Source organism: Hordeum vulgare, chromosome 7H (genome assembly GCF_904849725.1).
Source record: "Hordeum vulgare subsp. vulgare chromosome 7H, MorexV3_pseudomolecules_assembly, whole genome shotgun sequence".
NCBI lineage: Eukaryota > Viridiplantae > Streptophyta > Magnoliopsida > Poales > Poaceae > Hordeum > Hordeum vulgare.
In genome coordinates this window covers 416,571,434-416,643,522 of record NC_058524.1, presented here as the reverse complement: position 1 = coordinate 416,643,522, position 72,089 = coordinate 416,571,434, and the positions used below count along the sequence as shown (strand labels likewise).

General features: G+C 43.4%; 1 protein-coding gene across 1 annotated transcript; it reads right to left on the bottom strand.

Moving 5' to 3' along the window:
* Positions 1-29,150: 29,150 nt before the first annotated feature.
* On the bottom strand, positions 29,151-34,795 carry LOC123411468 (MA3 DOMAIN-CONTAINING TRANSLATION REGULATORY FACTOR 1-like). Its single transcript, XM_045104415.1, has 4 exons — positions 34,623-34,795; positions 34,164-34,455; positions 31,490-31,584; positions 29,151-31,255 (listed from the first exon to the last, which is right to left on the bottom strand). The coding sequence occupies exons 2-4, from the start codon at positions 34,438-34,440 to the stop codon at positions 29,465-29,467; spliced, it is 2,163 nt and encodes a 720-aa protein (XP_044960350.1). The 5' UTR covers positions 34,441-34,455; positions 34,623-34,795; the 3' UTR covers positions 29,151-29,464.
* Between the last annotated feature and the right edge of the window lie 37,294 nt (positions 34,796-72,089).

Sequence of the window (72,089 nt, the reverse complement as noted above, 5' to 3'; positions counted from 1 at the left end):
CTTGTGACCACCGTTGCAAGAATTGTTTACCTTACATAAAGTTCGTTAATGTGGTTGTCCATTGCCTTGAGTTTACACTTTGGGTGGGGCTCGCAACTTAATACCAGCGAGATGTTCTGGATAGATATCTCAAGGTGGATGATTAGAGAGTAGATGCTGATGGATAAACGGTCTACTTGTCTTGGCCTACTGCCCATTACTTTTGAGCCTCTAACTTTCTTGTAGCATGATTAGCATTGCGGTGCGTTTATGATTATGTTAATTGCCCAGTTGTAATTTGTTTACCCAGCATAGTTGTTTATCGTCTTTTGGGAGAGAGACCTCACTAGTGAACATCATGTGACGGTGGTCTATATTTCCACCATTGTTTACACATCCACCATTTACTACTTCTATTAACTTTTCCTTTGCAATCACTATCGCTATTCCCGCTTGTGTTTTGATCCTTTGCAAACTACAAGGTCGGAGAGATTGACAACCTCTCTGAACTCGTTGCGAGCAAAGTTATTTGTTGTGTGTGTAGGTCCTCGTCTTCTGCTAACGCCAGAGCAGGGGACACCTACTTGTTGATCCTCGGAGTCCTCCTGGTTCGATAAACCTTACAGTCCTCGTGTAAGGGGAATCTGTTGCTCACTACATCTCCACCTTCCACTTGGGGTAACCAACGAGGGGCCAGAAGTATATCCATCAACTCGTCATCACCCTCTCTCCTGGTGGTGCGAGAGTTCCACTTGGGAACCATCGCCGCAGTGATCGTCTTCATCAACATCACCTTCTGCATCACCATCCTCATCTTCTTTTAACGGTCCACTCTCCCGCACCCAGCTGTAATTCCCTACTTGAACATGGTGCTTTATGCCACATATTATGGTCCAATGATGTGTTGCCATCCTATGATGTTTGAGTAGATTCCCTTTGTCTTATGGGTTGATTGATGATCTAGATTGGTTTGAGTTGCATGCTTTATTACTGGTGTTGTCCTATGGTGCTCTTCGTGTTGCACAAGCGTGAGGGATTTCCGTTGTAGGGTTTTGCAATACGTTCATGATTCGCTTATAGTGGGTTGCTTGAGTGACAGAAGCATAAACCCGAGTAGGTGGGTTGTTGCGTATGGGATAAAGGGGACTTGATGCTTAAATGCTATGATTGGGTTTTACCTTAATGATCTTTAGTAGTTGTGAATGCTTGCTAGAGTTCCAATCATAAGTGCATATGATCCAAGTAGAAAAATTATGTTAGCTTATGCCTCTCCCTCATATAAAATTGCAATAATGATTACCGATATTGTTAACAATTTCCTAGGACAATTCTACGCACCAATCCATCATTATTCCACACTCGATATTTGTAATATATTCTAACTTTATGATAAAAACACCTATTTTTATATTTTAGTTCTTCGATGTCATGCAAAGCTATTCTCTTCATACCCACAACGTAAATTTATTTCTCGTTCCTAGTTGGAAGCAAACGTTTGGCGTACGTAGAGTTGTCTGAGTGGCACATAGAACTTGAGAGAATATTACTCTTACGTTTATCTCCTTGTGGGTTCGACACTCCATACTTACCATTTCCACCTTTGGAAATTGCTACGATGATTCCTTGCACTTGGGGATTATAAATGCTCGTATAAAAAGTAGTAATTGAGGCATGAAAGAGAGCATCATGAATCACATGGCAAACACATTTAAGTCTAACCCACTTCCTATGCATAGGGACTTTGCAATAAAATAATTTATTGTAGCACTAATCAACTTGCATAGGAAGGCAAAACAAGCATGACTTCAAAACTTTGAACGCATAGGGAGGAAACTTGATATTATTGCAATTCCTACAAGCATATGTTTGTTCCTCATAATAATTTTCAGTAGCATCATGAAGGAAATCAACAATATAACAATCACATAAACCATTGTTTTAATGATGCGCATACATAGAATTTTTATTACTACCCACACAAGAAAAATTCTTATCATTCATAGTAGTGGGGGCAAACTCAACAAAATAACTATCATGAGATACTTGATTGATATAATCCATGTGAAAAATATAATCACGATGAAACGTTTCACGGTTATCCTTATTATTTATATCATAAATGTCAACAATAATCATCATAGATAGGAGGCATGATTTCATCATAATAAATTTGCTCATCAAAACTTCGGGGACTAATAATAGCATCTTCATCAAACATAACATCCCCAAGCTTGTGGATTTGCATATCATTAGCACCATGGATATTCTAAGAATTCATACCAACAATATCGCTATCATGCTCACCATTCAAGGATTTCACATTAAGCATTTTCATAAATTCTTCCTCTAGCAATTGAGCACAATTTTCCGAACCATCATTTTCATGAAAGACATTATAAAGAAGAAGAAAATGAGGCAACCTAAATTCCATTTTTTGTAGTTTTATTTTATAAAACCAAACTAGTGAAAAACAAGAAACTTAAAGGGTTAATTGCAAGATCTAAAGATATGCCTTCAAGCACTCACCTCCCCGGCAATGGCGCCAGAAATGAGCTTGATGTCTACTACACAACTTTATTCTTGTAGACTATGTAGGGACTCCAAGCACTGAGTTTTGTAGGACAATAGCAATTTTCCCTCAAGTGAATGACCTAAGGTTTATCAATCCGTGGGAGGTGTAGGATGAAGATGGTCTCTATCAAACAACCCTCCAATCAAATACAAAGTCGTGACATACAACAATAGCAAGGGAAAAACACCATATGATCCAACTTTATTAACAAAGTCGGCGATACATCAAGATCGTGACATCTCAAGAACACGAGAGAGAGATTGAACACGTAGCTGCTGGTACAAAACCTCAGCCCTAAGGGTGAACTACTCCCTCCTTGTCATGGCCTCCGACGGGATGATGAAGATGGCCACCGGAGATGATTCCCATAACATCTCCAGATTGGTTTTTCATTGATACAGAGAGTTGCGATGGTGGAGAGGAAGTTCTCTCTTTATTTCTAGAGTTTCTAGTATATATAGGATTTTTTAGCGCTGGAATCACGCTAAACGGAGCCACGTGGGCCCCACAAGCCATCAGGCCGCGGGCTAGGGGGCATGCCCTATTGGCTTGTGGCCCACTAGTGGCTCCCCTCTCGTGTTTCTTCGCTCCAATATTGCTTCGACTCCAGATAAAAATTATAAAAAAGTTTTGGGCGATTCCAAGAATTTTCATTTTTTGCACAAAAACGACACCACGGTAATTATGCTGAAAACAGCGTCAGTCCGAGTTAGTTCTAAATAAATCATATAAAGTGCATCATAACCATATAAAAGTATTACAAACAAAGTCAAGCATGGCATGAATACTTCATAAATTATCGATACGTTGGAGACGTATTAGCATCCCCAAGCTTCCTACTCGTCCTCGAGTAGGTGAATTATAAAAGAAATAAATTTTGAAGTTTGAATGCTAGCATAGTATATAAGTTTGATCAATGATAATTCCAATCACTTTTTATAGAATCATAACCAGCAACTTTTTTATAAAAGTCATCATGGTTGAGTAGCAATCAATTCACATGTCATGGTTCAAACAATGCATTCTCTTGAAACTCAACATCATATGTTCTTAGTCATGAAACAATTTCAATTCATCATGAAGTCTAAGTAAGATCTCCACATAGTCAATTATCATATAGTCTTCTATGATTGCTAATACTCGAGGCATATTTTTAGAACAAACAACTTCCATTGAACACAGAGAAAGGTAGGGCCTTAATGTTTTGCCTCCCAACATACTTATCATAAAGATAATTGTCAACAATAATGAATCATGATCAAATATATTTTAATAGATGTATATGTTTGGATATTTCCCCACCACATGGTGCTTGCCAACTAATAGATTGAGGTCAGAATAGGAAGTTGACTCAACATGAAAACTAAATAACATGAAATTAAATAGATTGTCCCTTCGCAGAGGGAAGTAGGGATTTGCATAGGTGCCAGAGCTCATTGTTTAAAATAGAGATGAATATATTTTTGAGTGGTGTGCCTCTCCTGTCATCGTCACAATAGATTTTTCAACATCTTCCATGCTAATCACATTATTGGCGGTTCCCAAACAGAATTGAAATTTTTCCTCCCCCTCAACCATTCAATCACATTCCATGGCTAACCGTATCCACGGGTGCCCTCCGAAAAATCAACTTTCTATGGGGAGTTCTTGTTTATTTATTTATTTTATTATGCAGGACTGGGCATCCTTTTTACCAGTCTCTCTTGTGCAATGAAAAGTGAATAAAAACTCATCTTGAGAATAGCTCGCTTAGCATGGAACATAAAGATCGCCCCGTCGCTCCATGAGCGGTACGAGCACACAAAATGGGTGTTTATTTGAATGTTTAGAGGTGGCACATGCAAATTTACTTGGAATGGCAGTGAAATGTCATATTTAGGTAGGTATGGTGTACTCTCACGGAAGAGAGTTGGTTCAAGGATTTGGATGCACAAATAGTATCTCTACTTAGTACGAAGTTTTGCCTAGCAAAAGGTTCTAAACAAGCACCACACGTTGGAGGGTCCATAATGTTAGAGCACATTTCTCCATATGTGGTTTTGGTAATTGATGACAACCCCCATGGACTAATGGTTGCCTTAAGTTATATTTTTAGGATTTATCCATAGGCACTTCTTGAAGTCCATGTGTTGGCTTCAAGGAGTTTATATGATGACCAAGGTGGCATTCGAGGTTTTATCCAAAGATTGGTCATAAAGACACAAGGTTGATCAAGACTAAGTCAAATAGTGAATCAAGTTGGTCAACACACAAAGCGTACAAGATGTACTCACAGGGGTCAACTAATCCCATGGTATGGTAAGCATTGTCCATTACACTTTGTGTACTAACCCATGGTCTTCGTGAGAGTTCTGTGTGGGGTTAGGTGTGTTTCCATGGACTTGCATCAAGAGGAAGATCTCATACAACCCATGAAGGATTACATCAAGTGGTGATTGTCATCAATATTTGCGGTGTGCAAGTTCAAGTGGAGCATCACGAAGATATCATGCTTGAAGCTTGCCTTAATTGTGGTGGCAATGGACTTGTGAAGATGTGCTAAAGAGTGGCTCACCCATAGTGGATTATGGGGGAGCAATCATCTAGTCTTGATCAAGCCAACCCAATCCAGAAAGGTGGTCCATCTTCAGGAAGTCAAGATCATCATCATCTAACTCAATTGGACTATGTGCAAGGTATATGTTTGCCCTTGATAGGTTTTTCTATTTTAGGATAGATTGTCGTACTGTCAAGGGGGGCTCTGAAGTGAGAAGTTTGATCGTGTCGTTCATTGAGATCTCAAACCAGTTGCATCCTTGCATCATACTTCTTGGTTTTTGTTTGGTGGTTCTCTTTGTGAGTTGTAGAGCTTATGGTAATCTTCATGACAAGCTTGATTTCGTCAAAAAGAAAGCCCTATGCATCTTCTATGATGTTTTCGATGTTGGAGTTTTTGTCGGTTCTTCATTCATAGAGGTTTCACGTCTCTATATCATTGTCATTTTCATAACTGCCTCTTCTTAGCGGTAGTACCGCTCGCGTCTCTTATTTTTGGGTTCTGGAGTCTTACGGCTTCTGAGAAGAAGTACCGTTGGGCAGGGCGGTAGTACCGCATCGGGGGCACTACTGCCTTGAGGTTTCTCCCGTTTTGCTCGTTTTCCCTGCAACTATCACTCCAGCGGTAGTACCGCTCAGCCCAGTGGTACTACTGCTTGTGCACAGGTTGGGTGCATAAAGGTTGGATTTCGAGGGGCCTATTTAAGGGGATCTTCTTCCCCAATGGACCCTAACTCTTGAGCTTGTATTTGCCCCCCATTGTTGACCTTCTTTGAGCTTGCTAACTCTCAATCCCTCCAATGATTCTTGCTAGTTCTTGAGGGAAAAGAGAGAGAAGATCTAGATCCACATTTCCGCCAATCATTTTCTCCTCTTTGTGAGGGGAACCCCTTGGATCTAGATCGTGGAGTTCTTCATGTTCTTCTTTCTTCTTCCTCTCACTTTCTTCCATGGCATTCATTGTTGCGGAGGCATTTGGGAGAGAATTACTTGGGCACTCCGTGTGCCCTTGCCATTACATTTGGTGCATAGGTTTGAGTTCTCCGCGGTGATACGTGGGAGTGAAGTTTGAGAAACTTATTACTCTTGGGTGCTTGGTACCATAATACTTGTTATTCTTGGGTGCTTTGGCATCCTAGAAGCTTGGGGGTGCCCTAAAGGGAATCACGGCATCGTGCATAGTGCGAGGGCATGAGGGGATTACGGTGGCCTTAGTGGCTTCTTGGGGAGCATTGTGCCTCCACACCGCTCCAAACGGAGATTAGCATCCGCAAGGGTGTGAACTTTGGGATACATCATCATCTCCGCGTGCCTCGGTTATCTCTTACCCGAGCCCTTTACTTATGCACTTTACTTTGTGCTAGCCATATTGTTTCTTGTTATATATCTTGCTATCACTTAGTTGTTTATCTTGCTTACCATAATTTGTTGGTGCACATAGGTGAGCCTAGTTGTCTTAGGTTTTGTGCCTGATTAATTAAACGTAAGTTTTATTCCACATTTGTTCAAGCGTAAACCGTAATTATTTTAAAGTGCCTATTCACCACCCCCCCCTATTGGGAACATGCACGTCCTTTCACATAACAATATAACTTCTATGCAAATATACCCAAACATAACCATTACATTGTCTTACTTTTCCAACTTCAACTATTTGATCAAGTTTGAAAATAATTAATGGGTATTCACAATCATAACAGAAGTCCAAGATGATATATTTGCATATGAAAGTTCTCTTTCTTACACTAGTCATTCATGAATTGCTTGTATGACCAATACTATAATTGTCAAACTTCAATAGATTTTGTTTCTAGACCAAATTGAAACTACTACTAAGCATAAAGCACATGCATAATTTAAGATTTATGATATTTCATTCATTCATAATTTACTCTTAGGATATAAGGGAAGCACAAGAGTAAACATCAAACTACTCTCAAAATATATATGTGAAGATCAATGAATAGTCAAACAATTAAGTAACTATGTGAGGACTCTCTCTTAATAAAGATTTTAAGTTCTGATATTTTATTTCAAATAGCGAGCTTAAATCAAAGTGCACTCCAAGAATAGCACATATCATGTGGATAAATAAAACGTAGCCTCAACATAGGCTCACAGATATTTGCTTACGAAGAGAGGTGGGATGCATAACATCCCCAAGCTTAGATACTTGAGACTTCTTGAAATATTTACTTGGGGTGCCTTGGGAATCCCCAAGATTGAGCTTTTGTATCTCGTTCAATCGTCTCATATCTCGGTTACACCTAAGTCTCAAAAACTTCATCCACACATGTGACATCCCCAGATTATGCTACAGTGATCATTGTAATTAAGCTACAATGATGACCATGATCAATGACTAATCATTTTGCTAAACAGTGGTTGATCATCTAAAACTTTGTATCTCATTTCAATTTCCTGTTGGAATTCAAAATTCAGTTAATGGGTGGTATAAATAATTTTGTCAAACATGGAAACAAAAATCATGCTTAGGTTACAAATCATTCCTATGTAATTATAAAGTGGCACCCAACATTTTTAAAATAACTTTGGTGCCTCAAAAAAAATATATCATGGGCAACACATTAATTAAAAGGCATTTTCTAAATTATGAAATACATAATGTTTTAAATAAATCCCAAAACTTTTGAGGTAGTGCCAAATTGTGCTAAGTAATTATTTGGCTGAATCTAATAATTTACAAAAGTCATATGTTAGCTAAATAAAATATAAAACTAATAGAAATTTAAAATAAATAAAAGAAAAGGGGGACCCCCCCCTTTGGGTCGGCCCCGGCCAACCCAACTCAGCTACCTAAACCAAACTGGCCTACCGGCCCACCCCCACCCGGGGGGTATATAACCCCCTCTTCTAACCCTAAAACCCAGCCCCACACATCACTTCTCCCTCTCCCTCCCGTCTCACTCCCTCCCCTAGCGGCTCCTTCCGCGCCGGCCAGCATCCGCACCACGCCGACCTCCCCGCCTCTCCCTCGACCGGCTTCCATGAGCCTCGCCGCCCCCCCCCCCTTGCCCTTCAAAGTCGGTGAGCCCCGGGGGCTTCACCCTCCTCACTGCCCCACTCCCCCTCCGGCGAGCTCTCTCACTCCGGCTGCCACGCGACCCCCTCACCACCTCGCGGTCGTAGCCTCGCCTTGCGCCTTCCCCCACGCGCACCCGCATCGCCCCGTGTGCGCCTCGCCCTCCCCGCTGCTGCTCTGGCCCCCCCCCCCCACCGTCCCCCCCTGCCAGCGGCCTCCAGCGCATCCTAGGCGTCCGGCATGTCCCTGTGGCCACGACCCCACCACGCCGCACGTCCTGGATGCGCGCGTCGCATGCCGGCCTCGCCCCGCCTCCTCGCTTGTCGCGTGCTCCGCGTCGCGCTGCACCACCCCTTGGCCTTGAGCTGCCGCACGTGCTCACCACCCGAGCCACGCCACCGCGTCGGCCGCCCTGCCACCAATGGTTGTGGCTGCCACTAGCCTTGGTCCCGGTCGCCCCACCTTCGTGTGTTTTGGTTAGAAGGGGCTAACACCCCCCCCCCACACACACACACACTAACCGCACCACACTATGACACACGGGCCAAGGAACCCCCCTCTAAAAAGATAAAAATAATAGTAATAGATAAAATAAGTTAAAATAAAAATATATATAATTATTTAAAATAATTAATTAAGTATTTAGTTAATTAATTTAATTTGGTTAGTTAGATTAATTAATTTAATTAGATTAGTTAACCGTGTGTTAATTTTAACATGTGTATGACATGTGGGCGAGCCGTGTGAGGTGGCTAATTCAGTAATTAGATTAAGTAAAATGTTTAAATTAAAACTAATAAGTCACTAACTGTTGGACCCCCACTTGCTAATTTAATCAGTATTTAGAATTAATAAAACCTGTTTAACCATGTGTCTATGACGTATGGGACCCACTCATCAGAGTTAACTAGTCAACTGAGCTATTGAAAGTTGATGTCATAAATAATGAATAAATTTAATTAAATCTGTTTAATCCCTAAATAATTAGTAAACCTTTAAAAAATAATATAAAATAATTTGTAATCCATATGAAAATAATTTGTACATGAAAGTTGATCAAAAAAATGAGACGAGCCCGGATATGCTATCTGATCGTCTCTCACGCGTCTCTATCATAGCGAACGTGGAACTATTTCATTTGTTTCGTCTCTCTGGTAGTAGCTAGAGACCCGGAAAAAAACGTTAAATATTTTCACAATCCGTCTATAATGTTTAATGCCACATTAGTGCATGCCTAGCCCTACATATTGCCATGTCATGCTTAGTGTTGCATCTATGTTTATATTTATTATTTCTACCCCCCCCCTCTTCTTACCGGTAGACCACGAGACTGACGCAACTGCCGGGTACGACTACCCACGTGACAACCAGCCCTTTGCCGCTCAGCAACAAGGCAAGAAAAACCCCCTTGATCATTCCTATATTGCCTATTCTTTCTCCCTCATGCTTGCATTAGAATTTTGCTACTGTTGTAGTTAGCTCCTATATCTGATGCATAGCCTGTTTTTGATAAACTGCTACATTATTCTACTTCACCTTAAAACTTCTTAGTATAGGTGGAGCAGTCATACCCATTTGCCCCCTTAATCGAGTTGCCCCTGCTTCATCACCATGTCTCGATCATCTGATCGACGAGCCATGACCCGTCACAGCACTCACACCCACCTTAGTTGTATGATGTTGCAGAGCTATAATTGAGTACCGAGGGTGAAACCTCATTACGTACTCCGATGTTAGCCTTATAGTGTAGTTGACCGACGAGGTTTCTTGGAGGGTGATTCCTCCTTCACCACCTCTGATAATGACTCTGTCGTACAACCCATCAAGCGTGGTCCACCGAGGGTGATTCCTCCCTAACCACCTTGACGTTTACATCGTTCGGAATCCATCGAGGGTGATACCTCAGATCCCTATGATGTTACAACCACACAGTTACTTGACTGTGCTACTAGGAATACGACTGGTGTGTTGCAGGTGGATTCCTACGTGGATGATATGATGAGTTAATTAAAATGCTAAAGATTTAGGTATTTGATTTGGGTTGGTCGGAGACCTTTTCGCACTAACCGTCTACGTGGGAGAAGTTATGGGTACTCGACGTCGTGATATTAGTCGAAGCTCTTCAGACGTCAGCAATGGAGCGGTGCGCGCCCGAGTGGCCCGGATAAGCATCATTCTTGTATAAGAGGTACCAGGACTGATATCGGCCGCTCTCGCATCGTGCAGGAGCGCAAAGGGTGATGGGCCCATGACCCCTGGGCGCTTAGGATTTAGACCGGCGGGCTGGCCTCTCTGTTGAGCATAGGTAGGGTTGCGACGCGTTGATGTTCCGAGGCCGAGCATGACCCAGGAAAGTGTGTCCGGCCAGAGTTTATCAAGCGTGACTAGAAACTTGGTGCACCCGTGCAAGGATGAAATTAACTAATCAAATAATCGTGTCCATGGTTACAGGACGATTTGGAGTTGTGCCCTGATCTTATACAACTTGAACAGTTACTTAACTGGAATGTTTGCTCCGGGATTGATTCCTCGCACGGAGTCGAGGAAGAATCTCCTGGTGTGGCCTTAATTTAATATTGTTGCAACAATATGACGATTTAATTGTGTTACTTGCGCTACTCTCGTCTATTTCTGCAAGACCCCTAAAGATGCTAGTGTTCGATAGGACTAGTCCCCTCTCTCTATTCTCGCATTGTTGTAGTCAGTCCACATATAACCCCTTCCTTTGATACTGATGTATAACTTAGCATAGTTCTGATGTCAGTCTTGTGAGTACTTTGGATGAGTACTCGTCGTTGCTTTGCTCCCCCTTTTCCCCTTGATTCATTGCTGCGGCGAGATGATGGAGCCGAGGAGATTTCGTATCTCACCGTCGACGACTGCTACCCCGACGGTCCCTACTACTACATGGAAGCCGCTGAAGAGTAGGAGTAGTTTAGGAGGTTCCCAGGCAGGAGGCCTCGCCTCATTCGATCGTTGTATCTTTTGTGCTAGCCTTCTCTAAGACATTATCATGTTTCATGTCTGTACTCCGATATTTGTTGCTTCCGCTGACTCGTGCGTTTATCGAGCTTCTATATTCTAGCCCTCGCGAACCCTGGCTTGTAATATGAAGTTTGTATGTTTTATTTGTGTCTAGAGTTGTGTTGTGATGTCTTCATTTGAGTCCTTGAGCTTGGTCGTACGCATTTGCATGTAAGATTAGTGTACGATCAAATGGACGACGTCACAAGTTGGTATCAGAGCCGACTACCTATAGGCAGCCCCCTACCAACTCATTGGCCAAAGTTGAGTCTAGTACTTGAAAAACTTACTAATATTGTTGTGTGGCTTACGGGCCCACATCTCAATTGGGTGGTATTAGTATATTTTACTCCTCTTCTATATTGTCAGTTCTGACCTCTCTTCTCTTTCGGGTTAAAAGATTTTGCTAACTCTAACATTAGATTCTTGTAATCACATTGACCCGGAGAGATGGATTATCTATTGTTGTTCTTCTCATAATATGTTACATACACTGTCATTTGACATCCTTGAATCTTCCTTTTCATATGTGTCCCGCAAGACAGGTCATACGCCTGACTATGGCTATCGATGCGACTGGGTTCCCGCCCATTCTGGTCGACCTCTTGACCAGGCTGGGATATCGCTCGTATTCCGAGTACACGGTATACGAGGACTTCCGCGAGTTTAACCAGTACCGGTACCAAGCGGAGGTTCGCATCTTCGATCGGACGGACACCTCCACCAAGGAGCTCCACACCTTTAGTGATGTTGGGTTGTCGATTGATAAATCCGTCCATGATGCGACCTTTATTGCCATCACCCGCCTTAGTGGAGCGTACCCTTGCCTGGAGGAGACTGCTTTCATATACATCCTGTATACTCCTGCTGGGGATGAGACTGGATATGATCTCACTGCCTACACTGCTCGCGTTCGCGAGCGCAACGACCAGACCTACATCGTTGTTTGTACCCCCTACGTGAGAGGTCACTACGACCCCCAAGTTTTGGTGCAATACATGGAGACGCTCGATTGTGCCTTCCGAGCTCAGACTGTGGAGATGTACGCCACGCGTACCCGTCTTTACGACGCGTTGACACAACTGCAGCTAGCAGTCAACATGAGGATCCACCCTTCGTTCATCCTTCACCCGTGCAGGACAAAACTACCACGAGGCCTTGAGTGGCCTGTGGTTGGAGGTCGTACCCCTACACTTGGACCTGTGCTCCCTGATTCGATGTGGTACGAGCACATAAGTCTCCACGGGATGCAGAATCCCAGCCCTAGGTTCTCCTATCAGGGTCACTGTAAGCTACCTAGATTTAGTCGTTTTCTCCGATGTTGATGTAGCATTATCGCTATGTCTCGTTGTTGTATCCCTCCACCGCGTGCCTGTGTGCCGCCTAGTGAGTCCAGGTTATCGCCTAGTGCATCCAGGTTATCGTCAAATTTCGAATTTGTAATCGATGGTGTGTAATCAAACTTATGTATGGGTCTGTATGTCGAAATTGACTACTATGAAGTATTTATCGCATTTCCTTTCGTCATGCTTGATTGCTTCATGAATGGCTACTACGCTTTTGCAATTACTTTATGCTAAACTACCCCTGTTAAATATTTAGCAAGGTGGTTAGACCAGTTGCCCGCCCGTGTGGCCCCGCCAACGATGCACCACCCCCGCCTCCTGAATATATGACGGGGATGATCCAAAAGTTTGAACTGAACCGCCAGTTTATGCAAGGGCTCATGGACTAGTTCCAAAGGCCAAACATGAATCAACAATAAGGCGTGACCCTGCAAGACTTCTGGCACCTCAACCGTGCGATCTACCGCAGCTCAATTCAGCCTCTTGATGCTGATGACTCGCTCTGTGGCATTGCTTATGAGTTGGAGTCGACCAATGTGCCCCTCGCAAGCTATGTCAACTTTGCAGCTTACTTTCTGAAGGGTCCCGCTGCTCAATGGTGGGACAGTCATAGGCACTCTCAGCCTGTTGGACCTGTCCTCACTTGGACGGAGTTCAAGGTTGTATATTCCTCTGTGAATCATGGACCAGAAGAAGCGTGAGTTCCGCAACCTTGTCCGGGGCAACAAAACTGTGGATGCTTATCAGCGGGAATTTCTGGACTTATCCCACTATGCTGAAGAACACATTGCAACTGATACACACAGACAGGAGATGTTCCATGATGGCCTCCACCCAGACATCAAGCTGGCGCTCCTTGTTCAGGACTATGCTGATTTCGCCACCTTGGTGAACAAGGTCATTCAGGTTGAGACTGGTCTGCAGGAATACAAGGATAGCAGCAAGCGCAACGGTGACATGGGTTCATCTTCGGGGTCATCTGCACAGAAGCGGAAGATCTGGATTCCCCACAACATGTACCATGCACCTACTCCTGCTCCTAGGTCGTCCTATGCTGCACCTCGTTTGCCTTCTCCACCACCTAGGCAGCCGAGGTTTCCAGCTCCACCGCCTTGAGTTCCTCCTTCCCGTCCTGAGGACGGGCTATGCTTCAAGTATGGTCGTCCAAGTCACCGTGCTAGAGACTGTAGGCAGAATCCCAACCAGTTGGTGCTTCCCTCAACTAGCAGTGGCAACAACCAGAATCGCAACAATAATGTGAAGCCTGCTTATCTTTGTGGTCAGGCCAACAACATTGATACGGGCCAAGCTGAGGAACAGACTGCTACCGTGATAGGTACACTTCTCGTTAACTCAGTACCTGCTTTTGTATTGTTGATATAGGAGTATCGCATTCCTTCATGTCGGAAAATTTTGCATTCATGCATGGCATTAAGTACGAAGAGATGAACATACCGATAGTGGTAAACACCCCCACGGGCCAATGTTGGCCCTCCATGGTCTGCCCCAATGTCCCCGTGGAAATTGAAGGATTGGAATTCCTTGCCCCTCCCATGTTGTTGAATTCTTCCAACATTGACCTCATACTGGGAATGGACTAGTTGAAAGCTCATACAGCTTCAATCGTTTGTGCCACCAAGACCGTCCACCTCTTACACCCTTCAAATGAATTAATAAGCTATCATGCTCACCTCGTTAGAGATGCTGAGGCACGGTTATATGCCTTGAATGCATTAAATGTGTCGCCTCTTGAAGGGATCTAAACATTCCAATTGTCTAGGAATTCCAAGATGTCTTTGCAGAAGAACTTCCGGGGATTCCCCCTGCTCGAGTTGTGAAGTTTGTCATCGACTTGGTACCCGGTACTACTCTTATCGCCAAGCATTCTTATAAAATGCCACCACATTAACTTCTTGAACTTAAGCAAGAAATTGACAATTCGCTTCGCCTGGGTTTCATTCGTCCTAGCTCCTCTGCTTGGGGAGCACCTTCTCTCTTTGTTAAGAAGAAGGATGGAAGAAATTGTTAGGTTCAAGACTACCGTCCTATCAATCAGGCCACTATTCAAAATAAATATCCTCTTCCTCGGATAAATGATTTGTATGATCAACTTGTTAGTTCCTCAGTCTTCTCTAAGCTCGACCTGAGGTTGGGATACCACCAGATCCGTGTTCACAAAGAGGATATCTCAAAGACCGCCTTTGTTAGTCGCTATGGATCATACGAGTACACCGTCATGTCCTTCGTCTTAACCAATGCACCGGCAACCTTCTCTCGATTGATGAATTATATATTCATGGACTACCTCGATAAGTTCGTCGTGGTATATCTGGATGATGTTCTGGTATATTCGAAGAATAAAGAAGAACATGTTGAACATCTTTGTCTTGTAGTGGATAAGCTTCGGGAGCATAAACTCTACGTGAAGTATTCCAAATGTGAATTCTGGCTAGACGAAGTGACGTACCTTGGCCATGTGATCTCTAAGGATGGTTTTGTGGTCAACCCCGAACGAGTTCAAGCTATTCTTGATTGGACTCCTCTGAAGAATGTCAAGCAAGTCAGAAGTTTTCTCGGACTCGCCAGCTATTGTCGTCGATTCATCGAGAACTTCTCCAAGATTGCAAAGCCCTTAACCAATCTGCTTCACAAAGACGTTAAGTATGAGTGGACTGATAAATGTCAGGAAAGTTTCCTGGCACTCAAGGACAAACTAACATCCGCTCTGGTACTTGCTCCTCCGGATACAAAAAGGGATTTCATCATATATTGTGATGCTTCTCGTCAAGGAATAGGTTGTATCCTTTTGAAAGATCGCAAAGTGATTGCTTATACATCACATCAGCTGCGTGCTCATGAAGAGAACTATCTAGTTCACGATCTCGAACTTGCTGCTATTATACATTCACTAAAAGAGTGGCGACAATACCTTATCGGTAATCGATGTGAGATCTACACCGATCATCAAAGTATGAAGTGTATGTTCACTCAGTCGGATCTGAATCTACGTCAACAGAGATGGATGGAGCGTATAGCAGATTTTGACGGTGGTATATCGTATACCCCCAGCAAGGCTAACGTAATGGCTGATGCCTTGAGTCACAAGTCATACTACAACCATGTGACAGCCCGATGCCGACGTTCCCGAAGATTCCCCTCTCTTTCCGTTTTTGTCGTGTGTCTATTTTTTATTTGTCGCATCATCATCGCATCATGCGCATCATCTGCATTGCATCGGCGTCTCCGTTGCCGCCAGTTTTCAAAACTTGCATCCGTTAGTAGTTGCCGGTTCTCGACGTTGTCCGTTCTGAGCCCGACCGCACACACCCGCGGCTTCGTTCGAACCCTGTTTTAAAAGTGTGCGTAAAACTTTCTCTGATCGTATTGAGATTTGACGTGCGGTCCTATTTTAATATAGCCAGGCCGCCTGTCGAATTTCGTCGCGATCGGAGTCTGTCTGGTACCCGAACGGTCGACCGTAGCGGCACCGTATTCGGTCTACCGTCGGACGTTTGTCGGTGTTTCAAAAATTCATGTCGCGCCGCCCGTTCTCCCTCTCGTCTCCGGTTATCCCCTCTACACGGTCGCGTACCCATACCCGCGTTCGGAATCGTCCGAATCCGACCGCACGGTTGGATCCGGAGCGCGATTCCGGTTAACCGAGCCCCTCTTTTCTCTATAAATATCCTCCCGGTGCATTTTAGACAGCCCCCTCACCCCGTGTGCCTCGAAATCCGCACCAAACCCTAATTCCTCCCCCCCCCACTCTCTCTCCTCTCTCTCCTTCCCCGCCGCCAGGCCTGCCTCCTCCTCAAATCCAGCCGAGCCCGCGAAGGTGAGGTCCTCCCCCCCCCCCCCGCCTGAGCAACTTTTTAACTAACTTGCGCCCCTGTCGGCCCATGTAGTCTTTTAGGGTTTTTTTTAATTTCGTTTTAGATAATTCCAGTAAATAACGTATATTCCAATGCCCGTGGAATATTATCCGTAAGTCGGATCGCGAAGATTTAGATATGTATCTCGGGTAGAATTTCGCGTAGATTACGAATTTACAACTTGCATTTTTGTTTGCTGTAGTTTAGCGTGCCGAATGCCTAGTTTAGCGTGCTGTCCTAATGTGTTTTGCCCGTAATTTATTTTTCGCGTGTGTCCGGTTTGTACGAATACCGTAGATTAAATGTCCATGTTTTAGGAATCATTTTTTGCATGTATTTTAGAGCGGTCAATTGTATTTTTACGTGTAGGGATTTGCCGGTAATTTATTTTCCCGCGTATAGGTTATCTTTCCCGCATTTTCGTGTGGCATTATATTGCAATTAGTTTTAGCATTAGAGCAAGTCAGTTCGCGAGTTATTTTGCTAAGTTGCCCTTTTGTTTAATTCGTAGGATTTATTCCGTGCCTCGTTTGAATTAGTTGTCAACTAGGGAGTTCTTCTTAGATGTTTTGTTTAGCCCCTGGTATTTTTGGTTGCAATAGAAATGCATGTTTAGGTGTGGTTTGCTTGCTCTCAAGTTGCTAGAAACAGTGTTGTTTTAGAGTAGCTAAAATATTTCTAAGTCTGGAATCTGTTATATTTTGTTGTTGTCTTGTCTTGCTTGTGTATTTTGATCTGTAGCTCTTTTGAGGTTGGTCCAATGGAGTTAGTTGTACCCCTTGTGTTTCTCTAGCATGATCTAAATTTTCATGCCATTTGGAGTCCTGTAGCTATAGGTTTTGCTGCTGTCAATATAGCTTCAGATCGAAAACTGCACTTTGAGGAGGTGTAATTTTCACTAAGTCTGAAATAGTGAGTGAGATGCCTTTTTGTGACTTCTTTCCCTAGTGATCCATGATGCCATGCTAGTTGTTGTTAGTTGTTTGAAGTAGTGCGTATTGCCCTATTTCATGTCATGCCTTGCTTGAGTTTATCAGAGTTGTGTAGCTCGTAGTTGTGGGGTGTAGAAAATGCTATGTGGCTGATTTTGGCAGATTGTAGTCATTTCTTGTTTTGCTCGTAATTGTTGAACCGTAGCTCCGCTTTGATCGTGTCCTACATGAAACTTGCTTAGAATCTCGTGTAGTTTCATTTTCTCTTATTGTTTGAATGTTTTGAAGTGCTCCTGACCGTCGTTGCACACATATTGCATTCATGCCATCATATCTTGCGGTGCTTGTATCTTTTGAACCGTAGCTCCGTTGGAGATGTTCTTTATGTGTAGATCGCTTGAAATGACGCGTAGAATCACGTGAACCTATTTGTTTTCCTGTTTAACAACTAATTAAATATGTTAGTTCAGATCTGGACAGAATTGTAAATTAACATGTGAGGTCGTTTCTGAGATGCTATATGTCATTTCCGACCTCATTTAAAATGCCTAGATAGGTAGTTTAATTACGATTCACCTCTTGCCATGTTTAACCACATTTAATATTGCCGTGTAAATAATCGAGAGTGAATTCAATAATTAATCGTGGAGTTTCGTTGATTTGCAACCCGTTGCATATCGAGCTTCACTTAATGTGTAGAGTTTGCTTGAGGTGAATTGTCATGCCGTGTCTTGCATGTTTTCAGCTGCTCATGCATCATATGTGTTGTGCATCATGTGGTGAGTATCGTGTGTTGATTCTTTTCCGGTTTGCTCCGTCTCGGTAGAGTTCCGCAAGCGTGTCGGAAAGTGAGGACTCGTTCGACTACATCGGTTCGTCTGCTTCACGGAGTCATTCTTCTTCCAAGCGGGATCTCAGGCAAGATGATTTCCTCAGATACCATTACTATCATTGCCATGCTAGTTTTACCGCTTCTATCGATTATGTCTCGTTGCCTACCACCTGTTAAATATCAGCCTCTCAACAATGTCATGTTAACCTTCAACCTGTTCGACCTAGCAAACCACTGATTGGCTATGTTACCGCTTGCTTAACCATGTCTTAGCGTTGCTAGTTGCAGGTGCAGTTGCTTCCATGTGAAAACATGGGTTCCTTGTTATATCACCATATTTAAATGCTATTTAATTTAATGCACCTATATACTTGGTAAAAGGTGGAAGGCTCGGCCCTTTTCTAGCCTGGTGTTTTGTTCCACCTTTGCCCCTTAGTTTCCGGCTACCGGTGTTATGTTCCATAAATGAGCGCTCCTAACACGATCGGGGTTGTTATGGGGACCCCCTTGATAATTCGTTTTAGATTAAGATTGGTCTGGCAAGGCCCAACTTTGGTACTACATTTGCCTAAACACCTAATAAAATTGCATAGGGACTTTCCGGACCCCGAGGATAATTTAATCAACCCCCGGGCCAGTGCTCCTCATGAGTGTTGGTCCAAATCGGCAGACTACGGGGCCACCGCGGGGCAACCCGAGGTTTGGTTCTCCTAGTGTGACCCCTTCGTCGTGTCCTGAGAACGAGGTACGCGACTCCTATCGGGATCGTCGACACGTCGGGCGGCCTTGCTGGGTTAGTTTTACCTTTGACGAAATATCTTGTGCATCGGGATTCCGGTGATGCTTTGGGTAATCTCAGAGTTGAGGTTTTCCACTAGGGAATCCGACGAGATCGCGAGCTTCGTGATTGAGGATTTCTATGCGGCTTGTGGCAATTTGTGATGGACTAGTTGGAGCACCCCTGCAGGGTTAAATCTTTTCGGAAAGCCGTGCCCACGGTTATGTGGCAACGTGGAAGCTTTGTTTAACACTGGTTCTAGATAATTTGAAGTTATCTTAATTAAAATATGCCAACTGTGTGCGTAACCGTGACTGTCTCTTTCGTGAGTTCCTTCTCTGATTGAGGACACGGTGGGGTTATGTCTGACGTAGGTAGGTGTTCTGGATCATTCATTTGATCATCCATAGTTCCCGTCCGCTATGCGTAGATCTTCCCCCTCTTATTTCTTGTACTCGTAAGTTTAGCCACCAAGTAAATGCTTAGCCGCTGCTGCAACCTCACCACTCAACCATACCTTACCCATTAAGCTTTGCTAGTCTTGATACCTTTGGAAATGAGATTGCTGAGTCCCCTGTGGCTCACAGATTACTACAACACCAGTTGCAGGTACAGGTAAAGGTTACTCGACGCGAGCACGTTGATTGTTCATTTGGAGTTGCTTCTTCTTCTTCTTCTTCTTCATCGATCTAGCATGGGTTCCAGGCCGGCAGCCTGGGATAGCAAGGATGGACGTCGTTCTTATTTTTTCTCGTTTGTTTTCGTCCGTAGTCGGACCCTGCTCTTACTCTTGATGTTTATGTAATGTACTGATGTGACTCTGATGTAGCTTGTGGCGAGTGTAAGCCATTCTGTATATATATCTCTTCTTTTCAGTACATGTACTTGTAACGATATCCATTCTTGCGACACGACGAGATGCGCTTCTATCCCTGACGAGGCCTTCGTGCCAAATTGAGGATAGGGTCGCATCTTGGGCGTGACAAACCACCTCCAGGTTCATCAGGTTCATGACCGTCTCCAAGAATAATTTCGTAAGCTGAACCTCCATATTGCTCCTCAAGGTTGAAGAATTTCAAAAGATGAACCTCCGTGTTGTTAATCAGGGTTCCCTCAGTAACCTGGTTGTTGAACCAGATCTCATGAGCACCATCAAAGCTATTCAACTATTTGACCCTTAAGTCGGTAAAATTAAGATCTACCTTGCAGAAGGTAAACCCTCTTGTTTCACTCTTGCTGATGATAGCGCCTTGTACTTCAAGGGTCGTCTTTACGTATCGCATAAGCGAGAAAACCTAAGGATGACTGGAAAGGTGATGAAAGAAGCTCATGATACCTCGTTGTCTATCCATCCAGGTAGTACCAAGACATCCGTCAAGGATTCTGGTGGCCAAATATGAAACAAGACATTGCATGATATGTTGCAAAATGTGACATTTGCCGGCGAATCAAAGAAATAATTACTCCTAGTCAGCTGGCGGATCTTTATATGTCCAGAGTTGTTTCACTTCACGGTATTCCGTTGATAATCAGCTCGGACCGTGGCAGCTTGTTCACTTCAAAATTCTAGGAAAGTTTTCAGAAGGCTATGGGGACTCATCTGTCCTTCAGCACCGCATTTCACCCTCAATCCCAGGGACAAGTTGAACAAGTCAACCAAATTCTCGAAGACATGCTTCGAGCTTGTGCCACTTCTTTCAGTAAGAAATGGGAGGAATCTCTCCCGTATGTCGAGTTGTCCTACAACAATAGCTATCAAGCTAGTCTCAAGATGGCCCCTTTCGAAGTATTGTATGGACGAAGGTATCGAACTCCTGTGAATTGGTCAGAAACTTGGGAACGGTCACTCTTCGGTCCGGATATTATCCAACATGTTGAGGATCAAGTCCGCATTATTCATGAGAATATGAAGGCTGCTCAGTCTCGTCAGAAGAGTCAGTATGACCATCACCATCAAGATATGGTCTATCAAAATGGCTAAAAGGCTTATCTTCGTGTCACATCAATGAGAGGTGCACACCATTTTGGGATCAAGGGCAAGCTAGCTCCTCGCTATATTGGTCCTTTCACTGTTCTCGAAAGGCGTGGAAAAGTAGCTTATCAATTGGAACTTCTGGCGAACCTCTCTCAGGTTCATGATGTCTTCCATGTCTCTCAGCTCCGCCACTGCTTCAAAGATCATATTCGAGCAGTGGATCATGATATGCTTGAGCTGCAACAAGACCTCTCTTATAAAGAGCATCCAGTCTGCATCCTCGATCATGTTGAACGTCAGAATCGTCGCAAGGTCACCAAGTTCCTTAAAGTGTAGTGGTCAAATCATTCCAAAGATGAAGCAGCTTGGGAACGCGAGGATCATCTTCGTGATGAATACCCCAAGCTCTTTCCTTCTACCTCTTAATTCTCGGGACGAGAATTATTGTTAGTAGGGGAGAGTTGTGACATCCCCGGATTATGCTACACTGATCATTGTAATTAAGATATAGTGATGACCTTGATCAATGCCTAATCATTTTGCTAAACAATGCTTGATCATCTTAAACTTCGTATCTCATTTCAATTTCCTATTGAAATTCAAAATTAACTTAATGGGTGGTATAAATAGTTTTGTCAAACATGGAAACAAAAATCATGCTTAGGTTACAAATAATTCCTAGGTAATTATAAAGTTGCAACCAACATTTTTGAAATAACTTTGGTGCCTCAAAATAACTATATCATGGGCAACACATTAATTTAAAGGCCCTTTCTAAATTATGAAATACATAATGTTTTAAATAAATCCCCAAAACTTTTGAGGTAGTGCCAAATTGTGCTAAGTAATTATTGGGCTGAATTTAATAATTTACAAAAGTCATTTGTTAGCCAAATAGAATATACAACTAAAAGAAATTTAAAATAAAAAAAGAAAAGGGGGAAAAACCACCCACCCACCCCCATTTGGGCCGTCCCCACCAGCCCAATTCAGCCACCTAAACCGAACCGGCCCACCCCCACACGGGGGGTATATAACCCCCTCTTCTAACCCTAAAACCCAGCCCCACACCTCACTTCTCCCTCTCCCTCCCGGTTCACTCCCTCCCTTGGCGGCTCCTCTCGCGCCGGCCAGATCCAGCGCCTCGTCGACCGTCGCCGGCCATCGGACCACCGCCGACCAGCATCCACACCGCGCCGACCTCCCGGCCTCTCCCTCGACCAGCTTCCACGAGCCTCGCCACCCCCCTGCCCTTCAACCGGGGGCTCCACCCTCCTCACTGTCCCACTCCCCCTCCGGCGAGCTCCAGCTGCCACGCCCCCCACCCTGCGGTCGCAGCCTGTCCTTGTGCCCTCCCTCACGCGCACCCGCATCGCCCCCTTGTGCGCCTCGCCCTCCTCGTTGCTGCTCCGGACGCCCTGCGCCGTGGCCAAGCCGCCAACGGCCTCCACCGCACCCTGGCCATCCGGCCCGTCCCTGTGGACACGGCCTCGCCCCGTCGCGCGTCCTGGTCGAGCACATCGCATGCCGTCCTCGCCCGCCTCCTCGCTTATCGCGTGCTCCGCGCCGTGCTGCACCACCCCCTGGCCTTCGGCGGCCGCACATACTCACCACCCGAGCCACGCCATCGCGTCGGTTGCCCTACCACGAGTGGTTGTGGTTGTCACTGGCCTCGGTCCCGGCCGCCCCACCTCCGTGCGTTTTGGTTAGTGGGGGCTAACCCCACCACACTATGAGAGAGGGGCCTCGGAACCTCCCTCTAAAAACGATAAAAAATAGATAAAAACTAAAATGTAAAATATATATAATTAGTTGAATTAATTAATTAAGTGTTTAGTTAATTAATTTAATTTGGGTTAGTTAGATTAAGTATTTTAATTAGATTAATTAACCGTATGTTAATTTTAACATGCGTATGACATGTGGGCCACCCGTGTGAGCTCGTTAATTCAGTAATTAGATTAAGTAAAATGTTTAAATTAAAACTAATAAGTCAGTGACTGTTGGACCCCACTTGCTAATTAAATCAGTATTTTGAATTAATAAAACATGTTTAACTATGTGTCTATGACGTATGGGACACACTAGTCAGAGTTGACTAGTCAGTTGAGGTGTTGGTTGTTGATGTCAGCATGACATCATGCTGATGTCATAAATAATTAATGAATTTTACTAAATCTGTTTAATTCCTAAATAATTAATAAAACTTTTAAAATTAATACAAAATAATCTGTAATTCGGATGAAAATAATTTGTACATGAAAGTTGATCAGAAAAACGAGGCGAACCCGCATACGCTATCCGTTCGTCTGTCATGCGTCTCTATCATAGCGAACGTGTAACTTTTCCTTTTGTTTCGCTTCTCCGGTGGTAGCCAAAGACCCGGGAAATATCATCACATATTTTCCAGATCCGTCTATAACATTTAATGCCGCGTTAGTGCATGCCTAGCCGTGCATATTGCCATGTCATGCTTAGTGTTGCATCTGTGTTTATATTTATTGTTTCTTCCCCCCTCTTCTTACCGGTAGACCCCAAGACTGATGTTGTTGCTGGGTACGACTACCCACCTGACGACCAGCCCTTTGCCGCAGAGCAACAAGGCAAGCAAAACCCCTTGATTATTCCTATATCGTCTATTCTTTCTCCCTCATGCTTGCATTTGAATTTTGCTACTATTGTAGTTAGCTCCTATCTGATGCATAGCTTGTTTTTGATAAACTACTACTTTATTCTATTGCACCTTAAAACTGTTTAGTATAGGTGGAGTAGTCATCCCCTTTCCCCCTTGGTCCAGTTGCCCCCGCTTTATCGCCAAGTCTCAATCATCTGATCGACGAGCCATGACCCGGCATAGCACTCACACCCCCTTAGTTGTACGACGCTGCAGAGCTACTATCGAGTACCGAGGATGACACCTCGTTACATACTCCGATGTTAGTGTTGTAGTGTAGTTGACCAGCGATGGTTCTCGGAGTGTGATTTATCCTTCACCACCTCCGATAACAACTCTGTCGTACAACTCATCAAGCGGGGTCCACCGAGGGTGATTTCTCCCTGACCACCTTGATGGTTACATCGTTCGAAATCCATCGAGGGTGATACATCGGATCCCTCTGATGTTACAACCACACAGTTACTTGATCGTGCTACTAGGAACATGACTGGTGTGTTGCGGGTGGATTCTCGCGTGTATGAGATGATGAGTTAATTAAAATACTAAGGATTTGGGTATTTGATTTGGGTTGGTCGGAGACCTTTTCGCACTAACCGTCTACGTGGGAGAAGTTATGGGTACTCGACGTTGTGTTATCAGCCGAAGCTCTTCAAACGTCACCAAGGGAGCGGCGCGTGCTCCAGTGGCCCGGAGAAGCATCGTTCTTGTATAAGAGGTGCCAGGACTGACATCGATCGCCCTCGCATCATGCAGGAGCGGAAAGGGTGATGGGCCCATGACCCCTGCGCGCTTAGGATTTAGACCGATGTGCTGGCCTCTCTCTTGAGCATAGGTAGGGTTGTGACGTGTTGGTGTTCCGATGCCGGACATGACCCAGGAAAGTGTGTCCGGGCAGAGTTTATCAAGCGTGACGGGAAACTTGGTGCACCCCTACAGGGATGAAATTAACTATTCGAATAGTCGTGTCGACGGTTACACAACAATTTGCAGTTGTGCCCTGATCTTATACAACTTGAACGGTTACTTAACTAGAATGTTTGCCCCGGGATTGCTTCCTCACACGGAGTCGAGGAAGAATCTCTCGGTGTGACATTAATTTAATATTGTTGCAACAATATGACCATTTAATTGTGTTACTTGCTCTACTCTCGTCTATTGCTGCAAGACCCCTAAAGATGCTAGTCTTTAATAGGATTAGTCCCCTCTCTCTATTCTCGCATTGCTGCAGTCAGTCCACATATAACCCCTTCCTTTGATACTGATGCATAACTTAGCATAGTTCTGATGTCAGTCTTGCGAGTACTTTGGATGAGTACTCACCATTGCTTTGCTCCCCCTTTTCCCCTTGATTCATTGTTGCGACCAGATGATGGAGCCCAGGAGATACGGTATCCCGCCGTCGACGACTGCTGCCCCGACGGTGCCTACTACTACGTGGAGGTCGCTGAAGAGCAAGAGTAGTTTAGAAGGTTCCCGGGCAGGAGGCCTCGCCTCATTCGATCGTTGTAACTTTTGTGCTAGCCTTCTCTAAGGCATTATCATGTTTCATGTATCGACTCAGATACTTGTTGCTTCCGCTGACTCGTGTGTTTATCGAGCTTTTGTATTCTAGCCCTCGAGGCCCTTGACTTGTAATATGAAGCTTGTATGTTTTATTTGTGTATAGAGTTGTGTTGTCATTTCTTCCCATGAGTCCTTGAGCTTGGTCGTACGCATTTGTGTGTATGATTAGCGTACGATCAAATCGAGGACGTCACAACACAAAACTTGAAAACGGTGTGAAGACGCAGACATGCCATGCTAATATGATAAAATGAATGGGGGTAAATATTCTTTAAGGATCGTATGTTTTGAAAGTTGATGATTATGTTACTTATGTTTATGGATATTACTACGTTAATTTTTATTGATTCATCATTTCTCAGTGATCATACCTGAAAGAGATTACATGTTGGGTAGCATGTCACATCGAAAATTCTGTTTTTATCATTTACCTATTCGAGGACGAGCAGGAATTAAGCTTGGGGATGTTGATACGTCTCCAACGTATCTATAAGTTTTGATTGTTCCATGCTATTGCATTATCATTCTAGTATACATTTTAATCATTTACTAGATATTTTATATTATTTTTAGCACTAACCTATTAACAGAGTGCTAAGTGCCACTTTTTGTTTCCTGCATGTTTTTGGCCATGGATGAAGAGTATGGTGCACTCTTGAATAATAAAACCTAGCATCTAGTACCTAATCAGAGAGGTAAAAATGATATTGATTGCAAATGGGTATATAGGATAAGAAAGAAGGAAGATTTCTCCATTGATAGGTACAAGGCACGTCTAGTTGCTAAATTCTTTAAACGGTGCTATGGTATTGATTATGAGGTTACTTTTAGCCATGTTGTAAAAGCTACAACCATAAGACTTGTGCTAGCTGTTGCAGTATCGAGTGGATGGAGCGTGAGATAGCTAGATGTACAGAACACGTTTTCGCATGGTATTTTGGAAGAGGAGGTCTATATGAGACAACCACGAGGGTATGAAAATAAGAAAACACCTCATTATGTGTTCAATCTTTATAAAGCTCTTTATGGTTTGAAACAAGCACCTAGAGCATGGTACTCCAGGTTAAGTTCACAGTTGAGGTATCTTGGTTTTGTTGCATCCAAAGTTGACACGTCTCTCTTCATTTACAACAAGGCAAATACCATCATGTTTGTGCTCATATATGTTGATGACATCATAGTTGTGAGTTCTTCACATAATGCCACTAATGCTCTTTCGCATGATTTAAGTGCAGAATTAGCTTTCAAAGATCTTGGTGATTTACACTTCTTCCTTGGTATTGAAGTTAAGAAGATTCAAGATGGTATAGTATTAAAGCAGGAAAAATATGCCACGTAACTGCTAACTCACATGGGGATGAAGGACTGCAAGCCTTCACCCACACCATTATCTTCCTCACAACAACTTTCACCACATGAAGGGGAGTCACTCACAGAAGAAGAAAACACCAAGTATAGGAGTGTTAGTGAAGCTCTACGGTACTTCACTCTGACATGACCAGATATTTAATTTGTTGTTAACAAAGTATGCCAATATCTGCATGCACCTACCTTGACTCACTAGACAACTTTCAAGAGAGTTGTACGGTATATCAAGCACACTATAAGTTTGGGAATTCGGTTCAGACATTCTAATTATACACTTGTTAGTGCTTTTTCTTATGCTGATTGGGTAGGTTGCAATGATGACAGAAAGTCAACTAGAGGTTTTGCAGTTTTCTTTGGTTCTAATTGTATTTTTTGGAGTGCTAGAAAACAAGCAATTGTGTCAGGATCAAGTACTAAAGCAGAATACAAATTGTTGTCTAATGCCACTGCTGACACCATCTCATTGGAATCATTGCTTGTAGAACTAGGGATAAAGCAACAATCGTACTTCATGTCTATGGTGTGATAGGTTGGTGCAATTTATCTATCTGTCAATCCTATTTTTCATGCTAGAACCAAACACATTGAGACGGATTTTCACTTTGTTCGAGAAAGGGTTGCAGAGAAGATATTGGAGACACGATTCATTCCTTCAAAAGATCAAGTTGCACATGGTTTCACCAAAGCATCCACAAGGCATTTGACGAGTTCATGAAAAATCTTAATCTCGGATAATTGAGATTAAGGGAGGGTGTTAGAGATAGAAACTTGTATGATGTAATCTCAACTGTTTTCTCTAGCTTTCCTCTCCCATAAGGGCATCTACAACCGGACCCCTCATACCCATCTCAAACGCCCGGGTAGGCCGCTCGATCACGAAATTTTGACCCAGCCGGGCTCCTCAAATGGGCCTCAAATGCCCGGGCTAACTCGCACCCCTCATATCCAACTCAAATATGGGGTGGATATAGGGGCGCCCGGGCACGTCTGCCACGTTGGCATGGCCCGCTTTGGCGCACATCGACCCCACATACATTTGTCCCCATCCGCTCGCCTGACCAAACCCTAGCCACTTCACTCCACTCCCCTTCACTCCCATACGCCACCCAAGCTCACCTCCGGTGATCTCCGACCTTCTTCAGCATGGAGGGCAGCGGGCCTGACTCCGACCAGTCCGGATCCGCCGATTGGGTATCATCCCGTGCGGGTTGGAGGAGGCAATGGCGGTCCACATTGCACTCCGCCGCTCCCGCGAGGACAGCACCCGACCGACAACAAAATCTGTCCGACATGACTCTATAGCGTCGGCTCAACGGGCGCTCGGGTCCTCCGGGGCTGGGTCACCGTGGTCCGAGTGACCGGAAAATCTCTCCTTACCCATTACTCGTCCGACAAAGTGTGAGTCCCACCGGGGGTTGCCCGCCATGGGAAGGCGACCCGTATCGCGGAGGAGGCGACTAATGTGGTGACGCACACGGTAGCAGGGGAGGAAGTCATCCGCGACCGCAACGACAGCGATGAAACACGTGTGCCCTCTCGTGAGAGCAGAATCGGGCGGTGTGTGAAATTGTGAGACTGTCACCGAAGGTGGAGAAAGAGTGAGCGATGGCGGTGACAACTCCTGTGATGAGCAGGTCCGACTCAATTCATACTGTGTCTTTGACCGATACTTCCGCGAGAAGGACGACAAGGGCTCCGGAAAGGGGAAGGGCAGGTGTGGATGATGCCCACCATAACCAAATATACCAAATTTTGGTAGTCCCATGACATGTTAGTAGTGATGAAGTGGCTGAACGATGTGTATAATGCATCGACATAGTAGTTGCATGAGTTTGTATGGATTTAAGATATCATATTTGAGGTGTCCGGTTATGAAAAGGAAAATTTAAGACTTAACTGATCAGTGTCTGTGGACGTGCCGAGAACGCATCAGACGTGTTCACGGGCGTTTGAGAGGCCGAATTTGCATGTTTCTAGCGACTTATAAGCCTGGCAAGATGAATGTCCTGCTCTTATACTCCGGAGCTCAAATGATGTTGAACAGTAAAATAAAATAAAAATTGATGAACTTTGACAAATGTTTTACATGCATAAGCATCTACTCCCTCTGTTTCAAAATAAGTAACTCGACTTTATATTAACTTTATACTAAAATTAGTACAATGTTGTGTCGCTTATTTTAGGACAGAGAAAATATTATTTATTTATTTTTGCCACGACTTCTATAAATGTTATTTCAATCTGAAATTTTGCAAGCATACAAGAAACTTGTCAAAGTTTACAAAAAAAATCAGAATTTTTTAAATCTTTTTATTATTATTTATTTTAGGGAGGCATTTGTGTTCGGGAGCAAAAACTCAATGTCCACGGCAAGGCCTCTTCTTGCCTCGATCAATATAACTCAATGTCCACGGCAAGGCCTCTTCTTGGCTCGATCAATATAACTCAATGTCCACGGCAAGGCCTCTTCTTGGCTCGATCAATATTAACCCACACGGCTCTCCACGGAGAGTTTGACCGCTTCCACAAAACATTATAACGATGACAGCCATAAAAAAACTGTCGATTCAGATGTGACGCCAGCCGCTACTACAGTTAGTTTCAGCATGATGCTTCCCAAATCACAAGTCGTCAATGCAGGGGAAGCAGAGGCATAGTAAAAAACTTACATGAAGTTATTTTTTCTCCTCTGTCCTACTTGATGTAATAAGAAAAATGTCTATGAAGAAGTTGAAACGGAACACAGCAAAGAACAGCAAAGGGTATGTCCAGAGATGCAAAGATCTAGACATGAGCCACCACCACAAGCAAGCAAGAGGGGCTCGTTGACCTACCTACGACGCAAGTCCAGGGACGTGCATCAGAAACGCAAACGCAAATGCACACGAACTAGGTGGGCTGCACCACACTATGGCTGCTTGCGTCTTCGCGGTCCAGCTTGATGCTTCCTGTTTGCTCAGTCATCGGTTCAAGTCGAAGCAGCAACGCCGAAAGAGGGTACGAGCCATCCGTTCTTCTTCCCATTCTCCACGTAGGAGAGGAACTTGTCCCTGGCATCAGGTATGTCGAGGGCCAGATCGTCAAGCCCGTCCCTGACCCTTGAGAACCCCTTGGTCATCTGGTTGATGGTTATGATCCCTTCGCCAAAGCACTCGTGCAGCAGAGCAAGCGTGCCCTCTTTCTTCTTCTCCATTGCCATGACGAGCGCCTTCTTGACCACCTCATGGTTGAAGAAAGGCATGCCCATCTCACGGATGCACTTGCATGCTTCCCCTACATCACCTCCGCTCTCGTACTCCTCCAGGAGCTTTGTTATCTTGTCCTTGGCGTCCTCCACGGCCCATCCTGTCCCACCGCCCCAGCACCTCAGTAGCCTCTCTCCTGCATGACGGGCAGAGGCAAGGGAGCGTGCCATGTTCAATGTTTCAGCCCCACTGCAGTTTGCTGGAAGGATACTGCCAATCTCATCTAAGTTCAGAGGCGCAAGCACATCATCGATCACTGCCCTCGCTAGGAACAGTCCCAGCTCATCTGAGGCATCCAATATGTCCAGTGCAGTATCTTCTGCAGATTCGAGAAGCATTATGAATCCCTTGACAATGTCTTCACTAGAGAATAGCTCCATGCTTAATGAGGATAGGAGAACTGATGCCATCTCTTTCTCCCTGTTCTTGCGGTCCATGGCAATTGTTATCAATTTCTTGATAAAGACCGGGTTGTACTCTGGTAAACCAAGCTCTTCAAGTGTGCGAATAAGCTCTGCTATATCATCAGAAAGGAAGTACTCATGTATCATAGACACAGCCTCCCTCTTGTACTTCCTCAGCTTCTCATGGTCATCATCTTGGACATTGCCATTGGCACCTGATGGTTCATACGAAGAGTCAAGCCAACCCTCAGAAACTGCTTTCGATACCAATGTCTGGAATTGAGATTTTGCGGATGGTATATCAAGGGAGAGATCATCAAGACTCTCAACAATACGGGAGAATCCCTTCGCCATCTGACTAGAGCTTATCAAACCTTCTTCAGATGCTTCCTTCAGAAGCTTGGCAATAAGAGTTTCTGCAGCTGGACTTTCCATTCCAAGAGTGACAGCTCGTTTCACAACCTCATGGTGGAAAAATGGCACGGCCAACTCTCTTATGCACCTACACGCCTCAGCTGTATCACCATTCTTGATATATTCCTTTAGAAGATCAGTAATCCTCCTCTTTACCTCCTCCACTGTGATGTGAGTTGAACCACCCCATCGTCGCTCAAGTAACTCTGCATGGTGGGGCGCTGAAAGATAGCTCTTCGCTGCAATTTGTAGAACTTGCATTCCCTTTGAAGCCTCTGTCAAGCTTCCTTTTGCCTTGTTGAGAAAAGCAGGCGGAAGAATGTCATCTACAACTGCTCGTGCAATGAAAAGAGCAAGGACATCAACAGCATCAGGTATGTCAACGGCCAAATCATCAACAGCCTGTAGCAGCATCACAAACCCTAGTTTGATTTGAGTTGAACTGAGCCCATCACCATACAGACATGATAACAGCACTGACACCATCTCTTTCTCCTTGTCATGCCTGTCCATTGCCATCGAAACAAGCTTCTTCACAAAGTAGCGGTGGAAGTCATCATAACCCAGCTCTTTAAGATCAGAACCTGTTTGCTTAACATCACCAGTGCTGAAATATTCCTCAATGATCATGACAAGAGATTTCTTGTAGTCCTCTAGTGGGGTTGTAGCAGGGGCTTCAATTAATTCATATGGCTCCTGATTTACAAAACACAACACGATGAGTCTCCAAAGTTTTTTTTTTTTTGACCAGGAATGAGTATCCAAAGTTAGGCTGGGTACTGAGTATTAACCAAATAACAAGTTAACAACATATTTACAAAAAGCTGAATATTATATTTACCAATTTCTTGTGACTAAACAAATGTCAAACGGTTCAGCATTGCATGAAAAAAATGACTGGAGTATATAAGTCAAGACCATGAAGATTACCTCGTCACTATCATAGTTTGGATCATTTCGGTCAAGGAATGTCGCTGTATCAGCGTCAATAAGTCTTCCCCAGGTGCCTTTGCCACCAGCACCATCTGTAGTACAGAAGATCCAACAAATCAGACATTTTAACAATTTTCTATATTACAAAAGTAGAAACGAGAACTAGTAGACCATGAGACACTGGAAAACACGGCCATTTTCATACTGCAATCAATTGATAGGACCTATAGTGGTATTCAAGAATTCCCCGGAGACAAGAAGACCCCACAATATATTAGACTTGGATAGTTCAAGAAAACGCTATGCGTTACCGCCTTGCGCTTTTCTGACCAAAGCACACGCTTATGCACAATTGTGCGTAGATTAAGCGTGATTATGTGCAAGGCGTTTTGCTATCACCTGGAGCTAGGCGCACTTAAGCGCCTGCTTAGACATGCCTCTTTTAACTATGTTGGATTGCGAATGAGTAATCACTGTTTCTATCATGGAAGAATCATAAACTGAACATAAAACTATCATGTAACATAATCACATGGCACAGTTTTATTTAATAAAATAACACACTTATAGTACACATTTAAACTCGAGAAGTTGCATATTTGCATTCTATACAAGGCCACACAGTAAATAAATGGTGTAATGAATATATGGACCCATTTTAGATGTTATGCCACCATAGCAGCGACAAGAAAAGAAAGGTTCAGAAAAGTATCCCTGACAGCTGGTCTGTGGTAATAGCAACTGAAATCAATGCCTCGCCAGCTTTAATATCTAACCATATGCGTTCAGGGTGAGTCCAGGTAGTACAATATACACTTCACTGAATATCCCAAATACTCCACGCCCGATGTGTACAGGAAGTAAATGGAAGCTAAACAAGCAAGAAAGAAAGGACTAGTAACTCTAAGCCCAGAATGATAACCTCCTTTTCTAATGAAACACACAGTCAAAACTTCAAATAGGAAAAGAAACAAATGACTATGCACAGCCTGTTAACAAAACACATAATCAGTTGCTACCAGAAAGAGAGAAGCATGCATTGCAACATGCTGCAATACACTATATTCTGCACAAAATTAGGTTCCAATAACAACTACTCCCTCCGTTCCTAAATACAAGTCTTTAGAGATTCCACTACGGACTACATACGGATGTATATAGACATACTTTAGAGTGTAGACTCATTCATTTTGCTCCGTTTGTAGTCTGTAGTGAAATCTCTAAAAAGACTTATATTTAGGAACGGAGGGGGTAGAAATAATTAAAATAAGGATACCAAATGAGTTCTCCAGTTATTACAAAAATATCGAAAAACCGTACAGACAGCTAACATAAAAAGTGGAACAACAATCAGCAGGATCTAGTATAATCATATAATGGGGGCATGGTGCAAGCAAAAGTTCCCAGTATAGGATATGCATACATATACATAGATGTAGACCAAATTTCATTGACTAGATTTGTGAGCTGAAACTATTAAAAGAATACAAACTGACCATATCCCAACAGAACAAGAGATGGCCAACTGCTCATCATAGAATATGATGATCACAAGTGGGGAACAATTCACACAACAATATAGACAGCAACCATCACAGTCAGCTCATGGTACATGTTACAAGTACAAGGAATCTGAAGTGCTCTGTCTTAGCAAATGTCCTGTAAAAGATGGTTGTCTTGCCCACACAGGAAAAGTCAGTGGTATCAACTAATTGAAAGCTTATTATCAGAACAGGTAGATAATATACTCTGGACAACTTTACAGTACTATCAGATCCTGGGATCTGAGTACACCTATGAATCGAAAAAGCAGAGAGCGACAAAAAAATCCTAACACCCCGCTTGGAATGGGTGTTTATTTATACACCCATATATAATTTACACATGTAAATTACAGGCCACACACAATTTTCATCTGGAAAAGAAAATGACGGTGGGAGGCGTGTATATTTTCCTGGGGTTTAGCGTTGAGAAACGACAATCCAATCAGCGCCTGAAGGGTAACAGATGCAACCAGAATACTGGTAACCAACTCAACCAACATAGAAGAATGCTACACAGCCAGATTGTAATTGCCATTACCCGACAAAACCAATCCCCTTTAGGCAGCTCGGGAGTCCGGAGCACAAACTAACACGCACACGGAACCACTGAACTGCTTCATGCATGCAAAGCTAACCCTCGCCACCAACAGCAGGTGTATGCCGTCAAAATGTAATGGTTATCAGCTTACCAACCTACTGCAACAAATCCAAATCGGCAAACTAGTGAACAGTCAAACAATCGATGAACTCTCAACAAAATTTTGTCAGCGCAGTATGATGTATAGGTCACAATGTGCTACCTCCTTATAACGAGAGCCCAACCTCAACGAGACGCAAAAACTAGCAGCATCAGCATACCAGAACCACAAGCATACCTTCGAAATAAACATCAACAGCAAGATAAACTCAGCTGCTAAACCTGCATTCCCAGAACCCTAAACTAGATCGACTCCACGTAAGGCATGAACAACAGGCTAAGCAGTCCACTGAAGCAGTAACAATGGCAGCACAGCAATTGGCATAACGCATCGCGTCCTAATCAAGCACGCCAAGCTCTAAAACCAGCTCCATAACAAGAGGGGAGGTATTAATTACACAGAGCACAAACAGATCGAGCGCCACCTCACCTTTCTTAAGCTTGACGGCCTTCCCGGAATGCGACCGTCGCGCGTGCCTCGCCCCACCTCCGCCTCCACCCCCGCCCCCGCCTCCCCTCGCGGCGGCGGCGGCGGCGCGCACCTGCTGCTGGTGCAGCTCGTACTGCTGCAGTAGCGCGGAGGTGGTGCTCCCCGTGGGCGAGCGCGGCGATGTGAGCGAGAGCGTCTCGGCGTTCTGCACCGCGATCCGCAGCTTCTCCCGCTGCTCCTGCGTCAGGAACCCGCCTTCGTTCCTCGGCGACGCCATCCCGAATCCACCGCCCTGCGGCGACATCACACCACCAACCAAAAACCAAACCAAATCAGCGTCGCCTCGCGCCGAAATGGGGAACGAACTGGAGCGGGGGAGACGGGGGGGCGGCCGCGCGCGGGCAGCAAGCAAAGCACGGCGGGAGCCGACACCCTATCCAGACATAGCAGAGTACATACCTAGGGTTTCCTCCGCGGATCGAGCGCCCCCCGCAAACCCGTGCGCGAGATTTGCGTGCGTGCGCCGCGGCTGCGGAGCGAGCGAGCGAGTGGTATGGTAATGACTTTTTTTTTCTCCCCTACCCTTTCGCTTTTGGTTTTCCTCCTGGAGACGAGACTGCTGCAGGCGAGGGAGAGAGGGATGGATAGCGGATTTTATACGGAAGGCGGCGTGGGTTCCGGGACACGTCGCTTGCACCAGACACGCTCTTCGACCTTGTGGGACCCACCGTGTGCCTGAGCCCGCGTGTCATTGAGACGGCCGGGGGGCCTGTTGTGTGGGCTCGCCGGTTTCGAGGCCCGCTGGTCTGGGCCGCGGATCCCTATCCCATCCCCACGTGGCGCTGCCGGGTTCGGCCGCTCGTGGTTCACTTCGCGCACACCGGTTATGAACACAGCATTTGCTGACATGTGGAGCGTTGAGTCTCCTGGGCCCAGGTGTCGGTGGGATGCTGCATATTTTAGGGGCACTAGTTGAGTGGTCGGTGGGAGTCGGATCGGGCCGTGGGAGTTAGGGTTTTGCTTTGCTGGGGAGGTGGTTTGGGATCTTCTGCGGCGGCCAAGGTGGCGTCAGTGACAAGAGGGACGTCGTGATTGGCCCCGGGCCGTGTGGATAAGGCGAGTGACGGGCCGGATGAGCATGACGCGTCGGACTAAGGTCAAGATTCAGTGTCATCTCTTCATCACATTCAAACTAATACTTCCTCCACTCTAAAATTCTTGTCTTAACTTTGTCTAGAAATGAATGTATCAATATACTAAAACATAAATCCTTGCAGACGAATTATCACTAAAAAAAATCCTTGCAGACGAATTTAATTTCTTTGATTTGTCCGATCGTTCCTCAATAAGGGAGACGCCACGTTTGTGATTGATTTTGTCGGGATTAAAGTCGGCCCATGTTTGGAGCGTAGGAATTTATTTAGCAAAAAATAAAAAATCACAGGAGTTACTCATTTTCTCGCATAAACACAAGAACCTGCACGTATTTCTTTTTTGTTCAATTACTTCAAAAAAAATTGTTCAACTAAATTTTCCTCAACTTATCCAAAACTAAAGGTCCGTGTGCTCCTGATCACTCACATTGGTACTGTGAGCTTCAACCAGAGGCGAACGGCCGATCTCAGTTGGAAAAAGGCCCTCTCTTAGTTCCACAAAAAATTAATATTATTATCATGGTTTATTTGTTACATTTGTATTTTGTGTTAAATTTTTATCATAGATCTGATCGGGCCCATATAAGAGAATAATCATTCGTTAATCTCTATGGTCCATATGGATGTACGATAAGTTATGAAAAGTTTAGCACTATACGGCTACAATAGTAATCGTGAGACTCCTTTATAAGGGCTGATCCATCACGTATCATTGGAAGCTTGGAAAAAAAAGATGTACACGTGCGTTCCTCCTCCTCCTCCGCTCGCCTCGCCATGGCGTGTGCGCCACGGGTTGTGTGAATGAGTCGAGCAAGCCTAATTATGAATTAATTAACTAGTCGCTAAATGAAAGTGCCATTGTGTGAGACATTGGACCATGGGTTGTTCACTAACTCGGTCGTGGGTCTGGCCGAGGCCAATATATTTGAGGACCTATATAAGGAGACTACGTTTGTGGAGTGTGACCTAAATCGTTCATTCTCTCCCTCTCTCCATCTTGTGGAGTGTGAAGTATACCATATTTACCATGCTTGTTGTTTATTCGTGGATTAGATCAACCGATAAAGTGCTAGTTATTTCAACAATTCAAAATTCTTATTTTAGGCACTTTCGATTCATGGCTTCTCCGCTACACTGAAATAGGAAAAATTACCGGAACGCATTTTAAGCGTTGGCACACGAGGATCACCTTGTGGCTCACAGCTATGAACATTCTCTTGGTCGATGTTGTGGATCCCGTAGGAACGTTTGCTCCTCAACAAGGGAAGGCGGTCACGGAGGTGATGACCCACAAGTATAGGGGATCAATCGTAGTCCTTTCGATAAGTAAGAGTGCCGAACCCAACGAGGAGCAGAAGGCTCTGATAAAAGGTTTTCAGCAAGATAATAAATGCAAGCACTGAAAGTAGCGGTAACAAGTGATGGTGTAGTGAGGTGAAACGTAGCAAGCGAAAAGTAACAAGTAATAAGTAGTAGCAACGGTGCAGCAAGTGGCCCAATCCCTTTTGTAGCAAGGGACAAGCCTGAACAAAGTCTTATAGGAGGAAAAACGCTCCCGAGGACACACCGGAACTTCTGTCATGCTAGTTTCATCATGTTCATATGATTCGCGTTCGTTACTTTGATAGTTTGATATGTGGGTGGACCGGCGCTTGGGTACTGCCCTTACTTGGACAAGCATCCCACTTATGATTAACCCCTCTCGCAAGCATCCGCAACTACGAAAGAAGAAATAAGACAACGTCTAACCATAGCATTAAACTAGTGGATCCAAATCAGCCCCTTACGAAGCAACGCATGGACTCGGGTTTAAGCTTCTGTCTCTCCAGCAACCCATCATCTACTTACTACTCCCCACTGCCTTCCTCTAGGCCCAAATATGGTGAAGTGTTATGTAGTTGACGTTCACATAACACGACTAGAGGAAAAGACAACATACAACATATCAAAATACCGAACGAATATCAAATTCACATTGACTATTATCAGCATGACTTATCCCATGTCCTCAGGAACAAAAGTAACTACTCACAAAGCATAATCATAATCATGATCAGAGGTGTAATGAATAGCATCAAGGATCTGAACATAAACTCTTCCACCAAGTAATCCAACTAGCATCAACTACAAAGAGTAATCAACACTACTAGCAACCTTACAAGTACCAATCGGAGTCGCGAGACGGAGATTGGTTACAAGATATGAACTAGGGATTGGAGAGGAGATGGTGTTGATGAAGATGTTGATGAAGATGACTCCCCTCCGACGAGAGGAGTGCTGGTGATGACGATGGCGATGATTTCCCCCTCCGGGAGGGAAGTTTCCCCGGCAGGATCGTCCTGCCGGAGCTCTAGATTGGATCTGCTCAAGTTCCGCCTCGTGGCGGCGGTGAAACCACGAAAAAGCTCCCGATTGATTTTTTCTAGAATGAAACCCTTCATATAGCAAAAGAGGGGGGCCAGTGGGCCGTCACGGAGCCCACAAGCTTGCTAGCCGCCACCACGGGGTGGCGGCTACCAGGCTTGTGGCGCCCTGGTAGCTCCCCTCTGGTACTTCTTTCACCCAATATTTTTTATATAATCCCAAAAAATTCCATGTAACTTTTCATGGCCTTTGGAGATGTGCAGAATAGTGGACTAAGATTTTCTCCTTTTCTAGTCCGGAATTCCAGCTGCCTGAATTCTCCCTCTTCAAATAAACCTTGCAAAATAAGAGAGAAAAGGCATAAATATGGTACCACAAAGTAATATAACAGCCCATAAAGCAATAAATATCAACATGAAAGCATGATGCAAAATGGACGTATCAACTCCCCAAAGCTTAGACCTCGCTTGTCCTCAAGCGAAAACCAAGTTCCATAGACATGTCCACATGTTTAGGGACGAAGGTGTCGATAAAACATAATACAGACATGAGGGCATCATGATCACACATAGAACAGCAATACATCATAAAGATTCTTATGGGAAAGTAATAATTCCTTCACAAAGCAAAGTATGAAGCAAAAACCTTACCGAGAAGTAACCAACAACAGTCCAAAGTCATTGAAGCAATTGCAATTTATCATAACATTAGAAAGAGTCGAATAAGAGCTTGTAAGGCAAACTCACATACTCAATCATCTCTTTTGTTTTCCACAATTGCTACAACTCACGTGGTACTCATGGTGTCAAAGTTTCAGCTGGACACAGAGGAAGATAGGGGCTTATAGTTTTGCCTCCTAACTATTTACCTCAAGGGTAAAGTCAACAATAATAAAGCATAAGTACTCAACTCCAAGTTGATATATGAATATAGATCTTTCCCAACCATGTGACGGTAGCCAAGACAAAGGCAAAAATAGGGAATTGGTGAAGATCACCATGACTCTTACAAGGGCAAAAAGTAAAGGTACAAGATAGGCCCTTCGCAGAGGGAAGCAGAGGTTGTCATGCGCTTTTGAGGTTTGAATGTGTGTCCTATTAGTGCGGAGGAACATCACTTTATATTGCCTCCTGTGATAAAGAACTTTATTATGCAGTTTGTCGCTTTTATGTCTTCCTCATCACAGGTTCATACAAAGCTTATTTTCCACACACTAATAGATCATACATTTTAGAGAGCAATTTTTATTGCTTGCACCGATGACAACTTACTTGAAGGATCTTATTCAATCCATAGGTAGGTATGGTGGACTCTCATGGCAAAACTGGGTTGAAGGTTTATGGATGCACAAGTAGTATCTCTACTTGGTGCGGGAGTTTTGGCTAATATGAGGTGGAAGCAATCGTCACATGCTAAGGGATCTCTAATCATATAACGTTATTTGAAACCAAGAAAACACAATTCATTATGTTGTCTTCCTTGTCCAACATCTACTTCTAAGCATGTAATAGTTTGGTGAGTGCTCACAATTGTAAAAAGTGTCTAAGATGATATATTTATATGTGAACCTCTCTTTCCTTATTACTTCTTATTAATTGCAACAGTGACTGGGGTCTATGTTGATTTATTCTCAACAGGTTTCAATCATCATACGTGTCATATGTGAAGTTATCACTTTCCATAAGATCGTCGCATGATCTTTCATGCTATCGTTCTTTTCATACTTTTGATCATGGCACAAAGCAAAGCCCTTGACTAAGATACTCTTTATTATATAGATTGTAAGCTCGAATACATCGGGGGAGAGACAAAAGCAAAAGACTCAAACTAAACACTAAAGACTTATTCCTCTAAGAGAAGAAATAAAAACTAAAAAGGAAAGAACTAAAACAAAGGTAAAAGCAAAAGATATAAAGGTGATACGATACCAGGGCAACTCCGCCAAGCTTGGCAGAAGCCAAGGGGATTGCCCATACCAATGCTTAGTTGTCTTCCTTCCGTGGTGATGGTGGTGGAGTTGTTGAAGCAGTCTTGAGCTTGTCTAATTTCCACTTGAGCAAAAAGTTCTGCTCCTTTAGATCGTCATTTTCCTCCTCAAGCTTCAACACTCTATGGCAAAGCTCATGCTTACTCTCCTGCAAGAAACGAGAGGGGATAAATATGGTCTTAGGCTTCTTCCTGGAGTTGGGGAGGCTTGACTTCTTGAACTCCACATGGGTGTTTGCAGGTTGAGGTAGAGGAGCCTCCTCTTCATTGGAACTCGTTTGTTCCTTTCCTTTGGGCTCATAGTCCTCTTCCTCATCAGTGGTCCAGCCATATGGTTCCAAGTCCCCACATACCTTGGGGTTAGCAAGGTAGTCAGCCACATAGCTCTCCCCCTCTGAATCTTCAGAAGACATCTTGACCTAAATCTGCGGCAGAAACAGGCTCGAAACAAAAACAGAGGAAAACTGCATGATACGGAGATCAAAACCTTCAGGCGAATATATTGATTTTTTATGGACCAGAAGGAGTGCTCCACAAGAAAACGGAGTCCGGGAGGCACACGAGGTGCCCATAAGCCCTCTAGCCGCCACCAGGGGGTAGGTGGAGGCTTCCAAGCTTGTGCCCGCCTCGTGCGCTCTTCGGACTGCTTTTTATTTTTCTAATTTTCCAAAGATTACAAAACGGAGGAAATTTCCTATTGGAAAAGCATCAGAGTCCAATTTCTTACCGAAACAGATACCTCTTCGTTTTCAGAGTCTGAAACAGGCTGATAAACATCCCTTATGTACTCCTCTGGAGTTATGACATTGATGATATTGGTCTCAACATTTATGGGAGTACCGGAGATATAATGCTTGATTCTTTGCCCATTTACCACTCTAGGAAAATTTCCTTCCGTGTTATTGATTTTGTTAGCACCGGAACGATATACTTCCTCGATAACGTAAGGACCTTCCCATTTAGAGAGAAGCTTGCCTGCGAAGAATCTCAAACGAGAATTGTATAGCAGGACATAATCACCTACATTGAACTCTCGTTTCTATATTCGTTTATCGTGCCATCTCTTAACCTTTTCCTTGAACAACTTGGCATTCTCATATGCCTCGGCCCTCCATTCATCTAACGAGCTGATATCAAACAACCGCTTCTCACCGGCAAGTTTGAAATAAAAGTTGAGCTCTTTGATTGCCCAATAAGCTTTGTGTTCCAGCTCAAGAGGTAAATGACAGGCCTTACCATAAACCATTTTATACGGCGACATGCCCATGGGATTCTTATAGGCAGTCATATAAGCCCATAGTGCATCGTCAAGTTTGCTAGACCAATTCTTTCGAGATCTATTGACGGTCTTTTGTAGGATCAATTTGATCTCCCTATTACTCAACTCCACTTGACCACTAGACTGAGGATGATAAGGAGATGCAACTCTATGGTTGACATCATACTTAGCGAGCATCTTGCAGAAAACACCATGAATGAAGTGTGAACCGCCATCAGTCATTAAATATCTAGGGACTCCAAATCTTGGGAAAATGACTTCTTTAAGCATCTTAATAGAGGTGTGGTGATCAGCATTTTTAGTGGGGATAGCTTCTACCCACTTAGTGACGTAATCCACAGCAACTAAGATGTGAGTGTACCCATTGGAACTCGAGAACGGTCCCATATAATCAAAGCCCAAGACATGAATGGTTCAATGACAAGTGAATAGTTCATAGGCATTTCCTGACGCTTACTGATGTTCCCTATTCTTTGGCATTCGTCACAGGACAAGACAAACTTACGGGCATCCTTGAAGAGAGTGGGCCAATAGAAACCTAATTGCAATACTTTATGAGCGGTTCTATCTCCATCGTGGTGTCCTCCGTAGGCTTCGGAATGACACTTTTGCAAGATATGTCCCTGTTCATGTTCAGGCACACAACGTCTAATAACACCATCTACTCCTTCCTTATAAAGGTGAGGATCATCCCAAAAGTAGTGTCTCAAATCAAAGAAGAATTTCTTCTTTTGCTGATAGGTGAAACTGGGTGGTATGTATTTGGCTACGATATAATTTGCATAATCAGCATACCACGGTGCACTATGTGAAGTGCAGATGACATTCAATTGCTCACCAGGAAAGCTGTCATCAATAGGTCGTGGGTCATCAAGGACATTCTCTAGCCTAGACAAGTTATCTCCTATAGGGTTATCAACACCCTTTCGATCAACGACGTGCAAATCAAATTCCTGTAGCAGGAGAACCCATCTGATCAGCCTAGGCTTAGCGTCCTTCTTCTCCATAAGGTACTTAATAGCAGCATGATCAGAGTGAATAGTGACTTTGGAATCAACTATATAAGATCTGAACTTTTCACATGCAAACACGACTGCTAAAAACTCCTTTTCCGTAGTGGCATAGTTTCCTTGGGCACTGTCTAGAGTTTTACTAGCGTAGTGAATAACATTCAACTTCTTGTCAACTCTTTGTCCTAGAACAACACCAACAGCATAATCACTAGCGTCGCACATGATTTCAAAGGGCAAGTTCCAGTCAGGTGGTTGAACGATAGGTGCGGTTATCAAAGCCTTCTTAAGTATTTTGAAAGCTTCCTCGCAATCCTCATCAAAAACAAAAGGAACATCCTTCTGCAAGAGGTTGGTAAGAGGCCTAGAAATCTTAGAGAAGTCTTTAATGAACCTTCTATAGAAACCAGCATGACCTAGGAAACTTCGTATACCTCTGATATCTGTGGGGCAAGGCATTTTCTCAATTGCATCAACCTTAGCCTTATCAACTTCAATGCCTCTTTCAGAAATTTTGTGTCCTAAGATGATACCTTCATTAACCATAAAGTGGCACTTCTCCCAATTCAAGACGAGGTTGGTATCTTCGCATCTCTGTAAGACTCGATCAAGGTTGTTGAGGCAATCATCAAAGGAAGACCCGTAAACGGAGAAGTCATCCATGAAAACCTCGACAATCTTTTCACAAAAGTCAGAGAATATAGCCATCGTACATCTTTGAAAGGTGGCAGGTGCATTGCATAAGACAAAAGGCATACGTCTATAAGCAAAGGTACCGAAGGGGCATGTGAAAGTGGTTTTCTCCTGATCAGATTGTGCAACAGGTATTTGTGAGAAACCTCAATAACCGTCTAGAAAGCAGAAGTGTGTGTGTTTTGATAGCCTTTCTAGCATTTGGTCGATAAACGGCAAAGGATAATGATCTTTCCTGGTTGCCTTGTTCAGTTTCCGGAAGTCTATCACCATCCTATAGCCAGTAATAATCCTTTGTGGGATTAGTTCATCCTTATCATTTGGAACGACGATGATACCTCCCTTCTTAGGTACGCAATGTACTGGACTTACCCAATCACAATGAGCAATAGGATAAATGATTCCTGCTTCCAGAAGCTTTAATATTTCTTTTCTAACGACCTCTTTCATCTTAGGATTTAATCTCCTTTGATGATCAGCAACTGGTTTAGAATCAGGATCGGTTTTAATCTTGTGCTGACATAGAGTGGGACTAATACCCTTAAGATCATCAAGAGTATATCCAATAGCAGCACGGTACTTCCTCAGAGTTCTTAGTAACTTCTTCTCTTCGTGCTCTGAGAGGAGAGCACTAATAATAACAGGATATATCTCCTTCTCATCAAGATAGGCATACTTAAGAGTATCAGGCAACTGTTTAAGCTCGAACACAGGATCACCCTTTGGTGGGGGAGGATCCCCAAGCAGTTCAATAGGCAGATTATTCTTGAGAATAGGATATTGTTCTAAGACAATTTTATCCATCTCATCTCTTTCCACCATATGCATATCGTTTTCATGCTCAAGCAGATATTGCTCTAAAGGATCCGTAGGAGGTACGGCAATATAAGCAAGAGCAATGATTTCATCCCTACCAGACGACTCTTTTTCATGAGGTTGTCTTTCAAACTTGGAGAAGTTAAATTCATGAGACACACCCTCGAAACTAACTGTGACAGTCTGCTTAATGCAATCAATGTGAGCATTGATAGTGTGGAGAAAGGGTCTACCGAATATGATGGGACAAAAGCTATCTTGTGCAGTACCAAGGACGAGGAAATCAGTAGGATACTTCATCTTACCACACAGTACTTCTACGTCTCTCACAATTCTTTGGAACGACGGTGATACCTCCCTTCTTAGGTATGCAATGTACTGGACTTACCCAATCACTATGAGCAACAGGATAAATGATTCCTGCTTCCAGAAGCTTTAATATTTCTTTTCTAACGACCTCTTTCATCTTAGGATTTAATCTTCTTTGATGATCAGCAACTTGTTTAGAATCAGGATCGGTTTAAATCTTGTGCTGACATAGAGTGGGACTAATACCCTTAAGATCATCAAGAGTATATCCAATAGCAGCACGGTGCTTCCTCAGAGTTCTTAGTAACTTCTTCTCTTCATGCTCTGAGAGGAGAGCACTAATAATAACAGGATATATCTCCTTCTCATCAAGATAGGCATACTTAAGAGTATCAGGCAACTGTTTAAGCTCAAACACAGGATCACCCTTTGGTGGGGGAGGATCCCCAAGCAGTTCAACAGGCAGATTATTCTTGAGAATAGGATATTGTTCTAAGACAATTTTATCCATCTCATCTCTTTCCACCATATGCATATCGTTTTCATGCTCAAGCAGATATTGCTCTAAAGGATCCGTAGGAGGTACGGCAATAGAAGCAAGAGCAATGATTTCATCCCTACCATATGACTCTTTTTCATGGGGTTGTCTTTCAAACTTGGAGAAGTTAAATTCATGAGACACACCCTCGAAACTAACTGTGATAGTCTGCTTAATGCAATCAATGTGAGCATTGACAGTGTTGAGAAAGGGTCTACCGAATATGATGGGACAAAAGCTATCTTGTGCAGTACCAAGGACGAGGTAATCAGTAGGATACTTCATCTTACCACACAGGACTTCTACGTCTCTCACAATTCCCAGAGGGCAGAAAGTGTCTCTATTAGCTAGCGTAATAGTGACATCAATGGGTTCTAACTCAGCAGGTGCAATCTCATCTTTGATTTCATCATATAGGGAACGGGGTATTGCACTAACACTAGCATCCATATCACATAAACCATGGTAACAGTGATCTCCTATCTTGACAGAAACAACGGGCAGGCCAACTACAGGTCCGTATTTGTCTTTCGCGTGAGGTTTAGCAATTCTAGCGGAGTCCTCACAGAATTTGATAACATGCCCGTCTACGTCTTCGGCTAAGAGATCTTTGATAATAGCAACAATAGGTTCAACTCTAATCTCCTCAGGGGGTGCAAGTGGTCTAATGTAACCCCTACGTATCACAGTTGGAGCTTTAGAATAATCCTTTATTCTAGCAGGGCATGGTGGTTTCTCGGTGTAGGCACAAGGAACAACAGGATCACTAAAAGCAATCAGTTTCTCCTAACTAGATTGGTTTTGACTATGTTGCTTTCTACAGGAGGATGATACTTAAACCACTTCTCTTTGGGAAGATCAACATGAGCAGCAAAAGATTCACATAGAGAATCCACTATCTCACACTCAAGTCCATACTTAGCGCTAAAATCTCTAAAAGTGTTTGTCTCAACAAAAGATTTAACGCAATCAAACTGGAAATTCATACATGACTCCTTACCTTCCTCCAGCTCCGAATATTCAGAGTTACATTTGATTCTTTCCAATAAATTCCACTTGTGGTCAATATCATTCTTCATAAAAGAACCGGTACAATAAGTGTCAAGCATGGTACGATCTTCATGAGAAAGCCGAGCATAAAAGTTTTGAGTGATAATTTCTCTCGAGAGCTCATGATTGGGGCATGAATATAGCATTGATTTAAGCCTCCCCCAAGCTTGAGCTATGCTTTCCCTCTCACGAGGCCAAAAGTTATAAATATAATTCCGATCACGATGTACTAAATGCATATGATAGAACTTTTGATGAAATTCCAATTTCAACCGATTGTAGTCCCATGATCCAATATCATCACATAGCCTATACCAAGTCAACACCTTATCCTTCAAAGATAAAGGAAAGACTTTCTTCTTTACCTCATCCTTGGGCAAACCTCCAAGCTTAAATAAACCACAAACTTCATCTACATAGATCAGATGCAAGTCTGGATGTGAAGATCCATCTCCTGTAAAAGGATTAGCCAGCAGTTTCTCAAGCATACCCGAAGGAATTTCATAAAAGATATTTTCAGTAGGTACCTCAGGTTGAGGAACAACTCCTCGTGCTTCCGTTCGTGGTGAAGATACCCGGAACAAACTCCTCAAAGGAACAGTTTCCATAGTGACAAGTGACAATAAATTTCAGCACAGTGTATAAATGTTTCCTTACCAATTTCCACTTACCAAAGGTGCTTCACTCCCCGGCAACGGCGCCAGAAAAGAGTCTTGATGACCCACAAGTATAGGGGATCAATCATAGTCCTTTCTATAAGTAAGAGTGTCGAACCCAACGAGGAGCAGAAGGCTCTGATAAACGGTTTTCAGCAAGGTAATAACTACAAGCACTGAAAGTAGCGGTAACAAGTGATGGTGTAGTGAGGTGAAAGGTAGCAAGCGAAAAGTAACAAGTAATAAGTAGTAGCAACGGTGCAGCAAGTGGCCCAATCCCTTTTGTAGCAAGGGACAAGCCTGAACAAAGTCTTATAGGAGGAAAAACGCTCCCGAGGACACACGGGAATTTCTGTCATGCTAGTTTCATCATGTTCATATGATCCGCGTTCGTTACTTTGATAGTTTGATATGTGGGTGGACCGGCGCTTGGGTACTGCCCTTACTTGGACAAGCATCCCACTTATGATTAACCCCTCTCGCAAGCATCCGCAACTATGAAAGAAGAATTAAGACAACGTCTAACCATAGCATTAAACTAGTGGATCCAAATCAGCCCCTTACGAAGCAACGCATAGACTCGGGTTTAAGCTTTTGTCGCTCCAGCAACCCATCATCTACTTACTACTCCCCAATGCCTTCCTCTAGGCCCAAATACGGTGAAGTGTTATGTAGTCGACGTTCACATAACACACTAGAGGAAAAGACAACATACAACATATCAAAATACCGAACGAATATCAAATTCACATGACTATTATCAGGATGACTTATCCCATGTCCTCAGGAAGAAAAGTAACTACTGACAAAGCATAACCATAATCATGATCAGAGGTGTAATGAATAGCATCAAGGATCTGAACATAAACTCTTCCACCAAGTAATCCAACTAGCATCAACTACAAAGAGTAATCAACACTACTAGCAACCTTACAAGTACCAATCGGAGTCGCGAGACGGAGATTGGTTACAAGAGATGAACTAGGGATTGGAGAGGAGATGGTGTTGATGAAGATGTTGATGAAGATGCCTCCCCTCCGACGAGAGGAGTGTTGGTGATGACGATGGCGACGATTTCCCCCTCCGGGATGGAAGTTTCCCCGACAGGATCGTCCCGTCGGAGCTCTAGATTGGATCTGCTCAAGTTTCGCTTCGTGGCGGCGGCGAAACCACGTAAAAGCTCCCGATTGATTTTTTCTGGAACAAAACCCTTCATATAGCAAAAGAGGGGGCTAGTGGGCCGTCAGGGAGCCCACAAGCTTGCTAGCCGCCACCAGGGGGGTGGCAGCTACCAGGCTTCTGGCGCCCTGGTAGGTCCCCTGTGGTACTTCTTTCGCCTAGTATTTTTTATATAATCCCAAAAATTCCACATAACTTTTCAGGGCATTTGGAGATGTGCAGAATAGTGGACTAAGATTTGCTCCTTTTCCAGTCCAGAATTCCAGTTGCCTGAATTCTCCCTCTTCAAATGAACCTTGCAAAATAAGAGAGAAAAGGCATAAATATGGTACCGCAAAGTAATATAACAGCCCATAAAGCAATAAATATCAACATGAAAGCATGATGCAAAATGGACGTATCAGGAGGCCACCACTATGTTTGTGTCAAGCGTTCTTACTGTGAACAGAGACAAATTGGTTGATGCATATCTCCATATGCGCGTTGCCAAAACATTATAGGATTCACTCGAAGCTAAGTTCGGCGCGACCGATGATGGAAGCGAACTGTATGATATGGAGCAGTTTCATGATTACAGGATGGTTGATAATTGTCCTGTTCTGGACTAGGCTCATGTGATACAGTACCTCGCTAAGGAGGTGGAGCTCGTGAAGCGTGAGTTATTGAAAAAGTTTGTCGTGGGTTGCATTATTGGGAAACTCCCTCCTGGATGGAGGAACTTTGTTACTTCTCTCAAGCACTTGAGACATGAATTCTGTGTTGAGGATGACATGGGTCATCTAAGTGTTGAGCAGAACTCCAAAGCATATGACTCACACATGAAAGTGGCACAGGGTTCTTCTAGTGCCAATATGGTGCAAAAGAATTTACACAAGTTCAAGGGAAAGAATTATGTCCAGAGGAATACTACCATCAAGAAGAAGGGTAAGAAGAAAGACAAAAAGAGAGATGGATGCTTTACTTGTGGTTCACAAACATTGCACAAACAAGGGCCCAAACAAGTACAAGAAGCCATGACAGGACCTCAAGACTTTCAATTTGATTACTGAAACTTTCGGATAGATGGAGGAAAAAGGTTTAAGCAAGAGCAAACAAGTTGAGAAAGAAGAAGGGTCGATCGAGATGACATGAAATCAACGGTTTTGTATTTGATTCTTTATATTTCTTCTCTATCCTTCTTCTCTGCCAACCCTAGCTTACCTTACCAAAGCTTCTCTGCCAACCCTAGCCTACCTTATTGAGTTCCTTGCACTTGCTTTCTAGTCTCAATCCGACGTATGACGGATAGCCCGAATTTATGCTCTCATGACATAAATCCTCCCTTCTTCCAATCTTCGTCCTTTACCTCGTTCCTTCTTTGATGACTTCCATGACTTTCCAATCTTCATTCTAGTAGGTATCTAGCTTCATAGATTATTAAGATAGTAATAGGTATGAATTATGTTCTAATCAGTTTGAATCATATTGCAAGCCATTGAAGGACAAATTTATGAGCGTAAGCTTCTTGCGGTTACTAAGCTCTTCTGGTGTTCTCCCACTGAGACCATAACCTTTGCAAATAGTCGAGTTAGATTGCCCAGCTCACCGACAGATGTTGGCAGTTCAGCATTTAAGTTGTTCTCTGATATGTGCAACAGTGATGGGGTGATGGCCCACAAGTATTGGGGATTAATCATAGTCCTTCTAATAAGTAAGATTGTCGAAGACAACGGGGAGTAGAAGGAGATGATAAGTGGTTTTCAGCAAGGTATTCTATGCAAATGCTATAAGTAATAGATAGTTTTGTAGCAAGATAATTCGTAACACGTGACAAGTAACAATAGTAGCAAGTGTGCAGCAAGATAGACCAATATTTTTGTATCAAAGGACATGCCTGAAAGTACTCTTATATGAAGCAAAGCGCTCCGAAAGGCACATGGGAATTTCCTTCTAGTCATGTTTATCATGTTGAGTTGATTCGTGTTCATTGCTTTAATATTTTGATATGTGGGTGGACAGTGCTAAGATTATGTTCTTACTTGAACAAGCAACCCACATATGATTACCCCCTCTCACAAGAATCTGTAACTATGAAAGAAGAATTAAGCTAGCTCTAACCATAGCACGAAATGTGTGAATCCAAATCAGCTCCTTATGAAACAACACACAAACTAGGGTTTAAGCTTGTCTCACTCTAGCAACCCATCATCTACTTATTACTCCACGATGCCTTCCCTTAGGCCCATAACATGGTGAAGTGTCGTGTAGTTGACGTTCACACGACACCGCTAAGAGAAGCAAAAAAAACATGCATATCATCAAAATATCGTACGAATACCAACTTCACATGATTACATATAACAAGACTTTTACCATTTCCTCGGGAATAAAAGTAACTACTCACAAATCATCACCATGCTCAAGATCAAAGGTGTAATAACTAAGAATAAGGATCTCAACATATTATCTTCCAACAAATAAACCAACTAGTATCAACTACAAGATGTAACTAACACTAATAGTAACCCACATGTACCAATCTGAGGTTTTGAGACAAAAATTAAATACAAGAGATGAACTAGGGGTTGAGATGAGATGGTGATGGTGAAGATTTTGATGAATACTGGTCCTCCCACGAAGGAGGAAGTGTTGGCGATGATGATGGCTTCGATTTCCCCTCCCGGAGGGAAGTTTCCCCTGCAGAATCACTCTACCGGAGAGCAAAAGGGTCTCTGCCCAGATTTTCGCCTCAAGACGGTGGCACTTTGTCCCTAAAGTAACTTCTTATATTTTTCTAGGTCAAAAGTCATCTTATAGCAGAAGAGGGAGGCCAGGGCACCTCGGAGGTGGTCCCAAGCCATCACGGCGCGCCCACGGGGTGGATGCATCTTGTTGGCTTGGCACTAATGCGTGGCCCCCTCTAGCATATTTTTGGTCCATATATTCCATAAAAATTCTCCGTGAACTTTCAGATCATTGGGAGTCGAGCGAATTTTTAGCCTTTTTCTTGATTTTCACGTCCAGAATTCCAGTTTTCAACATTTTCCCTCATTGTAATGTACCTTGTAAATCCATAGAGAAAAGGCATAAGAATTGTATCATAAAGTGGAATCATGACTAGTAATAACATAAATATCAATAGGAAATCATGATGCAAAATAGACGTATCACCTCCCCCAAACTTAGACCTCGCTTGTCCTCAAGAAAAAGCCAAACTCGATAATAATGATCACATAATTTTAGAGAGAGGTGTCGATACAAATAGAATACGACCACGAGAGAATCATGAATATTGACATAGCATCAAGTTTTTATCATATGACTTGTCATAAAGAATTAATAATCTATCCACAATTATTGAAGTATGAAGCATAAACTTTATTGACAATCAACAAACTATGTTCTTAAGCATTGAGACAATCACAATTCATCATATTTCACAAAAGAGTTTGAAAGGACGTGGATGTCGCCTAGAGGGGGTGAATAAGCGCTTTAAAATAATTACGGTTTAGGCTTGAAAAATGCGGAATAAAACTAACGTTTAATTTGTCAAGAAAAAACCCTAAAACAACTAGGCTCAGCTATGTGCACCAACAACTTATGCTAAGCAAGATAAACAACTAAGTGATAGCAAGATATATGACAATAAACAATATGGCTATCACAAAGTAAGGTGCATAAGTAAAGGGTTCGGGTAAGAGATAACTGAGGCACGCGGAGACGGTGATGTATCCCGAAGTTCACACCCTTGCGGATGCTAATCTCCGTTGGAGCGGTGTGGAGGCACAATGCTCCCCAAGATGCCACTAAGGCCACCGTAATCTCCTCACGCCCTCGCACAATGTAAGATGCCGTGATTCCACTAAGGGACCCTTGAGGGAGGTCACTGAACCCGTACAAACAAGGTTGGGGCAATCTCCACAACTTAATTGGAGGCTCCCAACAACACCACGAAGCTTCACCACAATGCATATCGCTTCGAGGTGACCACAAATGCTCGGGGCAATCTCCACAACTTAATTGGAGACCCCGACGCTTGCCCAGAGCTTTACACCACAATGATTGAGCTCCGAGGCACCACCAAGCTTCTAGGGGTACCAAGGACCCAAGGGTAATAAGATTCTCAAACTTCAATTCCACGTATCACCGTGGAGAACTCAAACTTATGCACCAAATGCAATGGAAAGAACACACGAAGTGGACAAGTCCCTCACACTCAAATCCCCCCACAACAACAAAAGCTATGGAGAAATATGAGAGGAAGAACAAGGAGCTCACAAAGAACTCCAAGATCAAGATCCAAGGGGTTCCCCTCACATAGAGGAGAAAGTGATTGGTGGAGATGTGGATCTAGATCTCCTCTCTCTTTTCCCTCAAGAACTAGCAAGAATCATTGAAGAGATTGAGAGTTAGAAAACTCTAAGAAGGTCAACAATGGGGGAAGAACACGAGCTCAACGGATAGATAAGTCTGAGGGGGAAGAAGACCCCCTTTATATAGTTGGGGAAGGAATCAGACCGTTACCCCCACTTACAGCCCGCGCACAGCGGTACTATCGCTAGCAAGGCGTGGTACTACCGCTGCCTCTAGCGGTACTACCGCTGGCGGGGCGCGGTTCTATCGCTGCCTCTAGCGGTACTACCGCTAGCGAGGAGCGGTACTACCACTGCCCCTAGCGGTGCTACCGCTGGCGAGGAGCGGTACTACCGCTTGGCACAAGCGGTAATACCGCTAGGCAAGGAGCGGTACTACCGCACAACCACGGTAGTAAAGATATTACCGTTGGGCCTACCACCGCTTGGAAAAGTATTCGTAAAAAGGTCCAACGAAGTACAACCGCTCAGAGAGAGATATTACCGCCCACGCGGAGCGGTACTACCACTCGCCACTGAAACAACCATAACTTTTGCATACGAGCTCCGAATCGAGCAAACCCAAGCTTGTTGGATTCAGGACGACAAGAGCTATCAAACAACAACTAGCAAAAGACAATTATATAGAGATGTGGATCACTATGAATGAATAACCGGGAAAAACTCCAACATCGAAAACATCATAGAAGATGCATATGGACTCCGTTTTCGATGAACTCGAGCTTGTCATGAAGATGACCATAAGCTCTAAAACTCAACAAGAAAAACACCAAACAAGAACCAAGAAGTATGATGCAAGGATGCAAATGGCTTGAGCTCTCAACGAACGATACGATCAAGCTACTCATTTGACAGCCCCCTTGATAGTACGACAATCTATCCTAAAACATAAAACGTATCAAGGGCAAACCTATACCTTGCACCTCGTCCTCTTGAGCCAGATGACGATGATCTTGGCTTCCTCAAGATGGACCACCTTTCTTGATTGCGTTGGCTTGATGAAGACTAGTTGATTGCTCCCCCATACACACTATGGGTGAGCCGCTCTTCAGCATATCTTCACAAGTCCATTGCCACCACAATGGACGACAAGTATCAAGCATGATATAGAGATGTCAAACCTCTATGAATGAAGAACCAAAAAAACTCCAACATCGAAAACATGAGAGAAGATGCACATGAACTCCGTTTTCGATGAACTCGAGCCTGTCTTAAAGATGACCATAAGCTCTAATACTTACAAAAAGAAACACCAAACAAGAACCAAGAAAGATGACGCAAGGATGCAAATGGTTTCAGCTCTCAATGAACGACACGATCAAGCTACTCACTTGAGAGCCCCCCTTGACAGTACGACAATCTATCCTAAAATAGAAAACCTATCAAGGACAAACCTATACCTTGCACATAGTCCACTTGATCTAGATGATGACGATCGTGACTTCCTCAAGATGGGACACCTTTCTTGATTGCGTTGGCTCGATGAAGACTTGTAAATTGCTCCCCCATACTCCACTATGGGTGAGCCAATCTTCAACACATCTTCACAATCCATTGCCACCACAATGGACGACAAGCTTCAAGCATGATATCTTTGTGCTGATCCACTTGAACTTGCACACCGCAATCTCGATGACGATCACCACTTGACGTCATCCTCCATGGGTTGTATGAGATCTTTATCTTGACGCAAGCCCATGGAAACACACCTAACCCCACATAGAACTCTCACGAAGACCATGGGTTAGTACACAAACACGTAATGGACAATGCTTACCATACCATGGGATCACTTGATCCCTCTCGATACATCTTGTACGCTTTGTGTGTTGATCATCTTGATTTACTCTTTGTCCGACGATCTTGATCAACCTTGTGACTCTATGACCATTCTTTGGATAATACCTTGAATGCCACCTTGGTCATCATATAAACTCCTTGAACCCAACCGATGGACTTTAAGAAGTGCCTATGGACAAATCCTATAAATATAACTTCAGGCAACCATTAGTCCACATGGATTGTCATCAATTACCAAAACCACATATGGAGAAATATGCTCTAACAGAGTCTATGTAAGAGTTTCCATTTTACCAAGTTCACATACTCAACTATCATTTAGTCTTCTATGATTGTTGACACTCATCGCATATTTTTTGAGCTAATGTCTCCATCGAACACATAGGAAGATAGGGGTTTATTTTTTTGCCACCCAACTTATTTACCTTAAGGATAATGTCAACAATAATGAGTCATGATCATCTACATCCAGCTGGATATATATATATATATATATATATATATATATATATATATATATATATATATATATATATATATATATATATATACAAGATAATTTAATAAGAAAACATCACACAACATTTTTAGCACGTACTTCAGCGTGTAATTTTTTTATTGAGTATAACATTAACGCATACGTATTTTTATTGTGTACAACACGAACACATAGATATTTTCATTTGATACATGTACCATTTATTAAAATGTGTCATTTATGGGTATATATTAAAATAAAATTCACATCAAGGTATTTATATTTATGTGTATATTTTTATTGGATATAACACCACCACGTGTATATTCATTTGTATATTCACATTGAGGTATGTATACTCATGTGTATATTTATGTGTTTATTCACATCAAGGTGTGCACATTTCTATGTATATTTTCATTGGGTATAACACTAAAACGTATTTATTAAAAGGTATGACACTTATGTTTATATTTTCATTGGGTATAATACTGGCACATACATATTTTCATTTGGTATAATATCCACTAACATGTATCACGGTATACGTGAAAATGTGAGATACATGTAAAAATATACATACCCATGTATGAATGTTTAGATTATTTTTGTTTTGGAAATCAATAATTGACCATTTAATATATTAGTACATGCAAACAAAACATGAAAAGATATTATTTTATCGATTGAATGTCATGCATTAATGAATATGACTTGTCGTAACTTACCTAGGTGTCCCAAACAATTTACTATATATATATATATACATATATATACATAGGTAAATTGTTTAGGGCACCTAGGTGTCTCGGCACCTTGATCAGGTCCAACCCGTTAAGCCTTCTAGTTGTAAATGACGTGCATGTCAATGATTCCTTTCCTAATTTACACGCATGCAAGATAGGATAGCTTTAACCATTTTAAACTTTTTTATTTAATATGTCTCCTTTTATTCCTGGCTCATCAGACTTTTTGATAGATATTTCTCTGCACGTACATATCTAGATGTGAAATTTATTTGTATATATCCATAAATAACGCATACCAACATATTTTTTAGGTATGTACGCATACATTTCATGTTAGTGTATGTAGTTTGTGGAGAAATACGACGAATATGCACATACATGAAAATATATTGAGTACTTTACATCTTGTATATCCATAAATATTTCGGTATGCATTTTTTGGGTATTATATCTAATGAAAATATTCATATGTTGGTGTTGTACCTTATCGAAATATACACATACTCAGCATATTATACCTAACAAAAATATACACATGCTCAAGATATCTATGTATACGTGCTAGTAATTCAGTTTCAATACACGTGCATACCCTCTTAATTAAATATGTATTTTCTCTCTTTGTAATGAGTATCATGTACCTTTCATCTATGAAATATCAAATATGGTAAGAACTAAGAGACAATTAATCACAACGCATTAATTATTATTTTTTGCTCCCCTATTATATCTTTCAATCATGGAACCCTGCCATGCATGGTGTGTCGAGCCATATTTATTACATTCAATTAGTGTTTATGTGATAATTATTGGATCAACGGTTTCTAACAAAATATTCCGTTAACAAACATACCCGTTATGACAGTGCGCACCTAAATAGAATCCACCGGTGGAGAGGCAAAGAGCTTGGGTACCTAGGTGCCCCAAACGGTTGTCCTATATACATACACACACATATAGTGCGCATCTAAATATAATCCACCGATGGAGAGGCAAGAAGCTTGGGCACCTAGGTGTCCCAAATGGTTGTCCTATACACACATATGTATGTATGTATATAGAAACTATATTCATCACCGTAAAATTTAAATATTCATCATCCGAAACTATATAGAAACTATATTCATCACCCTGGGTGTACAATAGTTTATTCTTCATCCGAAATATTCTTACGATCAATTTACAAATAAATTACATTCGAAATACAAATAGTTACACTTATATTAAATCACTACGTAAAATTTAACAAAATAAAAACAAAAATATAGGTCACAAGACAAAAAGTTGAATTTATTGTAAATTTTTGTACTATTTTTGTATGTTCGTAATTTTACATGACATAATATATTTTTATGTTCATTATATTTTTTAGTCTCTTTTTATGTGTAAGATAAGACAAAATTTATGGAACGTAAAATTACGGTGCATTGATGTTAAAATAGAGGGGGTGAAGAATAATTATTACTCACCCAAGGTGGCCAATAGCGCGATATATATATATATATTCTGATCCTAGGATGAGAATATTATTCTCATCCCACGCTGACTCATCCGAGCAGTAGTAGTTGAATTTTCCCGCGTGCTCGGTTGAACTTCTGCTAAAAGTGTTTATATGGGGCTTGCAATATATCGTTTGAAAGTTATGGACACCGTGGTAACAACATAGATTGATTTTTTATCAAAATGTTCACGATTTAAGAGCAGTTTTGAAAACCGTGTTTGTTCACATAAAAAAATATGAAGCGTATTTTCGATCCTATTTCTAAACCGTACGTCAGAATGAGGCAAATAAGATGGCGTTAAATAGCTGCTGCAAATCCCCTCATTTCGTACGTTGAAAGTTTTGTCAAATTTCCTACGATTGAAGAGAAATTTAAAAAATGATGGAATTTGTAAAATCGAACAACCGGGTTCGTGTTTCATGGTTAATTTGAAAACGGCTAGTCCGATCGACGCAAATGATATGTTGTTGGCAAGCTTATGAAAATGCGCAGTTTTTCATATAAAAAGTTTCTTCCAATTATTTACAGTTTAAAAGTAATTTAGGAAACGACATAAGCTGTCGTGAGTTCGTACTTTTGCGTTATTTTTTCAATGGTTTATCGTAAAGGAGCAAATGATACGGAGTTCGAAAGCTTGAACAAATGTTAAACTTTTATATGTACATTATTTTTTCAATTCCTTGTTGTTTGAAGTCAATTTTAAAAATGTCTAAAAACGTTTTTTAACCATAGTTTTAACAAACTTTATCGGAATGGGGCAAATATATACCGTTCAAAAGCTATGAAAAATGCGAAACTTTTTCATGTAGATGGTTTTTTGTGATTCCTAGCCGTTTTCAATCAATTTCGAAAATAGTGAGATCATGTGTTCCGCCTTTATCGCGAAACACGTCCTTCGAAAATGCACAACGTGAAGAACTTGACATTTCCACTCAGGAGTGGTAACGACCCTACGTCTCGAGCCTCAGTGACTGATGTTGGATTATAGAATATGAGATAGTACATAATGCTCAACCCTTGCTTAGGAGCCCAGGGATGGCTTATATAGAGTGTGCCACGATCGACCGTACTTCATTACAAGGATAAGTAAATGCTAATAACTACAGAAATTACTAGTAACAACAGCTCTAACTACGGCGTTACTCGTAACGTGTGTCTTCACTGCACTTCACGTAATAGTTCAAGTCTGTGACCGTTGTAGTCTCTTCCTTGCCCACGCCTTGCTGCAGACCGAGTGTTGAGGGACGTCCGACTGATATGAAATAGTCCGAGTGAAGTCATGTGAGCCGACTGAACACATACTTGTCCGAGTGATACTATGACTGCATAGGTGACTTTTGGGACGCTGACATCCATGTAGGGTTTGGGGCACGCCTAGGGATTCAGGTCCGTAGGACTACCCCTAATGTATAACCCCGTCAGTAGCCCCTGAATCAGTTGGGGTTTTACTGCCCGAGTGGAAGGCACTCGATTGTGCCTTCGGCATCTCAGGGGCATCGAGGTTGTAGAGCAGGGCTACATCACTCGGGCTCTCAGTAAACTGCTATGGATTCAAGAGTGAAAGATTCCAAGTGCGGAAGCGCGTCAATTTGCTTCCAATCAGTACTAATCAAATACCTTTTGGGAAGGTATGCTCAATGATTCGGATGATCGCGAGCTCGGGGGTTCGATCATCCAATCGGTAGAGTAGGACGGGTCCTATTTGCACCATGGCGCAGGCGATTTTGTCGCCTTCTTGTGTGGTCCAAATGTTTGCGGTCATGTGAAAGGACGAGCGGCAGAGTATTCGACTCCCCTCATTATGTGCTCCAGATAAGGAATTCATTCGGGCAATGAATGGGGAGCAAATTTTCAGCGATATTTTTTATCGATGGAGCATGCTGGGAAGCGGAATCAGTGGCGACATGAGTAGTGGAAATAGTGGAGGGGCGCCTAGGTTTCCGCGCCTAAAATGTCGATGTCGTGTTACAGGAATTCTATCACCGGGATCCTGTAGATCTTCTTCGTGCAGGCGGAATACTCGAAGGGGCATCTTCTTGTAGCATATAAATAGGCCGAGGTAGTGGAGGAAAGGAATCGTGCCACCACATCTGAGTTCCCCTTGCCTCCTTCCTTGAGCCCCGCGGTTGCCTCCTACGGAGTTCTTCCACCTCATCCGCTCCTCCGTGCAGCATGGAGAAAGGTGCGACTATGAAAGCCGAGTGGGCAATGGAAGGCTCATGCGGCTCCTCTTCGACTGCCGGGGCAGTTCCACCAGGATGGATCCAGGGCGACTGGATGTCATCTTCGGTCTCCAAGGATCGAATGCTGGACCTGGAGAGCGAGGGCTTGGTGGTTCCGGGCAGCTGGTGGCTGCCGGATGAAGGCGAGCTGGAACCTTCGCCAAGGGGCGACGAGCGGGTGCTCTTGGTCACCCACATTAAAAGAGGTTTCTCCCTGCCCCCGCATCTGTTCTTCCGAGCTTTCCTAGACTTTTTGAGCACACAACTTCACCATCTCCCCCCGATGTTGTCTCTTACGTAGCGGTCGTCGTATCTATGTGTGAGATTTTCCTCGGGTGCTATCCGCACTGGGGATTATTCAAGCATTTGTTCACGTACCGAGTGATGACAGTGAAAAAAATCCCAGTCGGGGGGAAAATTCATGTAGTGCACCTTTGCGGTGGCTTATGAATTCAACTCAGGGGTAAAAGTAGTTTTTCTCATATGTCCTTCCCCGATTCGGTGAAGGGTTGGCAAGACTCCTCGTTCTACTTCGAGGACGTCCCAATCGGTGAGGGTCAGTCGAACCTCTTTCCCTATTCACCCGAGCGAATTCGGTCAGCTCCCTCATTATCCATATCGAAGGAAGAGAGGACAGACGTAGATATCTTGGTAATAGCACTGGTTGCTTTGTTGCGGAAGAACATCAACGAATGGACCTCCTGGAAGTCTTTTTCTAGCGAAGGATCCAACCTCTACAAGCAAGGGCTCGTTCCATGTGGATCTAGAGAGGAGATCAGGGCAGAGCAGTTGGAGGAAAAGCTCAAGGCCATAACACCTTTGTGAGATAATCCGAGGGGCACTAGGTTGGTGCCACCCTTCTCAGCAGAGCTGCCTCTGAATGAGGTAAAGCTTCACGAGCTTGAACCAAATGCATTTCTTCATTGCTTGTTGTTTCCGTTTGTTTTGACTTTCTCACTCGAGAAGCTTTTACATGACTAGTCAGTTCTATCCCGGCAATTGACCGCGCACCCATCGACTTGGTGAGTGACACCGAGCATCAGGGGGACTCGGAAGGTGAAGAAGACAAAGACGAAGACGAGGAGACAGAGGAGAGTGATGACGAACATGGGGATGAGGTGGAGTCCTCCTCGTCTGATGAAGTTCCGCCCGAGAGTCATTCGAAAGCGCGCGAGGACCCCGGGGCCCGTATCAAGGGCGCTAAGACTCTAGAGGTGGTGAAGCCGACTGTGTCGGCTATGCTGACCCGCAGTTCCAAACACGGTCGGAGCGAGCCGGAGGTGTCACCAGAGAAGGTTGCTAAACACCCCAAGACCACAAGCTCGAAACCCCGGAAGGTTGTCCTGCCGCGCATCAATGTCGACGTGCCAGTTGCTTTAGCGTAAGTGCCTATGTCGAATGATTTTTTCTTCACTAGTCAAGGTATTCCAAGTGATGACTGGTCTTCTTGTTGTCATCTTTGTGGCGAAGACCTTCTACAAAGGGCTAACATATGCCAACGTTGCTTCTTCTAAAGGTACCCCTTGGGCTTATTTATGTGCCATTCGAGCCTTTAGGATCTAGCCACGTGATTACATTTTGAATATTTGTGGATGCGTGCAGAGCCACGAGTTGTAATTGAACCTTATCCCGTCGGTCATAAAGTGGTTGGAGGAGCGTCCAAGCAAGTCGTGACCCCCAGCCGAGTGGTTGAGTCCTCGACTGTCTGGGTTTAGGTTCATGAGGCTGCTTTGGCTGGAGTGTCCCTCAGACCTAGTCCGTCCGCCACATCGTCACTTCCTTTTGTGGACCGCAACCTCTTAGAGCTACATCACATCCCGGAGGATCAGGAGGGAGCACGCAAGTCGGACCTGGCTCAACTTGAAGTAATGGTTGGGTGGCTGAAAGAAGCGTATGATGCTAGTGAAACCGTGGCGAAGAATATCCGGTTGAGTCCTTTTCGTGCACACATGTTTTTGTTTTTTGAACTTGACCCCGAGTGGGTTTGCTCAGAGGCACACCCACCAGGTGTCGTTTTCCATTGAGAGAACACTGAGCGCACCCACCGAGTGTAGCCCCCGAGGCTACCGTTGACTGGCTCAGTCAACGGTAGTCTTAGAGTTACTATATTATATTCTGCTTGACTTGTGTCTGTTGATGACAGACTGCCTGCAAGCCCGGGGGGCATGATGATGCTGTGGAGAATGACCTACAAGCCCTCCGACTGAGCCTTGATGCTGAAAAGGCCAAGAATAAGCGACTGGGATAGGAGAAATGCACAATTGAAGGTAAGGTTTCGCTATCCGATTGGCTCTTGATTCGATTGTCTTTTCTATCCGACTGAGGCTTTCTTGTGAGATCGCCTTTCTGAGAGGCTAAAGAATTCCATTTGTCTAGTTATCATGAAGGAGGCCCTCGAGAAGAGGGATGAAGAACTTGCATCGGCTTGGAAAGAGGCCTAGCAGAAGACTTAGACGTCTGAATCTAAGCTTAAGATGGTTGGGACACTTGAAGAAGTGAATCGGCTTCTGAAGGTTGGTGTGGAGAAATATGTCGCGGAGCTCGCTAATCTGAAGAAGCATTACGCCGAGTCGGAGACCAACTTTGAGAAGGTAGTCGCCAAGAAAGTTGAACTGGAGCAGTTCATTGAGGACTTCAGGGTGGAACACTTTGAGAAGCTTAAAGGTATGTTATGCATCCGAATGATATCTCATTGTCGCCTTGCAATTTCGGAGTGATGCTTTCTCATCTTTTTGTTTTCCGACTGAATCTAGCCTTTTCCATTGGTGTTGAGGAAGAGACGGATGTGACATCCCCGGATTAGGCCGCACTAACCCGTGTAATCAAGCTAGAGTAATCACGCGCTAATGGTGCCATGTCATCAAGATTAGCTGAGCCAAATTGCCACTTGACAAAAACCAAAACTAAATTAAAATTAAAATTTAAGTCAAATAAATTATTTCTTCGAACAATAAAATAAAAATGTTTAGAGCAAATATTCCGTGAGTAATGGTGGGGTAGAAATCAACTTTTGTAAAATATATAAGTACCCTTAACCTTTTTTAAACACTTCCAACAACATTAAATCAAGTCTTTTCAAAATAAACAAATAGTTTGGTATTTGAAAATAAATTGAAACTTTGTGTGCTAACTCAAAATATTGCCTATTGGTTAAGTGATAACTTTCACGAGCAACAAAAACCATTAGGTATTAAAAATAAAAGTAAAAAAGAAATTGTTTTAAAATATAATTAAAAAAAGTATTATAAAAGAAAAGGGGATAAAACAAAAAATAAAAAGGAAAAAAAACTCCCCACTCGGCCTTGGCCCAACCGGCCAACCGGTCGGCCCATCCCACCCCGAGTCGGCCCATCCCGCGGGCTGTACCCCCACACACCCCCACCACACTCCCCACTCGCTCCCCAATCCCCCTCTCTTTGTTGGATCTGGATCGGGGCAACTGCCCGCCTCGACGTCGGCGCCCCACCGCGCCCTGCCCCTGCCCCCGCGCTCCCGCCGGACCACCACCGTCACCCCCCGTGACGGCGGCTGCCTCGCCTCATCCCCCCGTCACAGGCCATTCCAGCGACGCTACCACCCGTCGCCTTCACCTCGCCGGACCTCGTCGCCAGTCTACCACCTCGCCACGCCGCCCCCTCTTCTCACCAACGCGGGTGAGTGATACGTCCCAAACGTATCTATAATTTCTGCTTGTTCCATGATCTTTTGGGTGACATTGTTATATGTTTTGCTACACTTTTATATCATTTTACACATATTTGGACTAACCTACTAACTCAGTGCACCCAGTGCCAGTTCTTGTCTGCTGATGTCTTTTTTGCAGCGGGCTTTTACACAATTTTCCGAAGCCCAAAAAATCCCGAGAAAAATATATAAAAATCAGCGCACCGGAAGCTTCCAAATCACCGAAGATGGGCCCCAGGGGGGGTCAGGGGCCTCCCAAGGGACCTGTGGGCACATCCTACCCCTAGGCCGCGTCAGGAGGCCACCTGGGTGGGTCCCACGCCCTCTGGTGCCCTCCTTTGTCCTATATTTACTCCTCCATGAGAAAACCCTTCCAGAGGATCCAAAATCACAAATTTCTCCATCGTTCCGCCACCGCAGCGCTTCCAAGATCGGGAGCGTGAGGAGACCTCTTCCCGGCACCCTGTCGGAGGGAGGATTGACCTTCAGGAGCTTCTCCACCGTCATGGACGCTTCCTGGACCTGCCGTGAGTAGTCCTCCTTGGACCATGAGTCCATGACTAGTAGCTATGTGATGTCTTCTCTCCAATCTTGTGCTTCAATGGTTAGTCCTTGTGAGCTGCCCTACATGATCAAGGCATCTATGTAATTCTCTTGCTATTTCTATGCTCGGTTTGTTGGGATCCAATGGCTTATGAGATTATGTCCAAATTGTTACGAGTTATATATTTGATTATCCTTTTATATTATGTTCCTTAGTGATTCATGCATGTTCTCCGTTGCTATTTATTGCTTTGGCCGAGTAGTAGATTGTAACTCCAAGAGGGAATGTTATGCATGATTGTGGGTTCATGCCCCTCGATGTCTAGCTTGAGTGACAGAAACATGAGACTACGGGATGTGCCATTGCCACCAGGGATAAAACAACGGTGCTTGTGACCACGGTTGCAAGGATTGTTTACCTTACGCATAGTTCGTTAATGCAGTTGTCCGTTGTTTTGAGTTTACACTTTGGGTGGGGCTCGCAACTTAATACGAGCGAGATGTTCTGGATAGATATCTCAAGGTGGATGATTAGTAAGTAGATGCTGATGAATAAACGGTCTACTTGTCTTGGCGTAGTGCCCATTACTATTGAGCCTCTAACTTTCAAGTAGCATAATTAGCATTGCGGTGTGTTTATAATTTTTTCAATTTCCCAACTATAATTTGTTTACGCAAGCATAGTTGTTTATCATCTTTTGGGAGAGAGATATCACTAGTGAACATCATGTGACTCCGGTCCATATCACCACCATTGATTACACCTGCATCATTTACTACTTTCATTTACTTTTCCGTTGCAATCACTATTACTTTCCCGCTTGTGTTTTTATCCTTTGCAAACTACAAGGCCGGAGAGATTGACAACCTCTATGTACTCGTTGGGAGCAAACTTATTTGTTGTGTGTGCAGGTCCACGTCTTCTGCTTAATAGTAATGATCTTTGGTTTGAAGTTGCTCCTAAACGTCCCTAAACTTGGGAAGACGTCCAAACTCTTATAATAGAGAGCAAATCAAACATAGAGGATGACAGTGTAATTCTTCTTAATAGCAATGATATTGATTTTAACAATTGTAGTCTTTCTGAAGTGATCACCTTTTTGCAAAGAATGGCTAAAGACCCCCACACTAGTACACTTAATATTGCCTTTACCGAGCATATTACCAATGCTCTTATCAAAGCTAGGGAGGAGAAGCTCAAGCTAGAGACTTATATTCCTAGAAAACTAGAAGATGGTTGGGATCCTATGGTCAAGATTAAATTGAATAATATCTCTTGCTTTGCTTTGTGTGATGCTGGAGCTAGTGCCTCCGTTATGCCCAAAAGAATGTATGATATGCTTGATTGGAAACCTTATGATCCATGTCCTTTTGGTGTTCGTCTCGTTGATTCTTCCATAAAGAAACCTTTAGGGAGAATTGATGATGGTCTTATTATTGTCAATGATAAATATGTGCCCGTTGATTTTCTTATTATGGACATTGAATGTGATCCTTCATGTCCAATTATTTTGGGACATCCTTTTCTCCACACCATTGGTGCTATCATTGACATGAAAGAAGGGACCATTAGATTCCAATTTCCCCTTAAAAAGGGAATGGAACACTTCCCTAGAAAGAAGATTAAGTTACCTTATGAGTCTGTTACTCGGGCAAGTTATTCTTATGGAGTTGATAATACTTGATCTTCTTGCATTATGCCTAGCTCAAAGGCTTAAAAGAAAGCGCTTGTTGGGAGGCAACCCGATTTGTTTTTTACTTTCTTTTTTAGTGGTCTTGATATTTGTTACTACTTTAGCAACATCATTGTATCTTCATTTTTAAGCTTTGTGCCAAGTTTTAGCCTCCGATTGCAAGAAAGTTCAAAAATTGTGACATGCTGTCCAGAAACAGATTCTGTCTGCCCGACGGAACAATTCACCAAATATCACCAGATCATCTTTTTGATCTGATTTGTTTTGACACCATGCTCTATATAATTGCCTTTCTGGCATATGTTCTGAGTTTTTTCATTTGAGTTGCATAAGTGTCTCGAATAAATTATTTACTACCTGTTGTTCTATTTTTCACAGATTCTTTCATGTTTTGCGTTTTCATCATTTTGCAAATCTTAAGCTTGTTTTTCCTTTGCAAAAACCTTTTGGCAATCATGAGAAACAATAGATTTTCATGAAAATATTTATTTCCAGTAGGTAATGAATTATTTTATCATGGGTACTGACCACTCCAATCAGCTTATGATGAGTTTCGTATGAAGGGAGTTTTCAAGTATGCGATGGGAGATGATGAAAGAAGATACAGGAGTGTCAAGCGCTCAAGCTTGGGGATTCCCCCATGCACACCAAGAAATATTCAAGGAGACTCAAGCGTCTAAGCTTGGGGATGCCCCTGTGCATCCCCTTCTCTATCAACAATCATCAGTTCGTCCATCTCCATGCTATATTTTTATCACTTCATATGTTATGTGCTATGCTTGGAGCGTCCCGCTATTTACTTTTTAGTTTGTTTTAGTTTTGCTTGTTGTTCATAACAAGTCGGAAGCTAGCCTGCCTTGTTTGGGAGAGAAACACGCTCCATTCCACTATAGAGCACAACATAGGTTTTCATGCTTATCTTTTTTGTGTGTTCTCTATCTTTACATAGCTACTGTCATGCTTAGCTCTTAGTTTTCATGCTTATCTTTTTAAGAGCTTTTATTTAGGTTGCTTTTGGAACTCTCTTAAGTTATCGTGCTTATCTTGTTTAGAGAGTTGGCTCGTTGCACTGAGTTGTGTGTCTTGCATGAGTAGGTAATTGAGGTTGCTATTTAAGTACAATAGTAACTTGCAATAGTTTTGAGGTATTGATTTGAGTAATGTTTGGACTATTGGTGACAAGAGCTTGAGATTATTAGTGATAGGTGTCGTATTTTTGGAAATCCGTTTGTTTTTCAAAAACTAAAAATTAGTTGAGAACTCTAGCTACTAAATTGATTGCTAAACTCTGGAGGGGTTGGAATATATAGAGTACCCTCACGTTACCATGAGTCGAGGATGCTCAAGAATAACCAAAACCCCAAACACTCCTCCTCGGGGTACTTGTCTCTTTGTGAATTTCCTAACTAAATAGAGAGTTACCGATAATAAGTGTATGAGTTCTTCGGACTAATGTGGGTATTCGATTGTTGGCACTTCCACCATCCATATTTTGCTAGCCTCTTCGGTACTGTGATTGCCCTTTCTCATCTTGAGAGTTGGTGCTAACTTCACCGGTGCATCCAAACCCATGACATGATACGCTCTGTCATACATAAGCCTCAATATATCTTTCCTCAAAACAGCCACCATACCTACCTATTAAGGCATTTCCATAGCCTTTTCCGAGATACACTGCCATGCAACATCCACCATCTCATGACTTGATATTCATGTCATACATGCTTTTGCTTGATTGTAGAGCCACATGATAGTTGGGCCTTGCCCATATTATTGCTACATGACACGCTAGTATCATTGCATATCCTGCTACACTGGTAGAGGCATACATTTGCATACATCATGATAGTTTCCACTTGTCTTTATGCTGAGTACTTCTTATAAAATGTGACGATCTTCTTTTTATTCATGTAAAACATAGAGTGTTGCCCTTAAGTGAGGAAAAGATCCCAAAGAGGACAAATGAAAAGATCCCAAAGAGGACAAATGAGAGATAAAAAGAAAGAGCCGAAGTGGCCACAAAAAATAAAAAAAAGAGAAAAAGAAAAAAAAAGAGAGAAGGGGGCAACACTACTATTCCTTTTGAAAGATCCACACTCGTACTCCATTGCTATATTTGTACTACATAGAGATTATCATTCATGCATAACTATGTGGGGACCCTTACACTACAGAACTTGGTTTGCATATTCCAATTATGAGCCTCCTCAAATGAGCTCTAGGTCTTCATGAGCAAACAAGTTGGATGCACCGCCACTAGTTCCATTGGAGAGCTTACCTTAGCTCATATGTGCATACATTACATGGCAATCCCTACCCCTCACATCATATCTATAGTTTGGCTTTCTCTCGCCTATGATTGCCCTCATTGATGTGAGCCTTCCCATCATTATTCTATTTGCCAGCCTAAGTGCCAACATATCTTGCTTACGCTCATCCATTGCATGAGTGCTCAAAGTTTAAAGGGAGATGATCATTTTGACTTGTGCTTGACTTGTGGTCTGGGGATGAGTCAAAATAAGATTTCGAAAGAGACCAAGTGTTAGATTTTAGTAGATTGAGTTCCCAATTAAAAAATATATTTTATGATCTCAACCCATCTCCCACTTCTTGTACGCAAACGCCATTTGGAGACATTCGAGTGACGGACAACGAGAGCTCTTGCACCATCATGTTCTTACTTTGCTAATTTCAATACTAGATGTAAACTATTGCTTGTTATTGTCTTGACTTGAATTGCATATCTTACTTGCTTTACTTTCAAGTTCTTATATGTGTGTTAGCATGTCACTACAGAAATTATTGTGTTATCATTTATCTACTCGAGGACGAGCAGAAATTAAGCTTGGGGATGTTGATACGTCCCAATCGTATCTATATTTTTTGCTTGTTCCATGATCTTTAGGGTGACATTGTTATATGCTTTGCTACACTTTTATATCATTTTACACATATTTGGAGTAACCTACTAACTTAGTGCACCCAGTGCCAGTTCCTGTCTACTGATGTCTTTTTTCTAGGGGCTTTTACCCAATTTTTCGAAGCCCGAAAAATCCCGAGAAAAATATATAAAATCAGCGCACCGGAAGCTTCGAGATTACCGAAGATGGGTCAGAGGGGGCCACGGGCCTCCCAGGCGACCTGTGGGCGCGACCCACTCCTAGGCCGCGCCGGAAGGCCGCCTAGGTGGGTCCCATGCCCTCTGGTGCCCTCCTTTGGCCTATATTTACTCCTCCGCGAGAAAACCCTTCGAGAGGATCCAGAATCACGAATTTCTCCATCGTCACGCCGCCGCAACGCTTCCAAGATCGGGAGCGTCACGAGACCTCTTCCCGGCATCCTGCCGGAGGGAGGATTGACCTCCGGGAGCTTCCCCACCACCATGGACGCTTCCCGAACCTGTCGTAGTAGTCCTCCTTGGACCATGAGTCCATGACCAGTAGCTATGTGATGTCTTCTCTCCAATCTTGTGCTTTAATGGTTAGTCCTTGTGAGCTGCCCTACATGATCAAGGCATCTATGTAATTCTCTTGCTATTGCTATGCTCGGTTTGTTGGGATCCGATGGATTATGAGATTATGTTTAGATTGTTATGAGTTATATATTTGATTATCCTTTTATATTATGTTCCTTAGTGATTCATGCATGTTCTCCATTGCTATTTATTGCTTTTGCCGAGTAGTAGATTGTAACTCCAAGAGGGAATGTTATGCATGATTGTGGGTTCACGCCCCTCGATGTCTAGCTTGAGTGACAGAAACATGAGACTAGGGGATGTGTTGTTGCCACTAGGGATAAAACAACAGTGCTTGTGACCAGGGTTGCAAGGATTGTTTACTTTACGCATAGTTCGTTAATTGAGTTGTCCCTTGCTTTGAGTTTACACTTTGGGTGGGGCTCGCAACTTAATACCAGCGAGATGTTCTGGATAGATATATCAAGGTGGATGATTAGTAAGTAGATGCTGATGAATAAACGGTCTACTTGTCTTGGCGTACTGCCCATTACTATTGAGCCTGTAACTTTCAAGTAGCATAATTAGCATTGCCGTGCGTTTATAATTATGTCAATTGCCCAGCTGTAATTTGTTTACCCAAGCATAGTTGTTTATCGTCTTTTGGGACAGAGACATCACTAGTGAACATCATGTGACTCCGGTCCATATCACCACCATTGCTTACACCTCCATCATTTACTGCTTTCATTTACTTTTCCGTTGCAATCACTATTACTTTCCCGCTTGTGTTTTGATACTTTGCAAACTACAAGGCCGGAGAGATTGACAACCTCTCTGTACTCGTTGGGAGCAAAGTTATTTGTTGTGTGTGCAGGTCCACGTCTTCTGCTAGAGAGGGGCAGCAGAAACCTACTTGTTGATCCTAGGAGTCCTCCTGCTTCGATGAACCTTATAGTCTCCGTGTGAGGGAAAACCTGCTGCTGACTACATCTCAACCTTCCACATGGGATAACCAACAAGGTGCGAGAAGTATAAACATCAATTCCTCATCAGCGAGTGCCCACCCTCACCCCCTCACCTCTCTTCCCCCTCCATCACGACTCTGACGGGCTCCAGCAGCGCCCCTCACGCCACCCTCTCTCCGGCCGTCGGCTACGCCCCACACCCCTCCCTCTTGCGCTCGCCCGCGCGAGGCTGCGCCAGTTAGGGCATATTTATCCATATGTGGTTTTGGAAATTGATGGCAATCCCTATGGACTAATGGTTATATTGAGTTATATTGTCCATATGCACTTCTTGGAGTTCATTTGTTGGTTTCAAGGAGTTTATATGATGACCAAGGTGGTATTCAAGGTATTATCCAAAGAATGGTCATAAAGACACAAGGTTTATCAAGACTAAGACAACGAGTAAACGAAGATGATCATCACACAAAGCGTACAAGATGTACCGAGAGGGATCAAGTGATCCCATGGTATGGTAAGCATTGTCCATTGTGCTTCTGTGTACTAACCCATGCTCTTCGTCAAAGTTCTGTGTGGGGTTTGGTGTGTTTCCATGGGCTTGCGTCAAGAGAAAGATCTCATTCAACCCTTGAAGGATGACATCAAGTGGTGATTGTCATCAAGATTGCGGTGTGCAAGTTCAAGTGGAGCATCACGAAGGTATCATGCTTGAAGCTTGTCGTCCATTGTGGTCGCAATGGACTTGTGAAGATGTGTTGAAGAGTGGCTCACCCATAGTGGAGTATGGGGGAGCAATTTATAAGTCTTCATCGAGCCAACGCAATCAAGAAAGGTGGTCCATCTTGAGCAAGTCACGATCGTCATCATCTAGATCAAGCGGACTATGTGCAAGGTATATGTTTTTCCTTTATAGGTTTTCTATTTTAGGATAGATTGTCGTACTGTCAAGGGGAGCTCTCAAGTGAGTAGCTTGATCGTATCATTCATTGAGAGCTCAAACCATTTGCATCCTTGAGTCATCTTTCTTGGTTCTTGTTTGGTGTTTCTCTTTGTGAGTATTAGAGCTTATGGTCATCTTTAAGACAAGCTCAAGTTCATCGGAAACAGAGTTCATGTGCATCTTCTATGATGTTTTCGATGTTGGAGTTTTTTCTGGTTCTTCCTTCATAGAGGTTTGACATCTCTATATCATTGGCATTTTTCTAGTACATCTTCTTGCTCTAATCATTCATTGTTTGGATAGTACTTGTCGTCTGCTATCCAACAAGCTTGAGTTTGCTCAATTCGGATCTCGTATGCGAAAGTTATGGTTGTTTTTGTCTTACATGTTTTTCATTCACAGGTTGTACCGCCCCTAAGAGAGGTTGTACCGCTCGAGCGGTACAACCGGTGTTTGGAGCAGTTGTACCGCTCCAAAACTGGTCCGTAGGTTGTACCGGCCATTTGCCGCACTACCACCAGACTAGTTTCTGTTTTGGTGCGGTTCTTGGGCAGTGGTTAGGCCGTTGTACCACTATATTATGTATCCCGGTTGTACCGCTCGCATAACCGCTTGTACCACCCGTGTGTTATTGTGCACATAACACGCAGATTTGTGTGGACCTATTTAAGGGGGTCTTCTTCCGCAATGTTTCCCCAACTCTTGAGATCGTTTCCCCCCATTGTTTACCATCTTAGAGCTTGCTAACTCTCAATCCCTCCAATGATTCTTGGTCCTTTTTGAGGGAAAATAGAGAGAGGAGATCTAGATCCACATTTCCACCAATCACTTTCTCCGCTATGTGAGGGGAACCGCTTGGATCTAGTTTCTAGCGACCCGACCTAAAACGGCCAAGTCTGTGGTGTTTCCGTACCATCCCAAGATCATGGTGGTACACACAGTACATCAATGTATATATCAAGAGTTCAATCACATAGCTTTATTAATCGAAATCTCATATCGAGTACTTTATTACAATAATGAATTACAATAAAGTGGATGAAGGCCATCTCATGAGATAACTAACGAAGACTAGCAGAAGCTTCAAAAGTAGACGAGTCCATCCGACTCCAGGGCATATCACCGAGCGTAGATCGTAGCCTCACTCCCGGTCGGAAAAGTACTCTGCAACATGATACGTTGCAGCCGTGTAGGTCAGCATATGGAATATGCCGGCAAGTCATCAAAGAGAGGGGGTGAAATAATAATCATCTATTCTACATGCATATATGGCAGGTGGGGCTATAAGTTTTTAGCGAAAAGCAAGTTTTCTCCTACATCAAGAGGGGGTTAAAGCAAAATATTACTACATTGTTGGTTGTTAACGAGATGGTTCCGCCAACCAATTCTCGTACCCTAGTTGTCAATAATTCCCACATCATTATTAAATTGTGTTGAGAGTTCAGGAAAATTTCAATGCCTTTGGCTCAAGTTGTCCATGACCGTGGACACGGCTAATTGATTAGGTTTTGGTACTCTACAGAGTTTTGCACACGTTCCCCACAAGATTTGATCGCCTCCGAGTATGTCCTCGCACTTCAGGGTGTTTGAAGACCGGATGATCAAAACATGGTCTTTCAACGGGTCCCTCCGATCCCCTGTCGGTGCCCATCCAATCCTACTATTCTTCTACATCTGCTAGCACCGCCTGTCCAGAGTCGCCGCGTTGTCCAACCAAGACAGAGCCCATAATGAGCACACGCTGACCGTAGGACGTAACCTCTAGGAATGGAAAAGCCTTAGGAAGAACACTATTTTTTCTTATGTCTATAAATCTTCTATTTCCTCTTCTGCTCATTTCTGACTTCTCTCCGATGTTCCAATATTTTTAGATGGCCACCTTCATCCCCGTTAAGATCATGGAGTTTTGCTAGCCCGACGCCACTTTGCCTTTCGGAAAGGAGCTGATGCAGATCACCAAGGACTTAAGGATTGCTCCGCCGACTATCATTGGGAAGCCTACTTCGTCTTACCCGGAGGATTCACGCTACAGGATTGAGGTGCACATCCCCGGAAGGACATTCGAGCCGCGCAATGAGCCTGTGGACTTCAAGTTCATCGCACCCAGCTGGATTCTCGGAAGGGACATGGCGGTCCATTGTGCACTCGGACGTATCAATGAAGTGTACAGAGGCTGCCCTATTTCACCGGACCTATTCACGGTATCCCGGAGAGGAGAAGATGGAGAAGTCATCTCAATCAAGACCAAAGACGCTCTCTTGTCCTATGCCTAGACTTTGGAGACGCACAGCGGGACTCTGGAGTATCGTGTGGTCAAGGACGCTAGGAAGATCAAGCAACTGTCGCTCCGCGAACTCGAACTCGAAGAAGCAGCCCGGGAAGCCCACTATGAGCACGAGTTGGAGGTGAAGGACTTCTTGGAGAGGATCGAGAAGCTGAAGGCTCGTGTCGCATACCGGGAGGAAGAATTGGACATGGGCGAGAACCTTCATCCTGAAGGAGATGT

Coding starts and splice junctions, on each gene's coding strand:
- LOC123411468 (XM_045104415.1), bottom strand. CDS start 34,440: ATGGCGTCGCCGAGGAACGAAGGCGGGTTCCTGACGCAGGAGCAGCGG. Junction 31,585..34,163: donor GGCCGTCAAGCTTAAGAAAG/GTGAGGTGGCGC, acceptor TCTGTACTACAG/ATGGTGCTGGTGGCAAAGGC. Junction 31,256..31,489: donor CAAACTATGATAGTGACGAG/GTAATCTTCATG, acceptor TTTGTAAATCAG/GAGCCATATGAATTAATTGA.